At 36.8% G+C, this 55571-nt stretch overlaps 3 protein-coding genes across 3 annotated transcripts; 1 reads left to right on the forward strand and 2 right to left on the reverse strand.

The window, feature by feature from the left end:
• Window positions 1–20556: 20556 nt before the first annotated feature.
• Window positions 20557–23491, forward strand: LOC111379737 (beta-amylase 1, chloroplastic). Its single transcript, XM_023003175.1, has 4 exons — window positions 20557–21246; window positions 21868–22078; window positions 22189–22299; window positions 22394–23491. The coding sequence occupies exons 1-4, from the start codon at window positions 20630–20632 to the stop codon at window positions 23198–23200; spliced, it is 1746 nt and encodes a 581-aa protein (XP_022858943.1). The 5' UTR covers window positions 20557–20629; the 3' UTR covers window positions 23201–23491.
• A 5857-nt stretch (window positions 23492–29348) lies between these two features.
• Window positions 29349–30352, reverse strand: LOC111379735 (protein BLISTER-like). The gene is made up of 2 exons (XM_023003172.1): window positions 30160–30352; window positions 29349–29894 (listed from the first exon to the last, which is right to left on the reverse strand). The coding sequence occupies exons 1-2, from the start codon at window positions 30319–30321 to the stop codon at window positions 29814–29816; spliced, it is 243 nt and encodes an 80-aa protein (XP_022858940.1). The 5' UTR covers window positions 30322–30352; the 3' UTR covers window positions 29349–29813.
• A 1501-nt stretch (window positions 30353–31853) lies between these two features.
• On the reverse strand, window positions 31854–51855 carry LOC111379731 (protein BLISTER-like). The gene is made up of 12 exons (XM_023003169.1): window positions 51395–51855; window positions 47946–48504; window positions 47358–47827; window positions 45947–46066; window positions 45510–45575; window positions 44897–45032; window positions 43672–43896; window positions 35307–35420; window positions 34415–34608; window positions 34200–34268; window positions 32748–32903; window positions 31854–32482 (listed from the first exon to the last, which is right to left on the reverse strand). Exons 1-12 carry the CDS (start codon window positions 51449–51451, stop codon window positions 32402–32404), a joined length of 2247 nt encoding a protein of 748 aa, XP_022858937.1. The 5' UTR covers window positions 51452–51855; the 3' UTR covers window positions 31854–32401.
• Window positions 51856–55571: the final 3716 nt, after the last annotated feature.

The following is a 55571-nucleotide window of genomic DNA, read 5'->3' on the forward strand; positions in this document are numbered from 1 at the left end:
AACTTTGGGTGTTGTATTTCGATGGGTCAAAAACTTCTAAAGGTGCAGGAGTAGGGGTAGCATTGATTAATCCTTTAGGGATTTGCTACAAGTTTGCATTCACCTTAGACAGAATGTGCACCAACAATCAGGCCGAATATGAAGCCTTAATTGTAGGCCTAGAACTAATGATAGATATGGGAGTAAGAAATGTGATCGTTAGGGGCGATTCTCAATTGGTGGTACATCAATTGATCGGTGATTTTAAATGCCAAAGTGATTCCATTATAAGTCAATATGAGATCGCCCAAGAATTATTAGAGGAATTCGATCAAGTAGAACTTCAATGCGTTAATAGGATATATAACGACGTGGCAAATGAGTTAGCCCAAATGGCCTCAGGGTACTCAAAGGTCTTGAATTGGAAGTCCACTTGTAAGTATGGAACCATATTGCCCGTAACTCAAAGAAGGGCGAGAAAAATTGAACTTCACTGCATACAAGATGGAGATGCAGTAGATTGGAGAACAGAGATTAAAGGGTTCCTTAAAGAACCTTATGGAGGGATTAGTAGGAAAATGAAGCTATGTTTGCTGAATTACACACTAATAGATGAAGAGTTGTTTAAGAAACGCTCTGATGGTGTATTGCTAAAGTGTGTAAGTTTGCAAGAAGCCAAGATGATCATGGCTGAAGTGCACGAAGGGATATGTGGAGCTCATCAAGCTGGCCAAAGGATGAGATGGTTAATTATTAGGAGTGGATATTTTTGGCCGAAGATGGGAGAACTATGCGTTCAGTATGCAAAAAGTTGTTTAGCATGCCAAAAGCATGGTCCAATACAAAGGGCACCAACACGAGAGATGGCACCTATTATTAAACATTGGCCGTTCAAAGGTTGGGCGATAGATCTGATAGAAAAGATTTATCCCCCATCGTCCAAGCAACATACTTTTGTTATAGTTGCAACTGACTATTTCACCAAATGGGTAGAGGCGGTGCCTTTGAAAGAGATCACCCAGAAGAATGTTATAGAGTTTATCCGTGATCACATTATTTATAGGTTTGGAATTCCACAAACGTTAATGGTAGATCACGGAACATCTTTTAATGGGGATCGAGTGAACAAATTTTTCAGCGAGTTTGGGGTTAAATTAGTAAACTCCACACCATACTACGCTCAATCCAACGGACAAGCGGAATCTTCTAATAAGATTCTAAAAAATATCATCAGAAAGATGATAGATGAAAACGCCAGAAATTGGCACGAATGTTTGAACAAGGCTTTGTGGGCTTATAAAACATCACCTCGGTCAAGTACCAAAGTTACTCCTTTCCAACTTGTTTATGGATAGGAAGCCGTTTTGCCTATAGAAATCAACGTGCAATCGATTAGAGTGTGCTTACAACATAAGTTGAATGATGATGAGTATGTCGAATCACTAGTTCAAAATTTAAGAGTTTAGACAAATTAAAGTTGGACGTTTTAGATAATTGCAAGTTCAAAAGCAAAGAATGGCTAAGTTTTATAATAAAAAAGTCATAGCCAAGTGGTTCAGCCTGGGTGAACTAGTTTGGAAGACAATACTCTCTTTGGATAGCAAGGATCCAAAGTATGGGAAGTGGTCGCCCAATTGGAAAGGGCCATACAAAATAAACAGTGTGTTGCCCAATGAAGCGTGTCACTTGGAAGATTTAGACGGCACCAAGCACGTGAGATTCATTAACGGCAAATATTTGAAAAAATATGTTCCTTTTTTTATGGGAATGTGAACAGATAAAAATATAATCAAACATTTTGAACGATTAAAAGTAACAAGGTCAGAGCGAAATATGTTCAAATGAAGCCTTTTATTATCAAACGTTCATTACAAGAATACAAAAAATACAAATAATGGATGTTCTACAAAATACAAATAAAGTAAGATAATCTCCCGGTTGATCGCTGAGTAAGCTTCACACCACCTTCCTAAATGCATCGCTACAATGGTGGGATCGCCGAGTAAGAGGGTGTACTGGCCTCACCGCCTTCCTAAATGCATCGCTGCAATGGCGAGCAAAGAGGCTGAGAAGCACTCTCAACAGGCAAGCTGAGAAGCACTCTCAGCAAGCAGAGTGGCTCACAAGCAGTCCAAAAATTGCCTTCCATCATTGACTCCTTGTGAAGAACACAAAGACGATGGGAAGAATTTTGAAGGAAAAAATTTCGCTGCTGGCCAGAAAATATTTCCTATACCTCCCATACCAAAGGTGACATCAAGGTAAATAGTAAGGTGGACGGACTAAACAGTCCATTTTGGATCAGATTGATCGTCAGAATGCCAAAAAATGGCAGCAAATTGGTTTCGAAGAAGAAAATGAAGAGATGAAAATAGAAGATGAAAAATGCGAAGCATTTATAGGGGGGTGAAGATGAAGAGACAGAATATGAACAGCCACATTTCTGTCTAATAAACGGAATTAAATAGCCCAAAGTCTTGGGAAAAGTGGTGGAAATATCAAAAGGAAATGGACAAGATTCTTAGCGCAAAGCAGTTAAATGCTTAAAGAATTGACGACTAAAAAACAAACGTCAAGTAAATGCACAAAAGTTAATGTTCATTAAGGATGAACAAAGTTACAAAAAAAATCGAATTACAAAAGAAAAAAGATATCGTATGTCTTAATTATAGTCTACCCTATATGGAACGAATTCGTTCCCTAAGTTTTTCCCAATCCTCGTTCTGCCGAGAGGAAGTGATGTTCAATTCAGCTGCGACATCATCATCATCAACTTCCAACTTCTTGTACTGCTCGACCAAGGACTTAGTTCGCTCAATTCCCTGGGAGGCATTGCGCTTTTTAGCAGCCATTCTCGCCCTGCAGTCGTCCATTTTAGCTTGAAGTTCCCTCATCTGAGCAGCCAAGTTAACCATCAAAGAGTCTTCAATCATGACTTCGGAAGAGATTTCTTTCAACTCGTCCTCAGCCTTGTTAATCTCCATACGCAAAGACTCTTTCTCAGCTACGGCTCGAAGATATTGAGTACGCTTGGCCTTTAGTTCAGCATTCTTGGCCAGCATAGAAAGGACCTCGGAGTGGATAACCTTCAACGTCGCTTTAAAATCGGCAGAAAGATTGAGCGACGGAAGCGTCAGTGCTTGCTCCAACTTCGCACTTAAGTGCTCAAATTCATCCTTGTGCCTGGCAGCACTAGCCCTTCCAATATCCATATCCATGAAGGATACGTACTCAAATATCAACTCCTTCATGAACTTCAAATCTTTCACTGAAGAAGCAGCATGACGATCAGATGGAGTAGGACGAGACGTCTGGACTTGCCCCCAGGAAGCGAACAAGTCTTGGATAGAACGCACAAGCCTGTCAGCATCCTGCAAAGAAGATTGCCAATATTAAAAATCCTCACTACAACGAACAAGATGGAAATAGAAGTGAAGCAAAGACTACCTCGTCGACAATCGTAGAAGATGGCATGCCCTCAGTCGCAAATAATCTGCGCTTCACCGACGGCCAGAGTTGTTCAAAAAGAGGGTGGATGGCGTGGCTAGAGTTGGCTGGTTAAAAGAAGATTACGAGCATCTATAGCCTCTACCTCCGCCTTATTAATGGTATAAAAATGGTCAACTAAATTCTTTGAATAGCAAGGAGGAAGAGGCCAAGTCTGGCCTAAACCAAGCTGACGAGCAAAAAATTGGAGAGCATAAATCTCTACCCCTGCCTTGGCATTAGTCCCAGTTAGAATATCATGAAATAGCTCCCTCCCGATTAAAAACTGAATCCAAATGAGCAGGGAGGTGCTCGCGCTATCTATGGTGGAAGGGGGATGTACATAGTTTGGAGTCAAAAAATAAGGAAAAGGAAAAAAGGAAGGGATTGAATCCAAAGAATAAAAGAATGAAAAAATGTCCCTTCTGAACATATTTACAGGAGTTAAGGGCTCCATGGCTAGCCCATAACAGATAGCAGAAGGGCGAGAAATAGATGGAGCACCAAGCGATGGAAAATAAGATCTCAACCATAGTTGAGTGAACCAAAGAGGTCCACTGCCAGTGGGAGATGCACCATTCTTTAATTGAGCTTGAAGAGAGGTCATGCCTCTATAAAGGGCAGCCAAAAACAAAGAACATAAATTCAAAGGCCTGCCATGCGCCAATTCGTGCGCTATAGGTAAATAACTCAGAGAGGGCTTTATACTTGGCACGCACAAAACATATTTACAAAGCCAAACTAAAATGAAGGCCACTCACTCAGTATGGGTAGGCTCAGCACTCGAATGATTGTGGAGGGTCTGCAGGCTTGAATAAGAATCGGTATAGTTTTTACCGAACTTTGGGGCGCCACCAGAAACTAAGATACCTGGGAAAATGGTATCGCCCAAAGGTGGTAGATTCACCAGGGCCCCAACATCCCTTAACGTAATAGACATGGGGCCAAGAGGGAAAATAAATGTGTTATACTCAGGGGTCCAAAAACTCAAAGCAATCGAAAAGAGTGCTGAATCAAAAGTAGGGGGCGAATAGAGACTTCTAACAAATCAGAAATCCTAGCGCTATCAAAAAGTGCCTTAATAGGACCATGACCCACAAGACGAGCATGCCACCTACGAAAAGCTACATCAGATTTAGGCCAAGTACGAATACCTCTTTCGCGAAGTGGCCCCAGCGGTAGAGAGTTCAGGAATGGAGGACCCTGAGTGCAAGGAAACAGCTGACCCACCGCCGCCTATTAAACTGCCTCTGCATTGTTGAAGAAAGGACCCAAGTAGAACTCATTACGTCCAACGTCGACGGGTGCGAGAAAACTTGGGGTTATGTATGGGCGACTCAGAAGTCTCTGAAAGTCATCAAAACTGAAGGAATCGCTAGCTTGAGATTGTAAAGCAGCCATTTGAGAAGGAACGAAGCTTTTCAGGGTTACGTAGCAGGAAAGCAAAAGATGAACAGTGAATCGTGAAAGAGATGCAAAAAATATGAGGCGTGGTTTGATGGCAGCGAAATGGCGTGTTTGGGGTTTATAAGGGTTTGCAAAACGACGCACTTTTTCAAGTTATAGAAGAAAACAATGATTGAAATTCTTGGGAATTTCGAATATTGCTGGAAACACAAATTGAATATGGCAAAATTTAATAATTATTATTAATTCTGCCATATTGGGGGGTAATTGTTGACACATAAAAATTCAGTTCAAATCGAACAGCCCAAGGAGTGAAGCCCAATTGGAGGATCCCCAAATCAGATAGCCCAAAGAACGAAGCCCAATCGAACAAATCAAGATGAAGGCCCAAGAACGCGGTAACGCCATCGCCCAAGTTTGCAAGTCGCCCAAAATCTGAGCGAATGGAGTGTCATACAGTCGCCCAGAACTGTTACTCTATTCTCGCCCAAACCTTCAAGTCGCCCAAGGTCTTAACAAACATAATGCGTCGTGGTTATCAAGAAGTGCAGTTATCAAAACAGTTATTGAAGCAGCCCTATCACGTTCCACGATTCAAGGAACTCAATTGAAAGCGGTTGAACGATGAAGAGTAATGGCAGCAGTTAAAAAAGGCAGTTTTCATGACAAATTGGCCATTACGAAGAAAGTGGGCAGTTATAGGATGATCAAGCAGTTTTTAGAGCGGTTGATCACAAAGAGATCGTCCATGAAGTATAAAAGGGAGAAAGGATATAGAAGCAAAAGACCGAATCCAAAACTCTCGAACAGAGAACATGTAATTTTCATTTCCTTAGTTTTTAGACTTAAACACTTTCCTTTCAGTAACTCGTGTGCTTGCATCCCTTGGAGGCACGTTGTTTTTCATTTCCAATTGTAAAGTCATCGCCAATAAAAGAACACCCCTTTTTGGGACTTTGTCTCAAGATGTTTGTCTCTTACACAATCGTCTGATCCTTTTTAATTGTTAGCTACTAACCCGCGCGAAACAGAATCAATATGAATTACCAAGATTGTACTAACCACATTATACGAACTGTGTAAATGTATCTCATGAGTAACCGAATTGTACTAACCAATGGGAAAAGTGAACATGATAATGGTGGCAAAATGTGATATTGTGGTAGTACAGTTGTCGAGACAACTGGTGCACTAGTCTCTAGGTTGCTTTGATGTGCCTAGGGTCTGTTTCCTTCAGTTGAAGTCGACTTTGCCTGCATGATTGACAAGTAAAACTGTAGATATCTTAATTTGTCGCACTGTAATGAGAAAAAAATAATGCCCTTGTTTGAGCCACATTACTTTCCTTAGAATAAATTTTTGAATAGTGTATTGATAGGAAATGAGTGGCTAAAAAATAAAGAAAAGTTTTGGATTTACGTGTAATATTATTTTATTGAAGAATGTGGAGTTGAAATGATATTAAATCACTGTTTAAGAATATATTTTTTGAAAAAAAATGTGGTTCAAACATGCCCAATAATGGCAACAGAAATCCCGTTTCTTCGAACTCGATTCCAGTGGGCTCTTCCTTCGTAGTTTCTTAAGCGCGCGTTTTCTCATCGAACATTGAAGATCTCGTATGCTATCACTGCCAGTACTATGCAATGCTCCACAGTCAGATCCTAACCAACCAGAATGCTGGGACATGACATTACTTCCACAACTCGAGTTACTCGACCTCATCGTTGTTACTTATTTTTTATGCTCAATCCACTATACCTTGTGAGTGTTTGCTCGTCATCATCTGCCACAATATCTGTTAACGTACTAAGAGATTTACATATTTTATCATAATTCAACTGTTCAGGAGTTCTAATCAGCATATCGTCATTCACTGCGACCCTCTTGTGGGCTCTATGCACATCTTTTCTCCATCGTTGTAATATATACTTGTCCGATACAGATGTGATATCGTTACGGATCGGGACTAAAATTTCATTTCTTTAGATTATTCCATGAAATTCGAGCAGATGTCAGCTTCAAGTAATTTCACAGTTATCTTATTGATATGTGAAGAAAAATGTTTTCTTCTTCCTTCGCTCGTGACACATTACATTCTCTCGTACTTCGTAAAGAGTCCCCGAACATCCCTTTGAGATAGAAATGAGGTCATAGTAAACTTTCCCTATAAACTCTTCTTACACTTCTTTGAATTTGTGTTAATTGCCTGAAATTGCTTTTCCATTTCATAAGTTATTGCGCATGGTAACATTTGTGAGTAAGATTTGAAATTAGCCTAAAACTCCCTCTGAACCTTATTTCTTAATGCTCGCTCATACTGTTCTATAAATTGCTTCAGTGAGGTCTTTGAATGCACATAGCTATCGAAGAATGCATTCATACTCTCATTGCATTGGGTTGTTGATATTCCTACCCAGAAAATAGTTTTCAAATAGCAAGGAACCCACCAACCACTGTAAGAGTCTGGATAGTCATTCATTATCATGCAAGTTCTAGGTTTCTAGCATCACTTTCCAACCTTCTTCAAAATTTTCAACAGTTTGAGAGTCATAAACCAACACGTGGATAGCAGAAAATATAAAACCCATCATCGACATGGTATTCAAACTTCTCAGGCAACTTCTTCATGATATGCCACAAACACCATCGATGTATCATATTTGAAACACAATTTTGATTGTATTTTGCATGGCCCTATGTTGATCATTAATTATTTCATGAGGAGCTTAACCATACATACGCTGTAGCTGCTTCCTAAAATGCCATACAAATGTCTCTATAATTTTGTTCGATAACGAACCACAACCAAACAACATTGATTGTCCGTGCTAATTTACTCAACAAAAAGGGCAAACATCATGTCATACTTGTTAGTGAGATAAGTCATATCAAATGTGATAATATCGCCAAAACTCCTTATATGCTTGTCTATACCTATTATTTGTCCAAAAAATATTCTTCAGTCGGAACTCTTCGTCCAAATCCATACTGAAGTAAAACCCCGAGCATTTCGCTTGCATATTCGAAAAATAGGATTGAATTGCTGCAACGTCTCTTTCGCCAAGTCTTAATCTCCTCATTTATTCAACATAATTCCGACTATCCATTTTCAAGCAAGTTATGTTCTCATACCTACCAGCCTCAATGATCGCAAAGTTTTAACTTTTGTGCTAAAGAATGCCTGCCATATTGTTGACTTCAAACTGTCGTTTGACATGTACGCTTAGTTCAAGGTTACATCAATTCAACTGTCGTTTTATGATTATATTCAAGATGGATAGTGTTAATTCTCTAAATTCCACACATTCTGAAGATGCGATCAGCCTGACATTACAACCTGTCTGAATAGCTATTGGTGCTTCAAAGAACCACTTGTATTTTTAGGTTTGCAACCTTCACGGATACATGCAAGTGTAATATATCTAATAATCCCATTGTCATTCTTTCTTCAATTTCATTTTCGAACTAGATAACCTACATGATAGGTATATCTTTTAACAAAACTTCATTTTCATCCTTGAACTTCATCCCAACCTTAGGCACAATTGCACCATCTACTCTTGATAAATCATCATCCAATATGTTCAAATTGTCCATCACGTTGCCATTATCGGATTCCATCAAATTATCGTCACCAAAATTTTTGACAATTTGTTTCTTTACAGCAAGTTCACAATTCAAGTGTCATAACTCATTCGCAAAATTTTCCACATTTATGCAGGATAATGCTTTATAGTTGAGCACATAATTTTAGTCGCCAATTTGGAAAGACAATTTTGCGAATACTTGCAAACATTAACATTCGGCGACAAACAAGATATTCTATTAGATTTTCGCAAATCAGATTTTCCGCATTATAGCATGCCAGTCTCGAAACATACTTCTATTACACTTCAATTTGCACAAAAATATTAAAGCTCTATAAACCCCATTAACAGAGCCAAGTTACCAGATACATAGAATAACTAAAAAATTAGCAAAGAAAACATTCTCCTAAATATTTCGAACTAAACCAACTGAATACATAGAAAATATAAACAGTAGTGTTGACCCCAAAAAGTGCGCCAACAGATGCCGGTCCCCCCCGCGCTTGCGTGGGCGAATGTCCAACACGCTAAGACACGTGGACGGTCTAAACGAGCGGTTCAAAGGAGCGTGGGAGTAGCCCAACGACGCGGGACGGTGACGTTCGAAATTCGGTGGGTTATTCGTAATCCGATTGTACAATAATTACCAACCGGTGCTTGTAAATGTATGTGTAAAAGTGTATAAATTCGATTTATATATTGCAAGTAACTGAGAGAGTTGAGTAAATGTAGTCTTTAGTATTGATTCTTGCATTAGCCTTTTGATGTTACACAAGGGAAGTATTTATAGTAGTGCATATGAAATGGGAGCCCTTGGATGAAGTGGCACGTGGCCTCATCTCCTTAGTTCAAACGTCTGTTCTTAGGCATGGGACTTGACTTGCTAGCTTACGGCACATTTATTGCTTATGCAGGGCCTCCATTCTAGTGACAAGACTTGACCTTTATGCTTATGACAAACATCCCATCAATCATTCGAATAAGATCTGTGCAGGCGATCTCTTGGGAGAAGTGACCATGGAGGATGTTTCCTTGTAGTTAAGAGGCTCGTGCATCAACTTCGGGGCTTCGTCCATTTGAGGACCTCAGCTACATCCAAAAGCTTCCACGCCTCGGGTCATGGGCCTTGGTTAGAAGCACTTCGGATATAACCCACCTCGGCAATGTGGGCCACCTCGGCAGGAATGCCACGTGGATCAGGATGATTGGACCATTGGCCCAGGTGGGTAGGACAGGTGTGACAACACGTAACAATAGTCCTCCAAGTCCAAGTATAATCATTAATGTAATGCGTGGACTTTAATGGAGTAAAAGTTGAAAGAATTTTTGAAATTTTTGAACCCCCAAATAATAGTCCCCCAAGTCCAAGGTTCACACTGTTCACCTCCCTTTGGCCTTGCTGAACGCCAAGGGAAGAAGCCACAACCTCAAGTCCGAGGTTCACACTGTTCATCTCCTTAAGTCATGTTAATTTGCTTAAGTCCGAGGTTCGTACAGTTCATCTCCTTAAATTATGTTCATTTGCTTAAGTCCGAGGCTCCAATAGTTCATCTCCTTAAGTCATGTTAATTTGCTTAAGTCCGAGGGTACCAAGTTAAAGTTATTTAGTTTGTGCTCTAATCAACTTCTAGTCCGCTTGTTTAACGAGGCACAAAAACTTGGATAAAGAATAACAATGAATGAAGAAAAACATTATATTAATATTCAAAAGGGATTACAAAGGAGGGCCTCTGGCCATTACACAAAGTACTGAAAAGGAAAACCTAATCTAAGCCTGACTAGATGGAGGAGGCGCCTCAGCACTTGGGGGTTCGGCAACTTGGGCATCAGTAGTTGCTTCCTCTACCTCAGCATTTGGGGCTTTGGCATCAGCTGCCTCGTCACCATGCACCTCCTCTGCTGGGGTGTGAGGAACCTCATCCACAAATTCGGACCTAAATTGTGCCAGGTCCAAGTTGGGATAAAGCTCCTCTGCCCTCTCCAGCACTTCGGCATAGGCGAAGTTCCTCCAGTACGCACTGAAGCTTTTATACTCCTCTGTAGTGTGGAAATTGGCGATGTATGCCTTCACCGCCTCTTCCGTTGCAGTTCGGGGCCTCTTCTCTGGCAACCGAGGCGTTGTTCATGTACCACTTCGCCTGGCCTTCGAGAAACTGATTGGCATCTCGAGCGCCGGCCAAAGAGAGATTCGCCTGCTCAAAAGCCTCAGCAGTCACCTTTTGGTGCTCATTGGAGACCTCCACCTTCTTTGTCAAGAAGGCCACCTCGCACTGTGACTCATATACTTCCCTCTTTAGGGCCTCAATTTGGGTCAAAGCAGACTCGAGCTTCGCCGCTTCTTCAACCCTCTGTGCTTTAGCTTCTTCGGTCTCGGCCTTAGCAGCTTTGACCTCCTCTGCAAGGGAGGCAGCCTTCCCCTTCGAGGCGTGAGTCCTTGTCTGGAATTCACTTAATGCCTCCCTACATTCGAGCGCGAGGCCAAAGGTCCGGGCGCTTTGGCTCACCAGTGCCCTCGTGAGGTCGGTGGCATCACAAGACGAGGCATGAAGCTGCTACCTCTCCGTCCAGAACTTGTAAAAGCTCTCGATGGCACCTCTGATTTCCTCAGGGAGAGCCTCCACCAAGGCTGGGGCCAGCTCATCCTCCCTCCCAACTAGGAAGTTTGGAGACTTCCCCTTCTCCCGAACCGGCTTCTCCTTCGCCGCCTCCTCTTCGACGGCTTCTGCAACTCGCCTTGCAGTCTCTTCTCTGGCCTCTTCAGCCTCCACCTCTCTTACCATCTCCATTTTGATGGCCTTAGAGGCTGCAGCAAGAAGCTTCGGCTCTCCAGTCTGTTCTGCCCTATGGGACACTGAAGTCCCAAACTTGCCAGCTGAGCTGGAGATGTGCACCAGCTTCCTCTTCTTAGTCTCCTCAGAGACTTTCTCCTTGCCCCGAGGCTCCTTAGGCTTCTCTGGCCTCTGAGTAGATGCCTCCTCCGAGGCCCTTGGAGTGCAGTCCTTGGACAGGCGCTCAACCATGCCTCGGACCTCCTTTGCTCCACTGGACCCAGGCTTCAGGGGCCTCACCTTCGCAGTAGAAGTGGCCTTCAAGATGGAGGCCATGTCCGGAGCTAGGTACTCCCTCTTCTTGAATTTGTCTGCACAACATGTCAGATTAGCATCAGCATAAGAAACATTAAGGATAAAAAATCAAGTGTTGGGGCCCCATACCTCTGGATGCCATCAGCTCGAAGTCCAAGAAGTATCTGCTTCTATCAATCAGGTGATCGAAGTGCCAAAGCTTCAGAGGCCTCTTGTAAATGTCCTCTATCACCTCGAATTCCTCCCTGCTGAGCTCGAACCTCGTACTACTATCTACAAAGACGAACCTCCAACAGTTAGACGAATAAATATTCTGATTTCAAAACACAAGCAGAGGTCGGAAGACTCACGAGCTTCGTAGTACTGGGTCGGCACTGTGCATGACAGGGCTTTGTCACCCTCCACTGCCTGCCATTTACCTCGCACCCAGAACCAGGACTCCTTCCACCCCTTGATAGAGGAAGGAAGTCTCACCACAAAGGGTGCGTGAGCCCCCCAAGGCATGAGGTAGTACCACCCCCTTGACTCCTTCCCAATCACCCGGGGCTGGAACAGGGTCATGAAGACATGAAGAGGCATGTCCTCCCCAAGTGACACTTCCTTCCACAGGAAGTACGAGCCGACCAGCTGGCTCCACCCATTCGGCAGAACCTGGGTCGGTGACAGCATGAATTTCCTAAGCACCGCCCTAAAGAAGGGGTGCAAAGGAAGACGCATACCTGCTTTGAACAGGTATTCACTCACGGCCACACAGCCGGGTCTCGGATAGCAGGCCCGCTTGTTCAGTTCGGGGACTAACATTTCTATGTTATGAGGCACACTGTACCTTTCCCTAAGTTCCTCCAACCTCTTCCCCGTCATGTTCAAGGGCACTCTAGAAGCCCCCCACTCCTGGGTATAATCCACAGCCTCCTCGACCATGGTATACCTATCCACTTCGGACGTCCCCCCATGACCAACCCCATGATCTAAAGACGCCACTGTAACAAGCTCCCTACTCGAAGTGGACTCCATTTTTTCAGAACAAAGATAATAACAACGGTTTTTTATGCAAACAATACCTAAAGGAGTTCAACACAAACGGAGACTGGTCGGAATCTAATTGCAGACAACCTCGACGCCAGAAAATGGGAGATTTGAGAGAATTTGAGAATGCAAAGTGTTCAAAAATCCTGGAAATTGGGATTTTCTCGCCTTTTATAAAGGTCCAAGACGAACCCTACCCGTCAGATCAAATATCAGTCAATCCGAGCCCTCCATTTCAGATCCAATCCGAGGCGTTGAATTCAAACAGTTTTTTAAATCCGACGCCTCCGATCTATGCGTGCCTCCCACGCACCTCTCCAACGCGTCTGCTTCTAGAAACGCCAGCTGCCCTCATAATTGCATTTTAATTCGACGGCGCCACCGCCTTGGAAGTCGTAACGGTTCAGCTACCTTTCCTCGAAAACAAGCATAAAACATCAAATCATTGGCACAGCGACCAACGCACAATCATTACCATTGGACCTCGGCAAGCCTCGCAGGTTCGGTTTCTTCAACCACCTCGGCTTCCACCTCGCCATTCAGCGTCCAAGCCTCGCAGGTTCGGTTTCTTCAACCACCTCGGCTTCCTCCTCGCCATTCAGCATTCAAGCCTCGCAGGTTCGGTTTCTCAACCACCTCGACTTCTTCAAATTCCATTCAGCATTCAAGCCTCGCAGGTTCGGTTTCTCAACCACCTCGACTTCTTCAGATGCCATTCAGCATTCAAGCCTCGCAGGTTCGGTTCTCAACCACCTCGGCTTCCTCCTCGCCATTCAGCGTCCAAGCCTCGCAGGTTCGGTTTCTTCAACCACCTCGGCTTCCTCCTCGCCATCATTCACCCACAACAAAACTTCTCTAACTCCAACCATGATATAAATATCTATACTTGGACTTGGGGGACTATTATTTGGGGGTTCAAAAATTCTTTCAACTTTTACTCCATTAAAGTCCACGCATTACATTAATGATTATACTTGGACTTGGGGGACTATTGTTACGTGTTGTCACACATGTCCTACCCACCTGGGCCAATGGTCCACTCATCCTGATCCACGTGGCATTCCTGCCGAGGTGGTCCACATTGCCGAGGTGGGTTATATCCGAAGTGCTTCTAACCAAGGCCCATGACCCGAGGCGTGGAAGCTTTTGGATATAGCTGAGGTCCTCAAATGGACGAAGCCCCGAAGTTGATGCACGAGTCTCTTAACCACAAGGAAACATCCTCCATGGTCACTTCTCCCAAGAGATTGCCTGTACAGATCTTATTCGAATGATTGATGGAATGTTTGTCATAAGTATAAAGGTCAAGTCTTGTCACTAGCATGGAGGCCCTGCACAAGCAATAAATGGGCCGTAAGCTAGCAAGTCAAGTCCCATGCCTAAGAACAGACGTTTGAACTAAGGAGATGAGGCCACGTGCCACTTCATCCAAGGGCTCCCATTCCATATGCATCACTATAAATATCCCCATTGTATAATGTCAAAGGCTAATGCAAGAATCAATACTAAAGACTACATTTACTCAACTCTCTCAGTTACTTGCAATATATAAATCGAATTTATACACTTTTACACATACATTTACAAGCACTGGTTGGTAATTATTGTACAATCGGATTACGAATAACCCGTCGGATTCCGAACGTCACCGTCCCGTGTCGTTGGGCTACTCCCACGCCCCTTTGAACCGCTCGTTTAGACCGTCCACGTGTCTTAGCGTGTTGGACATTCGCCCACGCAAGCGCGGGTGGGACCGGCATCTGTTGACGCACTTTTTGGGGTCAACAAGTAGCAAAGAAAAGATTCTCATAAATGGATAATATCTTTGTTTTGCATGATTTCAACAAATTAAATAGGGTGAGATGGTCTCCTGATTTGGGGGCTGCAGATTACGAGAGAAAGAAAATGAGTCAAAAATTGAAATTGACGTAATTTCTGTTTGGATCAGTTGTCCCAATTCAAAAGACGCGGGTTTGGTGGTTTAAAATTCAAAATCCACGTACTTCTGTCAAGTATCATGCAAGAGGTAACGTACAAGCTGCAAAATTGAAATTATAAGACCAAAAAAATAGGTCTTATATCAATATAATTAATTAACCTTATCATTTTGTATCATGTTATATGCTACATAGATTGAGGATTACCTCCAATTGAAATACATCGTAGCTTTATTCTAAAAAATTAAACCAAATTCATGATGAAGTCCTGACAAAATGAGTCAAATGTCTCTAGTAATAATTGTAAATGTATCCTTTGTGAGATATATGAAAAGGAGCTACGTTTGAATCCTTTTTTAAAAATTCATTTTTTTTTAAATCATACATTCTCTCAATAAAATAATTATGCACGAAAGGTGAAAATTCTTTCATACATTTTAATTATACATTATCCAAAAAATCACTATTACAAAATTTATTTTTCAAAAAAATGAAACGATGGAGCTCAAACGTAACTTAAAGAAGTGCATATTTCTGAATAACATTATTTGTAAATTTACACTATTATTAGTAGTTACATTTTTTTTCAAATAAGTTGCAATTTTTTCAATTTGTGTCCGTTCGACTAATCCACTTATCCAGTAAATTTTTTACCATAACACCAAGAAGAATATCCGCCGAAGCTGGAAAGATAAGTGGACATTTGCAGTTAAAATAAATATTTTAACTAGAATTTTGACTATGCCCCCGTTTGGCCCCATTCTCATTCTCATTCTTTTTTTCTCCTTTATTTTTAACTATACAATCTTTCATAAAATAATATTATACGTAAATCAAGAAAATTTTCTTTTTTAACCACACATTTTTCAAAAAACACTATTCCAATCATTAAAATTTCGAAAGAATGAGGACCAAACGGGAGCTAAATTGTTAAAGACCTCAATGCTTATGTCATGGTGTGCTTTAAAATGGCGTCATTAATAATAATAATAAGAATAATTTTAGCCAAAAATGTATGTGATAATTATAAGCGTAAAATGCCAATTAATTAAAAGTAGTAAAGTGGAAAGTTTGAATTATGATTCCCACTATGACTATTGTTTGGTTTGCTTCTTTAAGATGTTTTTAATTTTCAGTGTTGCAAAACATTAAAAACGTATATGATCTGGTTTTAAAAATATATTTTTGAAAACAAACTTATAACATAAAACTCAAAACGCCTTTTTGACGTTTTGAATCGTAAAACACTCAAAATATATATATATAAAAATAGGCGTTTAAATAAAATTTTAAAACAACAAAAATATAAAATACTAACAAAATAAATAAAGTTCACAAAAATAAATTTGTTAAGTATTAGTAATATAACAAAAATGTCTTCCCCACACTACGAGTGAAAGGGAAAATGTAAAGACAACCATTAAAGCAACCCAAGCGAGACTTACTATATCCATGTGAGGAATGTTTTATCAATTCCTTTGGATGTGTTGCAAATTCTAATTTAAGTAGAAAATTTTCTTTATTCCTCATTTTTGTTTCTATCCACAGAATGTTTGTGAATCCATAGGACTTTCGTCCTTTCATTTCTTCAAAAACAAAAAAATAAAATGTAAATTTCTAAAAAATAAAATTTGAAAAATAAATTCTTAAACATATAAAATAAAAAATCTAAAAATAAAAAATAAATTTCCAAACATTTCTGAAAAATTAAAAATAAAAATAATCCAAATTCTTAATGATTAAATAAATGAAAAAAGTTTAAATGAAAAAAATAAAAACATTCTCAATGCACGTCATTAAAATTTATTTTTATTTTCTATATTTTAAACTCAATTTATTATTATTATTTTTTTTTTTTGAACTTTTGTGGTGATAAAAAGATATTGTTATGTTCACCAACTTTAAAATGTATATATTATTTGATAATATGTTAACATAAAATCATTTCATTTTTAATAAATATTCAAATTTTATGAATTAAAATGTCATAATATAATTTTTCAGAATTCCAAATGATCAAATGCATTTTCTAATTTTTTGTTTTGAGAAATAATTTTTCAAAGACAAACCATACGTCTTTTTAGCAATTTTAAAACACGCTCTCAAAAAAAAAAATAGAAATACAAGCCAAACGAGCCCTTAATGATTGAACTAATTATTCGTAACTCTTATTTGAATAATGTAAGTATTAAAGGAAATATTTTGATTAAAATTAATATTAATTGAAAAAGTAAAATATATATATATACACACACACCCACCAAAGTGTTATCTTTGTACCGGGGATAAAATAATATGATAATTAAGAAATATCCGACTTGTACATCATGCAATGTTTATAACGAAGTCTTTCCCTTACATGGCAAGGGATCCACTTTTAATAAATTATATTTTATTTGAAATGGGTCTGCCTTCATGTGAAGTGGGTGGACACCATTATAGACACTTTGATGTACGCATAGTATCACCATATAATTAAAGCATTGCGACTCATCATCGTAATTATCACCTTTAATCTTGACTCTTAAGTTTAATTCATAAATTTGTTGATCGAATGTACTAATTAAATCAATTCATCATGAAAGTAAAAATAAAAAATACGAAAGTGTTATCTTTGAACTTGGGATAAAATATTCAACATGATAGTTAAGAGCATTAGTACTCATCACTATAGTTATCACCTTTAATCTCGCCTCTTAATTTTAATTCATAAAATTGTCGATTGAATGTACAAATTTAATCAATTCATCACTCTCAAGTTTGAATCTACCATATCTAATTCAGTCAACATATTATATCCTTATATCAATCCGAATAAAACTGCAACGTGTATGTCTATATTTTACTAATTTGAGTACACGGTCTTAACTTATCTCTTAGTACATTATAAATTCACAAATCGATGAAAAAGAAACCAATTATTTCACAGTACGAAGGATATAAGTAAAATGAATATAGAAAATAATAAATGAGAATCTCAATAAATAAAATAAAATATTCAAAACTAAGTTATATCGTTCGTTCTAACTATTTAGAAAAAAATGTACAAAAAGGGTTTGAAGTACCTAAACGATTTCAAAGGAAAAATGAGAAAAAATATTCTACACCTACAATATATCTTTATATAGTGGCGAATTGTCCCCGGGGTACAGTCCAGTAGTGCAAAGGACAAGAGTGAGGTCATCTCACGCATTGCTGGCAATCGCAATATGGAGGTTCGATTCCTGAGACATTAAATTGGATTTCTTGTAAGCGCAATGTACAGACAGTTCTTGTTCCCTAGTCTATTGGGACACATCCTGCGATTTACCTTCCTCACAAAACTTTAGAGACGAGAGGGTGGGGCCCTCAAAGTTAGGGTTCAACCTTATATATATATATAGAGTGGCGAACTGACTTAAAAGTCACACCTTCAAAAAAAGAAAATAATCTCAGAATAAATTTGTAAAAGTCCACGAAAAATGAGGATTATTATAAAGGTCATATCGATTATTATCAAAGAAGGACAAAATTAACTGTAACTGTTCAAATACGCATAGGTAAATCAAATTGTATTTTCATAGCAATTAGGATTACGAATTTTCTATTTATGGGATAGTATGCTATCCGTATTCGATAATATACTTGACCATTTGGGAGGTGTAGTCGCAATAGCACTATTTTATATATGTCTACTGACTTTACGTTTCTTAACCCAAATGTGAAGGATGGCTCAGCAATGGTCTGAAGCAAACAACAATATGACAGCGCGATATGAAAAACAATGATCTAAGACCATCTTCAACCCTGCACCAAATTTTGCACCATTTTGCACCAAATTTTACACCAAATCTTGCACCAAACTAAAATTCATCTCCAACCATTATACCAAAAATTACACCAAATGAACAGTATTTAACCATTTTCTTCCCTTTTTTTTATTCTTTATAATCTACTTATTTGAAATATTATTTATTTAATTATTTCATAAATACATAAATTACTAAATAAATAATTACGTTAAATTACGGAAAAGATTAAATTCATTAATAAATATAAAAAACATAGAACAATTAATAAAAATACTACAACAACGAAAATATGAAATAATGCCATTAGAAAATAGTACAATGCATTTCGAATTTGAATAGACGATATTACGAAGTCGCTAAATTTTTGCAATTTAATTTTCAAAATTCATATGTTCATCCACAAATGATCGATTAATGCATTTCGAAGTGCAATGCGAGTTTCTTTATCCTTGATTTGTCTATGACGAACAAGGAATTCCTGAAAATGGCGATTTTCGTCTTCAACCAACTCAACTTCGTGTTAACTTTAATAAATAATCGTGTTTGATGTATTTTAAATTATTTTTGTCTTTTAATTAATTAATTAATTATTATGTCTTACATTTAAAATTTATTTTAAACCCAAATAATATTAATATTAATAAAAAAAGTAATAATTTATTGTATTAAAAAATATATAGCACAAATTACATAAATACCCTCAACAAATTAATTACACTATTAATTATATTATTAAAGTTTCTTATTTTTAATAATATAATCAATAATAATTAACGTAATTGTTAATTTAACATAAAGTTTACGTTTAAAATTTAATTTAACGTAAAGTTTATAGTATTAAACTTTATTATTTTTTTAAAATTTAACGTAATTGTTTATCATAAATTAATAATATAATCAAATATTTTTGTCAATTTAACATGATATATAAGACATGTGATAATTTAGTAATCAATATATTTGTTAATTTAATGAAATTATGATTTAGTAATTTATATAGTTATAAAATAAATAAATAAATAATATTTTAAAATAAATACATTGTCAAAAATTGAAAGAATGAATAAAATAATAAAGTACTGTTCATTTGGTGTAAATTTTGGTGTAATGGTTGGAGAAGAATTTTGGTTTGGTGCAAGATTTAGTGTAAAATTTGATGCGTGCAAAATTTGGTGCAGGGTTGGAAATGGCCTAACCAACACAGACAGGGCCGGTTAGTGACCACGGTTTGCATACTTGGTAAACTTTGAGATTTTTACACTTAGGTCACTGCTTCAAGTTTTTCGTACAATTTCTATCCTTTTTATCCAAATCTTCAGGTCCCTAACTTGCATAATCATCCAAAACCGGTCCTCTTCAACTCTTGTTCGTTCCAAACAACATTATCTACTCACACACACAAACAAACAAAAATTAAAATCAATTCTTTAAATAGCTTGTCGTATTCAACTCAAATTTTAAAACCGTTTAAATAATTCATATAACCTGTTGCCAACAAATGTTCCTTGTTATTAGTGTCACCCCTGGCATAAGAATTCGAGGTGATGACAAAGAATAACTTGTTATTTTCAAAGAATGATCAACATTATTTTTCCGAGAGTTAATTCAAAAAGATGTCACTTTTTATATTCTATGAAGATAAACTTGCTTCTTCTTTTTTTGGCCTTATCATCAACAAACACGATTTAAATTATTATTTAACATATAATATATTAGGAAAAATTATATTTTTAACTATATATATTAATTATATTTTTTATTTCGTGTGGGGGGAAAAAAAAATCGAGTATACGCTAGAATGGAGGAGCTTCGCTAGTGGGTGGGGGAATGGGCCCACTTTAACTGATTACAATAAGTCTGACCACAAGTCCACAGAACACGCTATTTACGGATAACTGAGTTGCCAATTTTACCCTCTAATTCGCCACTTGTCCCTTTTGAATTTTTACTTACTCTTTTCCTGGACGTTAAAGCAAAACGCCAAACACCCCCGTGTCCAAACTTGTCGGCAGGGTCACGCATGGCCACGTTGCATCTTCTCATTGGTCGGACCACTCTAAGCGCGTCCTTACTGGAACCTTCACGCGCAAGCCAATCTCACCGTCACCTTCACGTGAATCGAATAAATCGCAGCCGTTGCCTTCGCAACCGCCTACATCTCGACACGTGTCACTTAAATAAAGGTCTACCAGTTTCAAAAATCTTATCGTTAAGAAAATTCAGGGGGTCTCTATATAATATCGTAGACCCCTTCGTTCATTTTATTCATTCTCAAAACAAATTTTTTCTTGATTCTCGGATAAATTTCTTTATAGTCAAATTCGTATATTATGGCAATGAGCTTGCCTCATCAGATTGGAGCGATTTCTGGGACACATGTAGTAGCGGAGGTGGGTGGTGTTCCTGGTGAAGCACCGGCGTCGGCGACCGTCAGCGCGGTGTGGAGAACGCCTGGTCCTAATTTACGGGTTTCGGCACAGAACCCAGTGTCGGAGATTGACCGTGTGTCGCCATCTCCGCCAATGAGTCCCGTTCTTGGCGGCATGAGGGCGGACCTCACGGTGGCGGCGCAAGCCTTGATGGATTCTCCGTTTACGGTGGAGGAATTTACAGATGAGAGAGAGTATACGGTGGGCGGAGGCGCGTTGGAAAAATGGGGCAAAAAAGGGGTTCCGGTGTATGTGATGATGCCGTTGGATAGTGTAACGTGGAATCATACGGTGAATAGGAAAAAAGCGATGAATGCGAGTTTACAGGCGTTGAAGAGTGCCGGTGTGGAGGGGATAATGATGGACGTGTGGTGGGGGTTGGTGGAGAGAGAGACGCCTGGCGAGTACAATTGGGGCGGATATACCGAGCTCCTGGAGATGGCAAAGAAACATGGGCTGAAAGTGCAGGCGGTGATGTCGTTCCACCAGTGCGGCGGCAACGTCGGCGACTCTTGCACGTAAGTACGTTGAATTAATTTAACTCTCAGCTGCTCTATCAATTATTTTTTCAAATCATTAGTAATTGAATATTCTGGAGTATTTTTTTGGAAAAAGAGAATATTACAGTATGATTCTAGTGAATTTTGATGGGTTTCGCGTGTGATTTTTGAGATCTGGATTTGGTCCTCCGAAAAAGTCAAATTGTAATTTTTGTATTTTTTTCATTGTTCAAAGAATGTAGGCGGCAGTGGGGCTTGTGGGGTTTGGTAGAAGGGCGAGAATAGGTGAATAAGAAGGGAGGGCTCGAATAGTGGAACAAACTGATCTAGAGCAATGATGAATCATAAATTAAAGTTTTTTAATTGAGTAATTCGGAATTACAATGAACATGACAATCAGAATTCATAAGAATACTAGCTTTTGCAGTGAAGTTATTGGCTTTGGAGAAAGCATATAATGTTTCCAAGTTTTTTAATCAAATGAAAGAATGAAAGGTGAACTGTGATGGCATCGCTATCTCTATCTCTAAACTGGAGTTAGTTAAATAAGAGAAATGGTGAACAGATCATTGTTATTCTTTCTAATGTTAAACAGATCAATAATGTTGTTCTCAACTTTGCATTCGTTTACTCTTTCAGAATTCCTCTGCCAAAATGGGTAGTGGACGAGATTGACAAGGACCCCGAGCTTGCATATACAGACCAATGGGGTAGAAGAAATTATGAATATCTCTCACTTGGGTGTGATACCCTCCCAGTGCTGAAGGGAAGGACACCTGTCCAGTGTTATTCCGACTTTATGCTCTCTTTCAGAGACAACTTTGAGCACCTTCTTGGTGATACTATTGTGGTAAGTACTCTTATATTTCAAGTGTGACCTATATATGTTTCGGAAACTTAGTCTCCTTGTTATGCCTTTATCAATTATGTGTTTTGAATTGTTTTGAATCCTTGTTGTAGGAAATTCAAGTTGGGATGGGTCCAGCAGGGGAGCTTCGTTATCCCTCGTACCCTGAACAAAACGGAACATGGAAATTTCCTGGAATAGGAGCATTTCAGTGCTATGACAAGGTGAGACTGAGTCTGTACCTTCAAAATTCCTTCTTTTGATTTTATAACATTTCTTTCCTCACTGTGCTTAAATCGTCTCTGTGTCATTCTGCAGTACATGCTCAGTAGCTTAAAAGCTGCAGCGGAAGCATATGGTAAGCCTGAATGGGGATCCACTGGCCCGACAGATGCTGGCCAATATAACAACTGGCCTGACGATACAAACTTTTTCCGGAAAGAGGGTGGTGGTTGGAATGGTGAATATGGGGAGTTTTTCCTCTCTTGGTATTCTCAGATGCTTTTGGGCCATGGTGAGAGGATACTGCAATCGGCCAAGAGTATATTCGAGAATAAGGGTGTCAAGATATCTGTTAAGATTGCTGGAATCCACTGGCATTATGGAACCCGGTCACATGCCCCTGAACTCACTGCTGGGTATTACAACACCCGTTTCCGAGATGGATATCTTCCTATTGCCCAGATGTTGGCACGGCATGGCGCTATATTCAACTTCACTTGTATTGAGATGAGAGACCACGAGCAACCACAGGATGCTTTATGTGCTCCTGAAAAACTAGTCAAGCAAGTAGCTTTAGCCACTCGCGAAGCTCGGGTTCCACTTGCTGGGGAGAACGCACTGCCACGATATGATGACTACGCGCACGAACAGATCCTGCAAGCCGCAGCATTGAATGTTGATGGCAACGCAGAGGAGAGGGAGATGTGTGCATTTACATATTTGAGAATGAACCCGGATTTGTTCCAACCTGATAACTGGAGGCGGTTTGTTGCATTTGTAAAGAAGATGAGGGAAGGGAAGAATGTGCACCGGTGTTTGGAGCAGGTGGAGCGCGAAGCTGAGCATTTCGTGCACGTGACTCAGCCGTTGGTACAAGAAGCCGCGGTTGCAATGATGCACTAGTTGGGTCGGCTGACACTGTTACTGTATATGTGCTTGCAGCAACTATTAGACATCGCTGCAACTAGTATTTGAAGACTAGATTTCGAAGAATACTTTTTACGAGCTTGTTTCTTCTCTTCGTCCCGGTTATGGTTGGTTTCAGATGTTTATTACGATTTTCTGATCATCAGGGATATCATAGAATATAAAAAGAACAGGTTCAGTCGATTGTATTTAGCAACAAGTATTACTGGTTTCAATGTTTTTATGAGATCATTTGTGATTTGTGTGAATAAATTGTTTTTTCGGATCTTTTTTGTTTGAGAGGTAATTTCACATTGAATAAATATGAAAATATTGATCAACTTATAAGGTTTTAGGTTATTCCTTTTAGTAAGGTTGACTTTTTAAGATGTAACTCAAAGTCTAACATGGCGTCAAAATTCATGAAGTTTCAACGAGCGATTCGAATCGATTAAAACTCAAAAATGAACATATGGATTTCAAGATTGGTCTACTTAAACGAGTTATCATTTTGCGGGACATATTAAGGGATATAATCCTACTTCGAATAAAAATGAAAATATAGACGAATTTATAAGATTTTGGGTTACTTCTCTTAACAATATTGATCTTTTAAGATGGAATTCCAAATCGCTTTTCATTTCACATCTGTTTGATACACAGTGACACTTAACGGTGCTTAGCCCGTTAGAATCTATGTCCTTATCGGCACGTGAATCTATCATTGTGCGTATACGGAATAAAGATACAGAAGGAAATGGAAATTGTTACCGTTGGCTTCTTACTTTTATTCACATGAAATTGGTGAAATTTTAGTGGCGGATAGCGTTAGGACAACGATGTTCACCAAACTAAACACGAATTTTTTCAGCCTCATATTTAGCAGCACTTAGAACGAAATCCACAGTAGTTTTGACTCCAAAATTGTTTGCTACGTACTGGAATTGGAGAGTTCAATCCCCAAACGTCTTCTTATAAATCAAGAACAGTTTATATCCGGATTTGTACATTAATATGTAAATCATGATGTACAAATAACATTTCTCTTTCTACAATATATATTTTTTACTTATTTAGTGAGTGAATTGTTCAAGTGAACTCAACTTTTCTATGATAATATTATTGACTTTAATTCTCGAAAAGAAAGTTCTTCTTGTGAAATACCGTTCAAGTTTAACTTTCTTATTTACTTGGTTTTTTGATATTGGTTTTGGGTGCTCGAGGGGGAAAAAAGAATGGATTCAAAATTCTAATTTCTGGTGTAAATGGAATTTAATTTATAAATAGATTATGGAACAGGGAATCTATAGAATCTCTTGAAAACTAAATTTAAAATCTTAACACAATAAATCCATGAAGAAGTGATCAAATGTGGTAGCATAGAATGTGTCACATTGTATTGTACCATATTATTCCAATTATAATTCTTATGTATTTTTAGACTACATAACATAGAGAAGCATCTACTTTGACATAAAAAAAGAAGTTTTAAAACCGTGTTTTGTAGATAATATCAGGCGCACATTGTGCAATGAAAAGTATATTTCCCATTTTTGTAAAAATGAAAATGAAAAATATAGTCGTTATGGGCCCCACACAAAATATGGAAATTCAAATTTGACGGTTTGATGTGATGGATAACGATCATATTTTTCATTTCAATGTAGAAAGAATAGGAAACAAACAAAGGCTGGATATTGTTTAATCTAATTTAATGAACATATCGAATGTGTAATATTTATTTCAATATTTGATACGCTAGCTCTTCTATACAACATTCTTGTAACTATTTAGTACAGTACAACTGTACAAGTATCTTGGTTCTCCTTAAACCAATTGCAATGAACACCTCAAAAAATGCAAAAATCACCTTCTAATTTCTATTTAGAAGCGGGGTCGGTTTCAGAAAAATTGCTTCCCTTTTTTTTTGCTTCGACAATCATAAAAATAGAGGCAACACTACCACGACCATAGGTAGATGACACGATCACACGTAAGTTAAGTTCAACTGTGATGCCAATCAAGAGGTACGTAATAGAATAGAAAAGATCGAGTTTCAATTCTATCCGTACGGTGTTAGACTATCCAGTGTCCTTGGCAAATTGCTAAATAAGTATCTTAAGGATTAATTTCTTTGTACATTGACAGGAAGACAGGTGACAGAGAAGTATTGGTTGGGACAAATATTTTTCATCCTAGCTTTAATGAATTAATGTCATCTATCTTACTGTAATGCTACATATACAATCTCCCTGGACATGTAGGCATGCTTCCTATCCTAATAGCTTTGGATTTCAATGAAAGCAACTTAAATTAAGACTAGAAATAAATTAAAAATGATTGGGTAAAAATTTATAGCAACAAAATTACTAAAGTTGAAGGAGGGGAAAAAGTAATTACCATAATTTTTCAATAGTTGGTTTGATCACGCCTTGGTCGAGCCAATCTTTCTTGCTCTCCTAAAAGGCTATCCCCCGATCCTCTACTTGTACGGTTGTTTAATCAATCAACATAGATGTCTGCAGTACCTATTATGAGGCAACCTAGGACCTAGGTACAAGGATTCTCAAATGTAACAAAATGTGCACGAGAGATCTCGAGATCAAAGAGTGAAAGAAAGAAAGAAATAACGTAAAAGGCGTATGTAGCTATTGAGCCTCGGCAAATGTGGATCTAGGGTTAGATGTTACTGGTTAGATGAGCTAAAATTTAGACTTATGGCTGTGCTAATATGCATTGATCTGCCTATGGGACTTGGTCTTTTATTCGTGGTACGGTGATAGCTTATGTGTGCTACTTTTCGATCGTTAGACGGTATATGTCACTTGGTATTCTGTTAGAATCAAAGAAATTCAATCTAATTTGTTTAAGCTCTCCCAACAAACAAAGATTAAAGCTTCGGAATGGTACATTTCTTATTTATCATTTTCAAGTCATTAGACTTGCAAAGCATTATTAGGTACCAAAATAAAGAGTCTTCATTCATTCCTTCATTCAAATTGACCTTCTCAACCTTTTTTTAAGCGTATTGATTGGAGAGATGAATCGTAATCTTTTAATATCTTGTGAGGTGATTTTAAATATTTGGTCTTACTAGATATTTAGATAGATATAGAAATGATTGATCAATGAAAAAAGATTACTGAAGTAATTTAGATATTTGGTCTCTCTCTCTCTCTCACACACACATATATATACAAACTCTAATCAGTGGAGAATCCAAGAAAAAATTCAACACGAACTAATACGTATAAAAATAATAATATTGCACATAAAAAAAAATTTACTTAATTTTATTTTTTTAATGGACATTTGTGCTGAAGGGACAAACTGTAGCACAGTCCGTGCCTGAATCCGCCCATGACTCTAATCTTAAGTCTTATTCTCTAACAAAGTTAAGATGGTTAATCTTTTTTGTCATTATGCTCAGTCATCTCATCGCAATAAATTACTTTTCTTTAAATGAACCTTTACAAAAATGGGTAATTATTATTAGTCAAAAAAGAAAAAGAAGGATATAAAAAATTTGAAAGTGGGCATGCACCTAACTTCATGTCAATAAAATTAACAAATAAATACTTAACCAATCAAATTGAGAGGGATTTGAAAAATATTATCACTTTAGAACTAGTATGATCTTATATGCTCTTTGTTATTATGAGTCGTTAATTGAAATATTATTTTAACTCATAGTTGCTTATTACGATGTAAATTTTGAATATTGTAAAATATTTGCGGGGCATATTAATACTGTTTACTTGTCCTTTTACGGAGAAACTAGTGGTTTATGATAGCAAAGAGTCTGCATAGTACAATAGACATGATTTTAACCTTTCTTTTTTGTTAAATTATGTAAAACATAATTATAATATATTCTACTCGATCAAGGATCAGCTTTGATTATGGAAGTCAAGTATAGCATCTCCCACTCAGGAACTATCCACCTTAAAATTATATATGAAGATCGGCTGACTATTAAATTATTGCTAATAAATTGAAGTCGACTATATGAATTCTTTTTGTCAACTAATTTGAGTTCAAACTATACAATTAGCATAATTTAAGAAAAATGGCTAGAAAATATTGCAATGTTCCTAAGTTAATTATGCATCGTCATACAATAATAATGACCCTATCATAAAATCTTGAAAGATAGCTCCAAGTTAGGACAGCATTTGTACCAGATAATATATACCTAAGGTCTGATCAAGAAATACAAGGAAAGAATCAAAATAATCACTATTTACATACCAATATCTTCCAAGAATTTCCCATTTCAGCATCCATTTTAAACAACCTGAAATCCAGAAACAGAACATATTAAAAGTAAAATAGGGAGGAAAAATAAAAAAAGATTGAAAAATAAGTAGAAAAAGGGACAGCCCACATGAATTCCCATGCTGTCAGTTGAACCATGCAGAAAACAGAAAACCTTTATTTCTGGTCCCATGTAGAGTGGCTTCACCACCACAAACAAAAAAACTATCTTAAAAGAAAATTTTGGGTCAATTTCAACCTTAATGAATGTAAAACACAAATCTCACCTTCACCAACTTGCTTCTTGGGAAGTTGGTGATTGAATTTTGCACTTGTATTAGTCATTATGACACATGGAAGTTGCTATACTAGTACTTATGTCTTTTTCTATCAAAGTTTACGCGTTTCACGACTAAAATAAATAAACTAAACCTTATTCTTGATAAATTTTGGGTATCCTATTCGCTCTAGCTCAATATGTGCAGGAAAATCCAAAGTTTTGGTGCTTCTTTTAGGTAGATTTTGGGAAAACAAATTGAGAGGTACAACTTTATATAATTCTTCAAGTTTATTTGTAGATTGAAAGATATGTTTTACACTTTGTTGACAAGATATATCCATAATCTGTGAATAGTGAAATTCAAATAAAAAAAATCTTTAAAATTAAAGATAATATTTAGGCTTTATTTGAGCCATTTAGTGATTTTGAAAGATATGTTTTACATTTTGTAATAAATTTTGAACATTACTTGAGGGGGTATAATGCAACTAAAGGTTGATAAAAGCTAATGGATTCTATAAAGTGTGGTTAAAAGGAGAATAAAATTTATGAATTCAATAAAATATATGATTAACAATGAAGTTTGGCCAACTTTTTGACGAATAAAATTTTTTACAAAATAAACCCGTGTTTGATACCCATTTTTCCCAAAATTCATTTTTCTCTCTCTTCTTTTCAATCACACATTTTTCAATAAAATAAATTTACACGCAAAACTAAAACTTTTCTTTATTTCTTAACCACACATTCATCATCAATCAACTATTTCAAAACGTATTCTCACTAGGAAAATGAAAAACAAACAGGCTCTAAATCAAAATTTAGGTAAAAGACCTCAAGTCCCTCTACTTTAAAATTTTTTAGAAACCTCCATTCCTAACATAAATTTCTCATTTTTCACCTCTCCCTAAGCTGTTTTAATCTAAAAATCTCTTCTTCTTCTTCTTTTCATGGATCATAACATATTTTTGTGAACTTTGGTTTCTCATTAGAAAAATCAAAAGTTAACATTGATTTAGATCATGTTTGAGCCCCATTTTCTTTAGAGAATACATTTTGGATTATTAGATTAATAAATAATGTATGGTTAAAAAATAAGAATTTTTTTTTAAATTCACACGTAATATTACATTATTGAAGAATATGTTATTAAAAAAAAAGAGAAAAATATATATTAAAATAATGAGGATCATACAAATATATTTACTATAAGAATGAACTAAAGAGAAATATAAACTATTAAAAAAAATTGCCAATTCTTCGAAAATTAAATTTTATAACAAGTTCTATGATGGTACTTTTTACCTAAAGTTCTCATCCAAATCACAAGTATGGAAAAATATTCTTAATAGATAACAAGAAAGAATAAAGTATAATTTAAATACAATAAAATAACAATTCCAAAATAATATAGAGGGATGAAATGATAAAATAAATATTTTTTATCTAGTGAATACCATAACTAACCTTATGGGATGTTTATAAAAATTTTGAAAGTAGAAGGAAGGTATCTATAATTATCAAAAATCTTAAGATAGCAGACAAATCCTACAATTTATGTAGCTTTAGAGATATTACAATTACATATACTACTGAAACAAATAAACCTTTCAAAGCAAATATTACTCTTTTCATACTTTGGGTCAATACACCCATATTTTTCACATACAAAAACAAAAACAAAAAAAAAAAAATGTAACTTAAAGCTAAAAACCCTAACCCCCACCCTACCCCATCTCCACACCATTACTATTGTAATCCATCACAAACACATTGCATCTCTAGTTTCTTCAAACTTTCCACTCTCCTAGATAACCAATGTCCCCAACATTTAACAGGCTTCAAAATGTTTGATGCAGGACTATCTTTATTGCAATATCTGCAACAGTTATCAATCACCTCGTATTCGAGGAATAAGGCCTCCTGTGAAGACAACCTTTTTTTCCTTCTGGAACAATAAGGGTCACTCAAATATACAGACTGCAGCCTCCATTTTGCCACCAGAATACAGGGTAGGAAGTACAAGGGAAAATATTCTTAGAAGCTTTGTTCAGGACACCCTCGACTGTAAAATCAAAGCAGCTTGCTGGTTCTCCGTCTTGACGGTCCTCCAGGAAAAAGCTTCATGATCCATCCCAATACCCTCTCCACCACCTATTCAGGGAGAAAAGAATAATTATGAAGGGGCAAAATCGAGAAGATCATTTAATTTAATTGGCAGGAAGAACTTAAACAATGAAAATAATGTTAAAGACTAATAATCTGGAAGGTGTATGGGGACAAATAAGTACGCATTATTTTTCAACATTGACCAAAAGAATTATTTATTTTAAAACTTACATATGTGCATACTTGTAAAAGTAAAAATTTTAAGCTCAGCCAAATGAGGTCCAAGGCAAAATTCTAACTGGTTCATTACCTCATCTCCTTCATCCGCAAATGGAGTTTCGTCCCGCACAATGCGAGGATCTAACTGTCTTGCTGGGATATTATCATTTGCCATAGTTTGAGCTGTCAATAGCTCTAATCTCTGTGTTTGAGCTTCAAGCTTTCGGGTCAATTCCTTGTTCAATTCCTTCATACAGAGAATGCAAGATATATAAACACAATAAGAATGAAAATACTTCAACTAAATTAAAGTTGCAAAACACAAAAGTGGGCATAAACAAGCACCACATGGTTATTGTTGATAATGCTTATTGCTTCATAAGCATACTGATATAATGTCGGTAAACGCACAAGCCTCTGTTTGGGAAGAATTTATGAAAGGCTTGATTTACAAATAGAGAAATGGATGGTGGACAAGTGAATAGTACTTGTGGATCCATTGAAATGTACGGTCGAAAAACGAAGTTTGACCAATTATAAATGATTTATAAATTTGCCAAACGGATGGTAATGTAAAACATTTTCTCCAAATTTCTTTAGATATACGCATCAAAGCATGTAAAATTCTGAAATCGACTGTTTATATGTGCAGGAAAATCCAAAGTTTTGGTGCTTCTTTTAGGTAGATTTTGGGAAAACAAATTGAGAGGTACAACTTTATATAATTTTTCAAGTTTATTTGTAGATTGAAAGATATGTTTTACACTTTGTTGACAAGATATATCCATAATCTGTGAATAGTGAAATTCAAATAAAAAAAATCTTTAAAATAAAAGATAATATTTAGGCTTTATTTGAGCCCTTTAGTGATTTTGAAATATATGTTTTACATTTTGTAATAAATTTTGAACATTAATTGAGGGGGTATAATGCAACTAAAGGTTGATAAAAGCTAATGGATTCTATAAGGTGTGGTTAAAAATTATGAATTCAATAAAATATATGATTAAAAATGAAGTTTGGCCAACTTTTTTACGAATAAAAATTTTTACAAAACAAGCACAATAAATCAAAATTTAGGTAAAAGACCTCAAGTCCCTCTCCTTTAAAAAATTTCAGAAACCTCCATTCCTAACATAAATTTCTCATTTTTCACCTCTCCCTAAGCTGTTTTAATCTAAAAATCTCTTCTTCTTCTTCTTCTTCTTCTTCTTCTTCTTTTCATAGATCATAACATATTTTTGTGAACTTTGGTTTCTCAATTGAAAAATGAACAAATTAACGTTGATTTAGAACCTGTATGAGCTCCATTTTCTTTAGAGAATACATTTTGGATTATTAGATTCATGAATAATGTATGGTTAAAAAATAAATTTTTTTTTTTTTTTGAATTTACGCGTAATATTACATTATTGAAGAATATGTTATTAAAAAAAGAGAAAAATATATATTTTAAAATAATGAGGATCATACAAATATATTTACTATAAGAATGAACTAAAGAGAAATATAAACTATTAAAAAAAATTGCCAATTCTTCGAAAATTAAATTTTATAACGAGTTCTATAATGGTACTTTTTACCTAAAGTTCTCATCCAAATCACAAGTATGGAAAAATATTCTTAATAGATAACAAGAAAGAATAAAATATAATTTAAATACAATAAAATAACAATTCCAAAATAATATAGAGGGATGAAATGATGAATAAATATTTAATTATCTATGAATACCATAACTAACCACATAGGATGTTTATAAAAAATTTGAAAGTAGAAAGAAGGTATCTATAATTATCATAAATCTTAAGATAGCAGACAAATCCTACAATTTATGTAGCTTTAGAGAAATTACAATTACACATACTACAGAAACAAATAAACCTTTCAAAGCAAATATTACTCTTTTCATACTTTGGGTCAATACACCCATATTTTTCACATACAAAAAAAATGTAACTTAAAGCTAAAAACCCTAACCCCCACCCCACCCCATCTCCACACCATTACTATTATAATCCATCACAAACACATTGCATCTCTAGTTTCTCCAAATTTTCAACTCTCCTAGATAACCAATGTCCCCAACATTTAACAGGCTTCAAAATGTTTGATGCAGGACTATTTTTATTGCAAAATCTGCAACAGTTATCGATCACATCGTATTCGAGGGATAAGGCCTCCTGTGAAGACAACCTTTTTTTCCTTCTGGAACAATAAGGGTCACTCAAATATACAGACTGCAGCCTCCATTTTGCCACCAGAAAACAGGGTAGGAAGTACAAGGGAAAATATTCTTAGAAGCTTTGTTCAGGACACCCTCGACTGTAAAATCAAAGCAGCTTGCTGGTTCTCCGTCTTGACGGTCCTCCAGGAAAGAGCTTCATGATCCATCCCAATACCCTCTCCACCACCTATTCAGGGAGAAAAGAATAATTATGAAGGGGCAAAATCGAGAAGATCATTTAATTTAATTGGCAGGAAGAACTTAAACAATGAAAATAATGTTAAAAACTAATAATCTGGAAGGTGTATGGGGACAAATAAGTATGCATTAATTTTCAACATTGACCAAAAGAATTATTTATTTTAAAACTTACCTATGTGCATACTTGTAAAAGTAAAAATTTTAAGCTTAGCCAAATGAGGTCCAAGGCAAAATTCTAACTGGTTCATTACCTCATCTCCTTCATCCGCAAATGGAGTTTCGTCCTGCACAATGCGAGGATCTATCTGTCTTGCTGGGATATTATCATTTGCCATAGTTTGAGCTGTCAATAGCTCTAATCTCTGTGTTTGAGCTTCAAGCTTTCGGGTCAATTCCTTGTTCAATTCCTTCATACAGAGAATGCAAGATATATAAACACAATAGGAATGAAAATACTTCAACTAAATTAAAGTTGCAAAACACAAAAGTGGGCATAAACAAGCACCACATGGTTACTGTTGATAATGCTTATTGCTTCATAAGCATACTGATATAATGTCGGTAAAGGCATAAGCCTCTGTTTGGGAAGAATTTATGAAAGGCTTGATTTACATATAGTGAAATGGGTGGTGGACAAGTGAATAGTACTTGTGAATCCATTGAAATGTACGGTCGAAAAACGAAGTTTGACCAATTATAAATGATTTATAAATTTCCCAAACGGATGGTAATGTAAAACATTTTCTCCAAATTTCTTTAGATATACGCATCAAAGCATGTAAAATTCTGAAATCGACTGTATGTAAATAGAAAGAAGAAAGAAAACAGAAGCAAAATTTCCATTCACAGAAGATAACTACGTTTTCCTTCTTCCAAACCTTTGCCCCAACAAACTCCCGCTAAATAGGTATCATGTCCTTACTTCCTTTCCCTTTTTTCCCTCTTCATAAGTCACTAAATTAACACTAAATGAAATTTCCAACAAAGGATTTTTACGCTTACAGCTAACAGTCCATGAATGCAACACATTCAAAACTATGCACCAAAAATTTCAGAGAAAGTTTTTTTTTCTCAGGAGCTACATCATTGAGAGCAGTCCATATTGCAAGCATGTCACATGGTTACTCAAAAATATTGGGTTCAGTACAAAGATTAAAAAAAACATTATGACACAAGAAACTAAATGCAAGATGAAAATACATCTTCATAAGTCCCTAAATTAACACTAAATGAAATTTCCGACAAAGGATTTTTACGCTTACAGCTAACAGTCCATGAATGCAACATATTCAAAACTATGCACCAAAAATTTCAGACAGTTTTTTTTTCTCAGGAGCTACATCATTGAGAGCAGTCCATATTGCAAGCAAGGTGAAAGTCGCATGGTTACTCAAAAATATTGGGTTCAGTACAAAGATTAAAAAAAACATTATGACACAAGAAACTAAATGCAAGATGAAAATACCAATGCAATTGAGTCAATCAATTATTTAGCTTCCTATAACGGTAACTTATAGCAAAAATCAACTTCTCTCTCAGAAGAGTAGAGAGACTAAGAGGAAGTTTCGCCATAAAGGACCATTCAAGATGAAAATACTATAAGCTTAAAGCTTTAAGATGATTCTTCCAAAAATCAAGACTCCCTCAACAAAGTAGAGAGACTCAGAGAAATTTCACAATAAAGGATCACTCGGTGAAAATACCATAAGCTTAGAGCTTTGAGATGACTCTGCCAAAAAAGCTTGTGTCACCTGATCTTTCTCCAACGCCAACTGCAGTTAGGGATTTCCAAATCAATTTTAGTTCTTTAAAAAAAAAAAAAATTCAAAAAATACTAAAAAATGTTAATGCGTCAAGAAAAAGATAACTAGACAAAGTAGGAATAATCAGTTCTGTAATTCCAATGCACAGAAGCTACCTCAGCAATTAGCGTGTTGATGTTCTGAATCATTCTCAACTGGTCAGAAGGAATACTTGAAGATAGATCTTCGATGTTAAATGATCCATTTTCATGCAGAAATTGAGAACTGGAAGCATCATCTCCAAGTGAAGCCGAGCAAAAATTGTCCAAGTTTAAGGCCTTTAAGGTAGTATCAGCGTCTCTCTCGTCAGCTGACCCCACGATATTAACTAAAAATTAGAACCATGGGAATGTATAGGATACTAAGAGGGCAAGGGTTTTCCATGCAAAAAAAATGAACAAAGAAAGAACCGTCTGAATAAGATTAAGAAAGAAATAAGAATAGTTTATGTTTTGGAATGCAAATGGATAAAACACAGTCATTAGTCGAGTTTATTGATATATCTCTATACCTTTAAATGTATTAGATATTCTATATACTGAAGGAAACATAACCAAAAAATTTCAGAGTATAGTAACCAATGTATCTGCATGGAATAGAATTTTAGGAACACTCGTATATATATCCCATATGCCTACATTTGCATACAATCCATGCCACGTAGTCAGCAACCAAATCATCATAATTTTCTGTATTAATGTCTAAAACTGTAAGGATTGGGATGGGAAAGAAGACCAAAAAAATAATCAACCAACTCATATCTCCACACACCCTTTGTTGAAGGAGAACCCTTGTACTAGCAATGAGCAAAATCAAGAATTATGAACATAAATTCAATGTGTTCTTTCTCATTAACTGGTACTTAATTCATCATAGAAAAAAAAAATGTATAGTTAGTTGTTTGTATGATATGATTTTGACTCCAACAAATGATTGGCTACAAAAAGCTGTATGAATTCATATCACATAAAAATATATAAACCTAAGAGAGATGTTTGAAGTGCATACCCAGATCCTCAGTGGAAGTTGATACATCTTTTGTATTAGATGGACTCTTTTTAAAATCCACTGATTTCCCACTTGCAGAAACTTTCCTTAATTTGGACTGTAAGAGCTTCTTCTCTGTGGAACAGGAAAGAAACAAATCTAAAATTGTTGCCTACGTTACATGTCCTGAGAAAGGGATACAAATTTGCATCCAGTACCCAACAAGTAATGCAAGAGTAACTGGACAACAAGAAATGAACTACCATAAATGTTGAAGGAGAGTTCAAATTGTCCCCTGGGACAACTAGACCTATCAAGATCAAGAACAAAATGACAATCAATGCTGAAATGCCAAGGTCAACAAAATTTCAGAAATTCTCTAATCAATAACATGAGGTGGAAACTTGAAAAAATTGAGGTCACTTGTCTAAATTTCTCGTTTTCCAATTTTAAGATAAAAAAATAGAAAAATATTTTTTTCATCCAAAGTCCCTGTGAAGCATGAATTGAATGATTTTAAAATTTAAAATAGCAGATCACCAAATAATGCAACTAAGAGTGAAAAAGGAACACTGAAGAAGGTACGAGAAAACAGTGACTCGAGTTTCGGTGTCTTGTAGTGGCAAAAAATGTGATTAAGAGTGAAAATGGAAGCACAAGTTCTGATAAGAATATTGAAGAAAATCACAAGATAATTGTGTGATCATCCATTTTATAAATATTACAACAGAAGGTAAACTTAATAGAAAAAAGTGGGAGTAGTGATATCCTTTTATTTTTAGATTCCCCTCAACCAGATTTATAACATTGAACTGCCTGTAGATGCATTGGATGAAACTCTGATCCAAGAAGCAAAAAAATCATGAAATTATATGCAACTGGTAAAACCAATTACAACTCCATCTTCCTAAAGACCCCTTGATATCGTTAACTCGGGAGGATTACCAGTGGAGGACATACCCTAGCAAATAAGACCATCTTTTAGAAATCTGTGATACTACTGCAGATATCTTGCCACCCTACTGATGCAAATTGGAAAGTATATTCTAGGCGTAATCAGAATCAAATCAATTAAAGATCAAAATTTCATTATTGCTTTTCTTGTTTTGGTAGAGTAATAAATTTGTTTCCTTCTAAACAAAAGGAAATCCTAGTTTTTCCTTTTTATTGCAACTTTACACATTTTATTATTATTTGGAACCTATAAATTAAGGTTTTTGGATTGTAATATGTTGTGCATGTGGCTCATATAGAGTGGAAAACAAATCCTGGATCAAATGGGTTGATACTGGCGTGGAGCGGAGCGACGGCATTAGCCTTGCGCGGATTTAATTCATTGTTTGGTTGTTAAGGACGTTGAATGGGTTGGGGGTGCGAGGGCAATGCCCCCGCGGTACGGTACAGGGGTATTTTCTATACGGGTCTTAAAGTCTTATATGAGCCCAGGCTAGGATTAGTATAAAAATATGTTGTAACTCTATTTTTCACAACTGAACAAAGAAATCTCCGCTTCGGTCTCGTGGACGTAGGCACACCGCCGAACCACGTAAAATTCTTGTATTGATTTTCGTTTTTCATTTCTTTAATATTGCGCATAAAATCCAACATAATATGTAGACAGCTTTTGGGTATTGAATAAATCTATTATCTTCCCTCACTCTCATTTCTTCCTACTTTCTTCTTTCTCTCAATTGGTCATCATCACAATCGGCATCAATTTGGTATCAGAGCTAGAGCGTTTCTTTTGACCCGACATTGGTCCATCACGTGACGTAATCCACTCTAACCATCAACCCTCGCCAAAACACGCTGCAGCAATTAAACGGGTACAAGCTAGTAATAGTCATAGTTAATTGTCTGTTTATTTTAATCACAAATTAGAGTTTCTCAAAAAAAAAAGGGGTGGTGAAAAAAAAACCAGAACTGTTCACTGGTTGCCCCATAATTCATTGAATCCTTAGTACCTTCAGTTTGTGCAAAAAAAAAATAAATAAATAAATAAATAAAATAAAAATGAGGAAGAGAGAGAGAGAGACAATCGAATAACAAGAGCAAATTTCATGAGGTTGTACCTGTTTGCTGCGTCGTCCATATACAAATATACCTAACCCACACCTAATACCTACTAGCCCACACACATACCAACCCAATCTATTAGCCCAAAACAATCCATTCTTACTAGCCCACATATTCATACCTTGCCCGAGATTTACGGTCCATACCCAGCCCAATAACCACGCAACAGTCATCTTCCCTATCTCTCTCACGCCGACGCCAACATTCCAACATCAACCCCATCTCACAACCACAAACTTACCGTCCCATTGCTGCTGTGGAGTACCGCCGCGAGGTGGTCTAAGGGTCAATTTGGATCGCTATTGCTCTGTCTCCTTCCAGTCAACAAGCTCGCCTCACCCAGTGTCATCGGTGCTTCGATTCCCCACCGCTGCCTCCGCCCACATCCACATTAGTCGCGCCTTTGCCGCCTCTACAGGTTATCCGATTGCAATTCACTTGTTACATCTGTTGGTTCTTCCAATTTTGCCATCGACATCTCAGTCAGCACATTCCACCGCCACTGCTGTATCAGTTTCACGTTGCTGCCGCTACTTCGCTTCGAATCCAGAGACTTCACTGTATCGCCGTTTCACCATCAGTTACCACCGTTGTTTTGACTTCCCTCTCTACTATCTACCGTTGCCATGTTCAGTCGTTGTACCTGCTGCAATTTCATCGCGCCTCTACATCAACAACCTCCGCCCCACCTACTGCTCCACACAGCCCAACCCATTTTCCGCTCGTCGCCAGTCATACATCTCCGGTACCCATGCTATTCCACTTCCACTGCCATCTCCTTGTCCGGTCAGTTCGAACGCTGCTGCAAGTAAGGTTTAATTCTGCTTATGATACTGTACTTTTACTCAAGTGCTTTTGATTTCTTAAGTTGACTTAGTTTTAGTTCCAGACCAAACCAAAAGAATAAAAAATAAATAAAATAATAATAATAAATAAACGAAATTTTTTTTTTTTTTTGGTTCACATAGTTTAGTTTCAGATACGCATTACATATCTTTTTTATAAATTAAAAAAAAAAAAAAAAAAGTGGCACACTTTCGAATTGTTTTCTCAACATTCATAGTTGTCTGAATCTCGTCACACATCTCTACACTAATCACGTGCTTAGCTCATAATGAATCTAAAGGATCTTAACCACTCTCGTGATGCACTCTCACAGCAAGTCACTAATCTCTCCCTTGACGTACTATCAGTAAAATTTGATCTAGCTGAGCTTAAAACTCTCATTCAAAACCTTACTGAATGTATTGGGCAGTCATCCCAAAACTCGGGTAAACTCCTTATACGGAACTTAGCGACCCAGTTGTCAATAATGCCCCTCGTCCTGGTCTCCCACATCCACCCCCACACACACGTTATAAACAACATAGGGATCTTGTTGATGACGTTACTAATAAAGTTAAACTTGTCGCCCCGAAATTTGATGGTTGCCTAGACCCCGAAGCCTTTCTTGATTAGCGCAATAGCATCGAAGAATACTTCAATTGGTACCAAATGCCTGATTATCAATGTATTCGTTTCGCTAAGATGAAACTTGTTAAATCTACTCAGCGCTATTGGCAGACGGTGACACAATCCCTCGACCGCCTAGGCCAACCTATTACTACATGGGGAGAAATGAAACTAAAACTCACTGAGAAGTACGTCCCGTCTTACCATCGATCTCAACTCTTGGAACGTCTTCTTAACCATAGGCAAAACCCATCTACTGTGTCAGACTATAGGACTCACTTTGACAAGTTAGGGTACCGTTCATACCTTGCTGAACCCGAGGACGTCCCAATTACTAGGTTCATTAACGACCTGTGCCCAGATCTTAAACATCGCGTTCTTATACTTAATCCCGATTTGTTACAGGAAGCTTTTCACAAAGCACTCGAACACGAGCGATACTCCCGTTCTTCATATTTGAGGCGTAGCTCTCCCACCTTACCTAACCTGCGTCTCTCTCGTCCTCCTCTAACTGATGCTCCTACTAGTAGCCCTACATTGAGCCAGGCCCACTCGACTGTGGGATCTTCTCCCACTCCCATTTCTCACGACCCTTCTAGGGGTCAACCTGCTTCTTCAGATACCTCTCGGGGTCCTAACCCTCAAATTGTATGCCATAGCTATCATGCTCGAGGTCATATTGCCTCTCAATGTCCCAATCGTGCCCTCGCCCTTGCACCGGAACCCCTACTTCTAGCCCCACAGAATGAGTGTTTCACCGTCAACCCTATTGACCATTCCGATGAAGAGGATACGACTATTGTCTTTGTTATGAGATGTATCATTTCCACCCCTATTGATTCGAACTCGTGGAAGCGAACTCCTATTTTTCATACATTCATCCCATGCAACTCTCGTTCATGCAAGTTAGTTATTGACGATGGCCAAATTCAGCTTCAAGACCGACCCACATCCTCGACCGTTTAAGGTGGCGTGGGTAGATCGAACCTCTTTACCCGTCACTCACCGCTGTCTCGTACCTCTTAAAATGGACCCATTTTTTTCAGAAGACATTTATTGTGATGTCTTACCTATGGACGTTGCTCACGTCCTTTTGGGTCGCCCTTGGCTTTATAATCATGATGTTAAGCATTTCGGGCGTGACAACACATATGAATTTCTCCACGATGGCAAAACTATTCGCCTGCTACAAGCCAAACCCTCAGACCCTCCAAAGAAGACAACTTCCACCTCCACACCTAAGGGTTCAGACAGTCGTCTCCAACTATTGTCTCTTAAAGATTTTGTATGTGAAGGTCAAGACACTGGGCTTATGTTTGCCTTGGTTGCTAAAGCATGTTCCCAACTCTCTCCTGATTCTCTCATAGACATCCCACCTGAAGTGACTCCTTTACTCGACGAATTTCATGATATTATGCCTGTTGACCTACCTGATGAGTTTCCTCCTATGCGGGATATTCAACATGCCATCGATCTTGTACCTGGTTCCCAATTGCCAAATCGACCCCATTATAGAATGAACCCTACTGAGCGAGCTGAACTCAATAGGCAAATCGAAACTCTACTCAATAAAGGCTTTATTCGCCCTAGCCTTAGCCCTAGTGCAGTTCCAGTTTTACTCACCCCTAAGAAGGACGGCTCGTGGCGCAGCGCCATCAACAAAATCACCATTAAGTACCGCTTCCCTATTCCACGCCTTGAGGATTTGTTGGATGAGTTGGCAGGATCTTTGTGCAAGATTGATCTACGAAGTGGCTATTATCAAATTCGGATTCGACCCGGAGATGAATGGAAAACGGCATTTAAGACCCAAGATGGCTTGTATGAATGGTTGGTTATGCCTTTTGGGTTGTCTAATGCTCCTAGCACGTTCATGCGGGTCATGACTCATGTCTTACGCCCTTTTATTAGGAAGTTTCTTGTCATCTATTTTGATAATATTTTGATTTATAGCCGATCACAAGAAGCTCACTTAGATCACCTTCGTCAGGTCTTCCTTACTCTTCGCTCTGCTCAGTTATTTGCTAACCTAAAGAAGTGTTCCTTCCTCCAGTCCCAAGTTCTTTTCTTAGGGTTCATTATTTCAACACATGGTATTTCTGCTGACCCACTAAAATCTCTATTATTCGGGATTGGGCTATCCCTTCCACGTTAACTGAGATCCGTAGCTTTCATGGGCTTGCTTCTTTCTATAGGAGGTTCATTAAAGGTTTTAGCTCCCTCACTGCTCCCATCACTGAGTGTGTGAAAGAAGGTGATTTTCGCTAGATCCCTTCAGCCCAAAAAGCCTTCTTAGCTGTCAAGCAAAAGTTGATCGAAGCTCCTATTTTACGCCACCCGGATCTTTCCAAGGTTTTTGAGGTTGCTTGTGATGCTTCCGGTGTAGGTATCGGAGGTGTCTTAAGTCAAGGTGGTCATCCCATCGTTTTCTTCAGCGAAAAGCTAAACCAAGCTAGGCAAAAGTATTCTACCTATGACAAGGAGTTCTATGCCATTGTCCAGTCTCTCCGTCATTGGCAATATTACTTATTGTCTCAGGAGTTTGTTCTATACTCTGCTCACTAGGCCCTTCGTTTCCTTAACTCCCAGCATCATTTAAGTGAGCGGCATGTTAAGTGGGTTGAATTTCTTCAGGAGTACACTTTTGTTCATCATAGGGCTAGTGTCGAAAATAAAGAAGCTAATGCTCTTAGTCGTATCACTACAGTGCTTCAGTCGTTGAGCACAACTGTGGTGGGATTTGAGCACTTGAAGGACGACTATCCAAATTGTCCCGACTTTGGCACCATCTTTCAGGACCTTTTAGACAATCCTTCTTGCGACCATGTTTCCTTCTTGCTTAAAGATTGTTATCTTCTCAAAGATACCAAGTTATGTATCCCCCGTACTTCACTTCGTGACTTCCTAGTTTGGGAACTACATGCAGGAGGTCTTGCTGGTCATTTCGGTCGGGATAAAGCAATCGCCTTAACCGAAGATCGATTTTATTGGCCGTCCCTTAAGAGAGACGTTGCTCGCATTGTCTCTCAGTATCGTACATGTCAATTGGGTAAGGCACATCGTCAAAATACTGGGATGTATACTCCTCTTCCGGTTCCTCATACTCCTTGGCGTGACCTTAGTATGGACTTCGTTCTCAGGTTACCCAAAACAGCTCGAGGTCATGATTCCATCTTTGTGGTGGTCGATAGGTTTTCTAAGATGGCATACTTCATCCCATGTTCTAAGTCTTCTGATGTGTCCTACATTGCAAAGTTGTTCTTCAAAGAGGTTGTCCGTCTCCATGGACTACCGGTTAGTATCGTGTCAGATCGTGATGTCAAGTTTATTAGTTACTTTTGGAAGACACTGTGGAAACTCTTTGGGACGACGCTTAAGTTCTCTTCTGCATTTCACCCCAAACCGATGGGCAAACTGAACTTGTAAACTGTAGTTTAGGTAATCCACTTCGTTGTTTGGTTGGGGATAAACAAGGGAATTGGGATCTTGTGTTGCCCACCGTTGAATTTGCTTGCAATAATTCTGTTAATAGATCTATTGGTCATAGTCCCTTTAAGGTGGTTCAGGGTTTCTCTCCTCGCCAGCCGCTTGATCTAATCCCTTTGCCTCCTGATTTTCGTCCTGTTGCCTTCGCTCAAGCTTTTGCTGATCGTATTCGTGACTTGCATGATGAGATTAAACGTAAAATTTCTTTAAGCAATGATCAGTATAAATTATTCGCTGATCCCCACCGTAGGCATAAAGAATTTAACGTGGGCGATTATGTCATGGTTCGCCTTGCACTTGAACGCTTCCCTAAACATGCTGCAAAGAAACTTTGTGCAATATCACTAGGGCCTTTTCCCATCATTAAACGGCTTGGAACTAATGTTTATCTACTTGAGTTGCCAACGCACTTAAATATTAGTCATGTTTTCAATATAGCAGATTTATATCCTTATCGAGGAACCTTTGAGCCTGCAGTATTGTCGCCTAACATTTCTGCAGGATAGTCTTCGCGGCCGCCTCCTTGAGCTCCTGTTACCACATTTTCTCGGCAGGATGTCATTGATGAGGTACTTGATGATCAGTTTGTTGCTTCGCCGAATGGTGGTTTTCGTCGGTTTCTAGTGCGTTGGAAAGGTCGCCCGCCTAGTGATGCTACTTGGATTGATGGAGCAGAGTTACGTCAACTGGATGCTACACTTTTAGATGCCTATCTGGATTATACCTTGCCGGAGTCGAGTTCTTTTCGACCAGGGAGGAATGATACAAATTGGAAAGTATATTCTAGGTGTAATCGGAATCAAATCAATTAAAGATCGAATTTTCATTATTGATTTTCTTGTTTTGGTAGAGTAATAAATTTGTTTCCTTTTAAACAAAAGGAAATCCTAGTTTTTCCTTTTTATTGCAACTTTACATTTTATTGTTATTTGGAACCTATAAATTAAGATTCCTGGATTGTAATAGACAGCTTTTGGGTATTGAATAAATCTATTATCTTTCCTCACTCTCATTTCTTCCTACTTTCTTCTTTCTCTCTATTGGTCGTCATCACAGTCGGCATCACCTACTTTCTCTCTTTGGACAAGTAGCTAGTACATTAAATAACTATTTAACTGGATTTCAGCTTTTGAGATACTTTTGGCTTTGAACATGGAAAGAGATTTTCCAAAATCCCTCATTAATAGTTTTCGATATGGTCTACAGGGAATCAATTGGTATCTGGAGTTTTAACAAATAACTGTTTATAGGATTTTCATGCGAGAAGTTCGTAGAACTTCCCTAATTATCTTCATATTCGTCTCCAAGATAAGTTCTCAGATAAAATTCATTGTAAATGAAACAATGTTGTGTGACCATAATGAACATTTACCTTCTTGTAAAGCATCAATGGTTGACTGCAGATCTTGGCGATCTTTCTCAAGACTAGACATTTTCCTCCTGTTAGTAGCAATTGAAATGTATCCCATTCCCAAGGTGATGATGTTGGGAAAGGAAAGAAGCCCAAAGGAGAGGAAAAGTTGAGTTAAAAAAAAAAAAAAAAAAAAAGAAACATACAAGGTCTGCTTTCTGGGTGTAAGTTGCAACTCAGCTCTACCTCCATCAAAGTAGTGTACAGCAAGTATATAGATTAAAGTCCAATACTGATCCTAATCTTCTATGTAAAATTAAATCTTATGAATTCAGATGCATCACAAAATAACTATTTCCTCAGTCGCAACTAGTGATACCAGTCATTTACATACATGTTTGTGTGACCAGGATGCAATGATATTTTTATGTACATAGCATGTTTTTCTAAAATGCCACTACTTGTCTGCTCCGAAAGTAGGCTTGCAGGAAGCCCATCATCCCACCACAAAGGGAAGTGCACATTCAAAGTGCATCAGACATCAGCAATCAGTCATCAGCTAACTAATGGGAGGTCAGGCTGAAAGAAAGATGACACTCCAGTAATATCATCATTCAGTTGAAATTTCATGCAACTTATGCAAATTATGATGCTTGCTTAGTTTTGAATGAATGAGTAAAAGTCCATGTAGTTATGCATCTGAAAGTAAAGATATTCATGTATCAAAAAAGTGCATTTAGTAAATATAAAGCGAACTTGACATGAAGTTATTCAATTTTTCTCACATTATTTTAACTCTCAACCAAAGTTATTCAATTTTTCTCGCATTATTTTGACTCTAAAAAAAAAAAATAATAATAATAATAATCAATTAGTGTTTCCCTCATTTTATATTCCAAAATTTACAAAATGGGGCTTGACATATTGTGATGGTGTCACTCCCATGTTAGGAACTGAATAAATATTAAAAATAAATAGGACAAGCCACATGAAGTGGCACAGTATCCCTTGAGTACCAAAAGTTTAGATATACAAACCATGACAAAGATATACGTACTTAACACACACAGAAACATACACACATAATGTCTAAACCTCTGACCGTATAACTTGAAAGGCAGATGATCTCAATTTAGTTTATGGTCTGCCCCTGCAACCTTCTCAGTTGGACTGAGGTAGTTACATCAATGAACCAACTGTCAGCATTCTCCCCAGTACAATTTGCTACCACTGATAACAACTCAGCTAAATATAATTAGATTATTAATTACCTTCTCTTCCAAACCAATAACTTCAGAAGCCAACAGCTTTGCGCGTTCATCAGCCGCATTACATTCGAGCTGGGCATTAGTGTATTCGATTTTCACAGCTTCAAGTTCCGTCTGCAGATAGTATGAAATACTGTGTTAAATCAGGTCTCCAACTCATCTAAACAGAAAGCAAACAACTGGACTATACTGAAATAACTAAAGAAAATAAGTACTGAAAACACTATTTAACCATGCAGCCATCTATATGCAAGGCAGAACATCTAGCATTTTTACCCAGGGGGAGGGTAGGGATGTTGCCAGCCATGTTCGGCTGAACTGTTGTAAGAACTTTTTGGCAGCGCATCAAAGCAAATTACATCATAGTAGATTGCACAAACTTCATCAATTTAATTCTCCATAAAAAGATCAGTATGCTTCAGTGGACAAGAAAATCTTTTTTTTTTCCTTTCAGCCCGTGACAAAGAAATTCATAGTATCATAATATGCATGTGGAAAGAGTATGGCAATGAATTATGAAATAATAAACAAAGACCAAATTAAGCAAGAAAAAGCGCTTATAGTAGCAGGTCTAATTGCAAAAACGCTAACCAGTTGAGCTTTGATTTCTGCCTGTAAATTTTCCAGGTCAAACTTTAGCTGGTTGACAATGCTTCCCTGATGAAAATGAAATGAACTATAAAAACCAAGTCGAAGTGCATCAAAATAAAGAAAAATGCTTACATATAAAATATTAGTAATCAGCCAGTTCTCAACATAACCAAAAAGAACACAAAAGAACTAGCTAATTGACATCGGCAATGTGCCTCTTAGACTTCAATATTATCATTCCACCTGTTCTCAAATGTAATATTGAAAAAACTCGGGTTTATAAAACAGCCCCAAAACAACAATATCAAGGATTTGACATCAGTGCTGTCCAAAAAATTCCAAGATATAAAATTGCTACTATCATTTGATGATTATGTCCATCATTTTAAAGTTCAGAAACCATGACAGTTATGAACATGTGTTAGCATTAACAAAACCTGCTGATTATAGCTATCCGTCAGAGTCGAATTTTCAGCAGCCAAGGACTCTGCTAAAGTTCGTGAAGCTTCCAGAGCTCGTTGCAAGGAAAATTTATCTTGTGTTAAATCTTCAATGTGCTGCCAAAAAAAAAAACAACAGAGGAAATCATTTTCAAGGACTATCTTAAAAGCACTTCACCACTTTTCAAAACCCTGCTACAAGAATTCACACCTAAATCCACCTGAAAATACTCAATTTCAAGTAACAATTAATAATTTTTATTCCAGCATAATTTGGGTAAATAAAGCTCGGAGCAGTTGTTGTCCACACTCACCCAATGTTAAATGGAAATGAAATGTTCCAGTACATGAATCACATCTTAATACAATTTCATGGCATCACAAAAAACCATACAAACTAATGCTTGGTTTTTTCGGATATATGACCTTATAGTCTAGAGTAGCAGTTCATGTATAACAAAATGGGCACAATGCTTAGGATTGGAAACTATAACACATGAACTATTTCGAGTGATTTGGGTCCATCTATGACTGAACAGAAAAGACAGAGAACTTCTACTAAGATAGTTTTAGCATCATGCATATCATGCATCCAACTTATCACAAAGGACACTGGGTTAACAACTTTCATATATAGTACTTAGATATTTTGATCCAAGTGCATCAAGCACTTCTTGCCATTGTTAGCAAGACATCTTAACAAAAAAAGGTTTATCAGATCATCACCCTCCCAAGAGGAGCTAAAATATTTTTGACAGGATGATCAATCATCAAAACATTATGTCCCTAAAATCATTTCAGAGATTCTGATATCTTAGTACAGAAACATATGATCACAAAAGATTTAAAGTTGTGGGACTCTGAATATCTTATTGATGAATAAAGTTGCAAGAAACTGAACATCGGGACTCCAATCTTCAATTTTGAAATTAAAATCAGCCCAGTCATGCTACTAGATACCATGAATTGGACTTCAGCCATTCAAAAGGCAGCATACAGAGTTCTTATACATTTCCTAGGCTAATTAATACGCTAAAATGCCATCCCAGTAAAAGGATTCAAAATTGATAAGCCTAAAATTCTCGTATTCTATATCATCGGACACATTATTCATCTCCTCCTTTTACCAAACAACAATCTCGTCAAACATACAAATTCTAGAACAGTAGTTAATAGTAAACACCAGGATTATGTTATTATTTGCAATAATTTCCAACAACAAAAAAAAAAATCACGACTTATGGAACCTTGTTAAGAAATACTCAACAACTTCATCTTCATTATAAACCAAAGAACTAAAGAAAAATCTACAGCATTTACTCCATTACCAAATTACAGCTGAATGGGAGCATTGCTGACGGTAAAAATACCAGAAAAATTAGGGCAACAGAAAATAGCAATAAAAAACCTGTTCCAAAGCAGCGAAGTCTTCATTCTGTTTCCGTGAATATAGATCATGTTTGTTCTCCATGCTATTTTCCATGACATGATTGAACAGGTCAACCCCATTACTAGAAGCAACGAAAGAATTAGCAGTGTCCTGAGGAACAGATGATCCTAAAGAGCCCACAGGATAAACCTTTGAACTAAATGAGTCAGTTTTTGCCTCTACAATGAGGGGAGGGGATGCTGAAGGACCTCTTGAGATGTTGATGGAATCAAGGAAAGATGGACGGGATCTCCTCCCAGTCGCAGGTGGAGATGGTAGTGCATGATTAGATGAGATCTGGGCATCAGAACTAAAACCAGCATATCCATTGCTTTTGGGCCATGTAGATACATTGTTTGTGCTACCCCCGATAGCAACAGGGTCGCTAAACTTGTTTTCTCCCATGAAGGGAAACTTTTGCCCAACTCCAAAGGTAGAGTTTCTAACATCTGTAGCAGAATTTATGACATGATAGTAAGAGCATGAGACCAAAACCAACCGACAAATTACTAGCAAAAGGGGGATATGGAAAAAAAATGGATATATCGATCTAAATAACAATATTACCTTGGTAAGATGATGATGTCGTGTTGCTAGCCACACGGTCATCATAACCCAACTTGTCTTGCAGGAAAGTACTGATTGAATTTTCAGGAAAAAGATCTGTTTCTAAAACAACAGATGTACCAGAATTACCAAGTGAAAGAGCCTTCTTATGACCTTCACTGGTATTTGACTGTTTGTCTACCTCATAATAAGTAGAGTGGTGAGAAGTATCACCCTTAAACTCTGTACCATGTAAATTAGACTGTGCTAGAATGGGCAAGTTGACATCATTGTTCGCCAAAAAAGAAGAATTGGCAAGTGTATCATTAGAAGAACTAAACCCGCTTTTCTGGACGATATCAGATTCCTTGGTCTCATTCTTTGCAACGATTGCCAACGATCCCAAACCACCTGCACCAGCTGCATCAGAAATACCGGCTCCACTAAAATCTGTAGGCCGGAAAAATTCTGTTTCCGAAGGTTGCTTCTCATTTAAGACACCATTAGAAACATCATGTTGACTCGCGCTTGTAATTTTCTTAGCCTTCTCTGCTGCTTTCTTTCTGCGAAACTCCTCGAGCTGCAAGGAAAAGAATTAAAATCCAATACCAAGAATGATGAGGATGATGATGATGTTGGTGGTGGTGGTAGTAGTAGTAATAGTCATAATCATCATCATTGTCATCATTGACAATGATGATATAAAAAAGTACAAATGTGCACTGAATGTGATAACAATGCAAGGAAATGGTATTCATTAAATCACTAAAGAAGTAAACCAACATAGATAATAGGTCATTTTCCAGGAGAAACAAAGTTCGGCTAATGAAAGGAAAAATCAGGAAAATATTAGTCATAGAAAGGAAAATTGACACGGTCAAATATTCCAACCTTGAACTTGAATACCAAAAACTGTTCCTAACTATTGATGTAAACTACCAAATTCAATTGCATGAAACATAAGGGTAATTTGGAAATAGTCAGAGCACAAAAATTTAAATTCACAATCTCTACCTATCACTTTGCACTGAATACAAAATGGACCTCAGACATAACATAACATTTGTGACTTCTCTTAGTTCTCTAGGCACACTCTTCCAAACAACATCCTTCAGCAAAATTTATGGTTTTTTCCCAAACTTAGAAATTCAATTCTTTTTCCCATTTACAGCATATTTTGCAAAGCCTAAAAAAGAAGCTGGTAAGAGCCTTTTAAAAAGCACTAGAAAAGATAACTTTTAAAGCAAAGCCAAAATCGGAAAGAAAATTACTTTTTAACTTTTAGAGCTGCAAACAATTGGGCAAAGCAATTAACTTCTTTTAGGCATAGCCAAGCACGCTCTTAACAATGGCAACAAGATCCTTAAAGAACCACCACATTAAAAATTTCTTTAATTGAAATTAACTGTCAATTATGATTTATAGAAACAATACTTTTTCTTTTCTACATCCCGTAGTCAATTAATATATGTAGAAACAATATTTCTCTCCTCTCTCCATCCTGTTTTAAAACATTTTTGTCTGTGTATTCCAACCTTGAACTTGCATTCCCAAAACCACTTCTAATAATCCAAAATGAACTACCAAATTCATGCATATGGAAAAAGAGCAATTCAGTATTACTCAGTGAACAAATAATTAAAATGTATAATATCTACCTAGCAAAAGATGGTGTACACCGTGAATACGGTTTTTATATTACCTTACTAGATGAGAATTAAATTTTCTAGATAATGATGTCTATAATCTAAATTGTTGACAAAATAAAGACAGTACCTACCAATCTTCACATTAAAGGTTACTTTTACTATTTAAAAAAGAAAAGGATTCCAATGAAACATTTTGCCTCATAATGGATTAAGGCAGCAAGCATATCAAAACGTGATTTAGATTTTGATCCCTATGTTACGAATTCCAATTCGCTATGTCAAATCACAGTATGATCATACCAATTTTGATTTGATGTGGGTGAAGTGATTTTTATTACTCAAACGTCGATCTGGTATGTAGATAATTTATCTGATCTGATTACCTTTTAGGAGGTGATGAATAAAGAAAATGGAGAAAAGGTAGGAAGTACAAGTTTCAGACTTCAAGTAAATACTAAATGCCACAAAAATGGCTAACAAGGCTTATCATACAACACTTCATATAAAAAATGTGCCTATGCCATAATACTACACATGTTCTTTTCTTAGTGTACTAATAATATCCTTTAGCATCAACCTAATGTTTTCTTAGATGGGTTCAAAAATCTTTGCACCAAACATATATGCTACACATGTTATGCTTCCTAGTGTTGGATACTGAGTGGTTCGCAAAGCCCATCGCTTGGAGCTCATACAAAATGCAGCATAGGCATAACACTTAACACTTGTGACTTCTCTTGGCATATTCGCCACAATCACATCCTTCGGCAAACACCGCCTAGGATTTTTATTTAGATGGGCTCACATATCCTTGCACCTAACGTGCATGCTACAATTGCTATTTTTCCTAGCACTGTAATTCAACAAGCACTAAATGTTTCACAAAGCCTATCACTTGCACTTCGTGAATGAAAAACATACATAATGTTACATTTGTGACTTCTCCTTGCACACTTGGTCCAACATCTTTTGGCAACAACTACAAATTTTTGAATTAATCCTTGCATCTAACAAATATGCTACACTTGTTATCTTTCTAACATTGTAGTTCGATAAAATCCTTCTGCAGCAATTTCATTATACTATATACATTGATCTAACAAACCATTTAAAAACCTCTGTTGTTGTAAGCGACCTTAAAAATATTTCCACCAACACGGCACCTGACAATTTCATAGCCTTTCAGCGAAAGTCGACAGCAAGGGTAACTGTTATCTGCTCCAAAATTTGGTAAATTAGAAAATATTTTGAAGAAAATCCTTAAGAACTGTATCTTGCCCACTTCCGCAGTATAGCATGTTGTGAGCATCCCTGAGTTGCTGCAATGTTGAGAGGACCTAAAACTAGCTTACAATTTCCACAAATAACATGAAAGGGTCTATGAGGTTACGGTACATTTCTATTGTTAATAAACTAGCAATGGCAAGTGTTAAAAAGAAAGAGTGTTAGCAATGCATAGTGATATCATTTGCAGTTCAAGGCATTTATCAACATCAAGGTCCCGTGGTAGAAATCAATGAATTTTATTATGTAAGGTGTAATTATATATTCCTCCCATTCCTCCCTCGTATGTGTATGTATATGTAAACATCACCCGCTCTCCCCAGCTCTCTGTAAACACAGAAAAATATGGTCCTAAATCCATCCCGGCCATCCAGACAAGTCCCTTTTTTCTAGCTAAAAGAAAAAGGTCTTTGCTATCAGATTAAAGGTTTGGGTGATTCTAAAAGAGCTTTTGATGTAGCTCAATAAGGAAATCTAAAATTATTAGAAGAATGCAACCGAATTGAAAAAATAATATATATATATATAATTGAATACCTTTTTTCTGCCAGCTTCCAAATGTTCTTGCTTTTTCAACACCTGCGCCGATGCCATTCGAAACTCTCCTCACAGCAAAATTCTTAGCCCTTAATAAAGAATTCCCCGCAAATAATCAGAGCAACAAATATCAATTTCAAGATATATATTCAAATGTAAAGTATCGATCTGTATCTATATGTGTATATAAATTATGCTAGAAATGAAAGCGAATGAAATTTTGTTCCACGAATCAAACGGTCAAGAATCAAAAATTTGAATTTTTGAGGAAAATAGAAGAATAGTGGTCCGATCTGATCGGCGAAAGGTGGGTGAAAGAGAGAGATCCTCTGGATGATGTTTTTTCTGTAAATCTCTCTCTTACACGCACTATTTTTGCTGGTTAAATTCTGTTACGTTTTTCACATCTCCATTGTTCAGATTAATCGTGTTTGAGTTAAATATTTCATCGCTCACTGAACTTTTCACTTCATCACGATTTCCTCACTCAATTTTAAAGATTGTCTCAGTGGCCACTAAACTTAGCCCCCATTTGAACACCATTATTTCTCATTACATTAAATTAAATTTTTCTCTTTTCTACTTTTAACCACACAATTTTCAATAAAATGATATTACATGTAAATTAAAAAATTTTCAACCACTCATTTTTCAAAAAAAAATACTATTCATCTCATTATAATCTACAAATAATGGAGCTTAAATTTGTTGCTTTCGGGATGAATTCCATCTTTGACTCTATCTAGGTGATAGACGATAAATCTACATGGACCACTAAATCACTCCAAATGATGAGTCAATTGCCATGTCTCCTTCACTTTAGCAAATGACTCTTCCAAACACGCCCTTCTCAATTTAATTCGAAATTCAAACACGACTTCTTCCTCATATATTTCTAAAGAAAAATAGATCCAAGTATAGCAGAAGTGGACGTCCATTGAGAAGAGAAGGAGCCGAAACTCGAAAAAACTGAGGAAAATACATAACAAGATGAAACCAATATTCCAATTATCACGGTGGCGCATACCGTCAGTCTGTCACGAACAGTGGCTTTGAACTCACTGCCTCCTTTAACTGATTACTCCAAGCCATATTTATCAATTCAAAGATAACCCCAAAAAAATGAAAAAAGTAACAAATTGGTAACTCAATCACTCGCAATCATACCTAAAAAACTTCGAAAAATCACTTTTTTTTCCTAATTATCATGGATGAAAAAACCGCATTTGAAAAAACTTGTTCTCTAGTAGCTAGATTTCGCCAAATACATTGTGAACTAGATTTTCAAATTGTATATATTTTTGAGAATTTGTCTGTACATGGTTTCGTCTTCTTCCTTGGTAAAACTTATGGTAAAATTTCAAATCCACTTACCAAAATAGCAAAATTTGTATCGTCTTCTTCCTTGTGTTTCGTCACAAACTCTTCCTACGATCCTGGTCAGGTTGAAATTTTGGGACAACATCGATGACCCCACCTTAGTGTTTAGGTCAGGATTTTGGGGGATTTCGATTTCAATTCACATAAACAGATTTCATCTTCAACTGAAGTTCCTTTCAACTATAAGAAAGAAGTCGTGTATAAATTCCAGATTAAATTGACAAGGGCGTGTTTGGAAGAGTCATTTGCTGACGTGGAACTGTCTTATCATTTGAAATGATTTAACGATCCACGTAAATTGACCGTCTGCCACCTAGATAGAGTCAAAAATGGAATTCATCAAATGAGTGATGGAAAGCAACATTGGCCATTGAAACAATTATTGGAGTCGAGAGAGTAAGCCGTGGCGAAATGCAAAGTTTGATGGCTAATGAAACATTTAACTCATCATGTTTGTATCATTAAATAAATTATTCAAAGTAATAATTTTTTGAACCATTCTACACTAACATGGGAAAGGCCCTATTTGAGTAGAATAACTCTCATATTTAGGGAAAATTGAAAGCTCCAAGACTTTTTTGCAGATTTTACCTTGATTTTCAGTTTGTGCTACTGAAGAATTGGACATTGACCAATTTTGACCAAATTGATGGAGGTAAAATAGTAATTGTAAGAATAATATTTTTCTAATATTATTAACAATTAAACTAAAAAAATCTACCCCCACCCATCCATTCCTATCCTCCCACCCACACCCATCTTCATCTTTCTCACCGAACCATCCCCAACATCCAATCAAACCATAATCTAAAGTTGCCACCGTCGTCGTCGGCCACCATCTCCCTTAACAATACAAAAATATTTTTCAAGACAAATCATTTTGCACGCAATCGCGGGTGCATGTATCACCCATAATCATAATGGTGGCAGTGGCAGTACATGTTTCGCTATCAAACCAACATTCACCCAAATTAGGATACTTTGGCTTCTTCGCAAACAAAGTGCTATTTTAATTCCCTAATTTTTTTTCTTTATCTACGTGTATTTTCCACCCTTGGGGATTGATTCCCTCATCCATTTGGGTTTGGGCAGGAGCTTCTTGTTGGTGCCAACTTTAACAAAGTAGTGGTTTCGTATTGGAGAATAGTAAGTCGACTGAAATTGGTGATTCAGTTGTGAGCCGTTGGCGCAAACCATCGAAGGTTGGAAGGTATTTCTAAAATTTGGCAACAGGGTCGAGGTTGTGGGATGGGATAGAGGAGAAACAGTGACTCGGTTGAAAGAGAAAGAAAAGAGGTGATCTGTTGTTATAGGATTTGAGTGATCAATTGGCAAGAGAAATAAAACTGGAATTCATTTTCTCCCTGTATATAGAGTCGACAACTGTGTTTCTAGTAGAGGAATTGTGTAATGCCTCGAAAATTTTAGACTAAAATTTATTTATTTTATATATTATATATTTACATTTTTTTAAGTTGAGGACTAAAATAAAAAAATGTTTTAAATTCCTATCTTATTTGATCCAAATAATTAGATATTGTTAGAGCAAGATTTAGTATATCGATATTGGACTCATTTCATAACTCGTAATTAATTAGAAGTCTTTAATTCGAGAAAAAGTTATTTTCGATAAGAACACATTACGTTAGACTCAATTGAAATAAAAAAAGATAAATAGAACTTTATTTAAACTATAATTCAATTCATTTTCTCTCTCCAAAAACATGTGGGTGAGTATTGAATGTTAATATTATTTTAGTTTAATATTAACCTATTTTTAATTTAATGTGATAGCTAGTATCCTATTTTGATAACTATGAATTTATTATTAAAATATAATCCAAATACCTAAACTATGTTTTATCCGATAAGGCACGGGTTTTCTAGTATAACTCAAGTTATACACACGTAAGAGAGAAAAAGAGAGAGAGGATACTTTTGGGAACTAAAAGACCAGAAACCATTGTTGCAACTCTTAAATAAACGAGGTAAGATACATATGTGCAAGTTGCTTTCGTTTCTATATGGTTTTATTTGCAATTAAATATGCATGGATTGCGAGTGGACCTTCGAGTTCTATAAAAAGAGAAATGAAATCCTACGAGATATAAGAGGACCTAAGATGGGTGTTTCGTTTGGTCATCGATATACTCCATAAAAGTAAAGCGGTATGAAATGTAAATTTTATTGTTATATATATCTGTATATGGAAACTGCACGTATCTTACTGGGTGTTTTTAAATACTCACTCTTACAAATTTTTACAGATTAGTTTCGGTTGATTGGAATTGTGGCGGGATGGTGATGCAGACTGCAAAATGAATTGAAGAAAGGAAAAAGAAATTTAACATTTAATTTGTTATTTTTTTATGTCTCTAAATTATTTGTTAGTTTTATTTGTTCAAATACTCGTTTCTTTATTTTAAATTGATATTTATGGTTGAAAATAAGGAATTTTCTTTATTGATAAATCGTTCCTCAATTATTATAAAGGAAATTGAGTTTTTCGTAACACTCTAGCGTTTATAAAATTTGGGGCGTTACAGTATTTTATTCTAAAATTTTCGGGGTATTACAATAATCTGGCTCAGAAATCTTTGTATCCCCCCTTAAAGAACTCGAGTACGGGCCGTTCCGGAAGATGAGCCAACTTTTTCTTTCCCTTTCTAGGTTCGTTTTGGAGGCATCCTTGGAACCTTTGGTAGGATTGTAGGATTTGAAATCTTTAATCACTTCAATGAGTGATGGAGCAAAAATTGGTGTGTGATTTTTGTGTTGATCTCGTGGGTTGAGGGTT

This window comes from Olea europaea, unplaced genomic scaffold, assembly GCF_002742605.1.
Source record: "Olea europaea var. sylvestris unplaced genomic scaffold, O_europaea_v1 scaffold2029, whole genome shotgun sequence".
In the NCBI taxonomy this organism is placed as follows: Eukaryota; Viridiplantae; Streptophyta; class Magnoliopsida; order Lamiales; family Oleaceae; genus Olea; species Olea europaea.

Coding starts and splice junctions, on each gene's coding strand:
- LOC111379737 (XM_023003175.1), top strand. CDS start 20,630: ATGGCAATGAGCTTGCCTCATCAGATTGGAGCGATTTCTGGGACACAT. Junction 21,247..21,867: donor AACGTCGGCGACTCTTGCAC/GTAAGTACGTTG, acceptor TTACTCTTTCAG/AATTCCTCTGCCAAAATGGG. Junction 22,300..22,393: donor CATTTCAGTGCTATGACAAG/GTGAGACTGAGT, acceptor GTCATTCTGCAG/TACATGCTCAGTAGCTTAAA.
- LOC111379731 (XM_023003169.1), bottom strand. CDS start 51,451: ATGGCATCGGCGCAGGTGTTGAAAAAGCAAGAACATTTGGAAGCTGGC. Junction 47,828..47,945: donor GACATCATCATCTTACCAAG/GTAATATTGTTA, acceptor ATTCTGCTACAG/ATGTTAGAAACTCTACCTTT. Junction 32,904..34,199: donor CTCAAAGCTCTAAGCTTATG/GTATTTTCACCG, acceptor CTCTGTATGAAG/GAATTGAACAAGGAATTGAC.
- LOC111379735 (XM_023003172.1), bottom strand. CDS start 30,321: ATGAAGGAATTGAACAAGGAATTGACCCGAAAGCTTGAAGCTCAAACA. Junction 29,895..30,159: donor TTGCGGATGAAGGAGATGAG/GTAATGAACCAG, acceptor CTCCCTGAATAG/GTGGTGGAGAGGGTATTGGG.